The sequence below is a fragment of the Ctenocephalides felis genome, unplaced genomic scaffold (assembly GCF_003426905.1).
Source record: "Ctenocephalides felis isolate EL2017-DRISC unplaced genomic scaffold, ASM342690v1 CF-g0.4_SCAFFOLD_01886, whole genome shotgun sequence".
Taxonomy (NCBI): Eukaryota; Metazoa; Arthropoda; class Insecta; order Siphonaptera; family Pulicidae; genus Ctenocephalides; species Ctenocephalides felis.
Genome location: NW_020538040.1, coordinates 144,304,900 through 144,376,988, shown reverse-complemented (window position 1 = coordinate 144,376,988; position 72,089 = coordinate 144,304,900). Strand labels below are relative to the sequence as shown.

General features: G+C 28.9%; 4 protein-coding genes across 7 annotated transcripts; 3 read left to right on the top strand and 1 right to left on the bottom strand.

Moving 5' to 3' along the window:
* Positions 1 to 6,308: 6,308 nt before the first annotated feature.
* Positions 6,309 to 10,968, top strand: LOC113376622 (mitochondrial-processing peptidase subunit beta). 2 transcript variants are annotated; one of them, XM_026616612.1, is made up of 11 exons: positions 6,309 to 6,509; positions 6,671 to 6,776; positions 7,673 to 7,948; positions 8,312 to 8,468; positions 8,616 to 8,792; positions 9,626 to 9,753; positions 9,825 to 9,896; positions 9,972 to 10,063; positions 10,157 to 10,271; positions 10,400 to 10,488; positions 10,697 to 10,968. In XM_026616612.1, exons 1-11 carry the CDS (start codon positions 6,429 to 6,431, stop codon positions 10,835 to 10,837), a joined length of 1,434 nt encoding a protein of 477 aa, XP_026472397.1. In that variant the 5' UTR covers positions 6,309 to 6,428; the 3' UTR covers positions 10,838 to 10,968. The 2 variants fall into 2 exon arrangements, with proteins under 2 accessions (XP_026472397.1, XP_026472396.1); XM_026616611.1 differs by having other exon boundaries at positions 6,309 to 6,497; positions 6,662 to 6,776; positions 10,697 to 10,963.
* A 3,261-nt stretch (positions 10,969 to 14,229) lies between these two features.
* Positions 14,230 to 45,989, top strand: LOC113377065 (vesicle-associated membrane protein 2-like). Of its 3 annotated transcripts, XM_026617246.1 has the most exons (6): positions 14,230 to 14,420; positions 16,472 to 16,598; positions 16,949 to 17,107; positions 18,675 to 18,726; positions 20,266 to 20,328; positions 45,557 to 45,601. In XM_026617246.1, coding segments are annotated over exons 1-5 (354 nt in total). In that variant the 5' UTR covers positions 14,230 to 14,418; the 3' UTR covers positions 20,280 to 20,328; positions 45,557 to 45,601. The 3 variants fall into 3 exon arrangements, with proteins under 3 accessions (XP_026473031.1, XP_026473029.1, XP_026473030.1); XM_026617244.1 differs by lacking the exon at positions 20,266 to 20,328 and having other exon boundaries at positions 45,557 to 45,989; XM_026617245.1 differs by lacking the exons at positions 14,230 to 14,420; positions 20,266 to 20,328 and adding an exon at positions 14,914 to 14,964 and having other exon boundaries at positions 45,557 to 45,989.
* Positions 45,990 to 52,116: 6,127 nt separating this feature from the next.
* LOC113377496 (protein BCL9 homolog) lies at positions 52,117 to 60,027 on the bottom strand. The gene is given in 19 exon segments (XM_026617842.1): positions 52,117 to 53,561; positions 53,640 to 53,881; positions 54,065 to 54,234; positions 54,495 to 54,702; positions 54,895 to 55,008; positions 55,214 to 55,447; positions 55,584 to 55,836; positions 55,983 to 56,092; positions 56,418 to 56,577; positions 56,792 to 56,949; positions 57,092 to 57,196; positions 57,258 to 57,486; positions 57,782 to 57,918; positions 57,921 to 57,978; positions 58,045 to 58,182; positions 58,361 to 58,587; positions 58,768 to 58,962; positions 59,042 to 59,182; positions 59,769 to 60,027. Coding segments are annotated over 18 exon segments (4,014 nt in total). The 5' UTR covers positions 59,145 to 59,182; positions 59,769 to 60,027; the 3' UTR covers positions 52,117 to 52,388.
* A 189-nt stretch (positions 60,028 to 60,216) lies between these two features.
* Positions 60,217 to 66,721, top strand: LOC113376916 (exocyst complex component 3). The gene is made up of 9 exons (XM_026617014.1): positions 60,217 to 60,372; positions 62,655 to 62,777; positions 62,847 to 62,995; positions 63,067 to 63,262; positions 63,898 to 64,152; positions 64,281 to 64,562; positions 64,659 to 64,841; positions 64,929 to 65,087; positions 65,683 to 66,721. The coding sequence occupies exons 2-9, from the start codon at positions 62,700 to 62,702 to the stop codon at positions 66,604 to 66,606; spliced, it is 2,226 nt and encodes a 741-aa protein (XP_026472799.1). The 5' UTR covers positions 60,217 to 60,372; positions 62,655 to 62,699; the 3' UTR covers positions 66,607 to 66,721.
* Positions 66,722 to 72,089: the final 5,368 nt, after the last annotated feature.

The following is a 72,089-nucleotide window of genomic DNA, read 5'->3' as shown; positions in this document are numbered from 1 at the left end:
TGTATAAATATATATACAATTACATAATTATGCATTGCATATATTTGCAGAGCAATTGAAAAATTTGCAAGATATTCAAGATTATGTTGCTTTGTTAATAGATATTTTAAGATTAACTCAATATCTTTCAGGAATAGTAAGAGAGCCGTGCAAGAAACCAAGGAAAAAAGGGAAATGTAGTTGTTGAATGTTAAAGTGATCTGAATTGTGATGTTGTGAATGGCTTAGTGCATAAGTGATAATTTGTAGTTTTTAATTTAAATTGTGCTTTGTGAAACAAAAGTGACAAATGAAATGGATGTAATGTTTAATTTTTTTTGCCTAATTTAGTTTTCCATAAACGTATATACTCATAATTTTTTATCAAATTAATTAGATATTTTTCATTTATTTATTCAACGCCCAAGCCAATAATACAATTAATTACATTTAATTGTACAAATTATAAACTAAAGATAATATGTGAGAAAATTAGAGTGTTCATAGATAGCTTTGTATACATATTTACTATTGCCAAATATGCTTAACATTATTATAATATGAAGTAGTTCCTTGCTTGTATGATTTATCGAAAATAATGATATTACATGCTTAGAGACTATAATTAGTGGTCACTATGTAATAAGGTATGCAGTACAATAGAATGAATTACATACATTTTGAATAATATTCTCTTTATATTGAAATGCATGATAATATTTGAAAATTTTGTCTGAACAAGTAGGAAAAAATGTCTGCATGAATATATGTAATGATTCCTGTAACAAAAAGTTAAGATTATTAAGGGTAAAAATAACATATTAACATTTCTCTCATGTCTAATATATGCCTTATCATATACATAGTCTGATTAGCAAAAAAGATAGCATTTAATAATAAAAATATGTTTTGAATATCTTAAGAAAATGATTAATGTAGTGAAATTGTTGGACGTAAAATTGATTTATAAAGCCATTATATATATATATATATATATATATATATATATATATATTGAGAATATGTATATATATTTATATATTTTTTGCTGGATTATGAAATATTAAGGAAAGAATTTCCATATAGTATACAAACTCGAGAAAAAACTTACGAGCGTACGAGGTAAGAATAATATTGAAAAATACAGTTTTTTGAAATATTTATATTGCATAACAATAAATTATAATCATTTATGTAACATTTTATTTGCAATATCATCAGGTTATAATAGTATACTTAAATATTTTATAGTTGGTGCGAGATATCGAGCAATGAAAATTACAATAATTACCTACTGGGATCTCAAGGGACGAATTTTAATATTGTACACAAACTCTGGAAAAAATTATGGGTATAAAAGGTAAGGATATTGATAAAAATAACAGTTTTAAAATATATTTTTTATTGTAAAAGGATAAAAGTATAAGCATTCAAACACATTTTAATTACACGTTATATTTCATTTTAGAGTAGCAATAAAAGTTACAATAATCATTTATGTTTTTTGTATTTGTTTTTAGTGATTGTTGCAGAGTCTGAGACATAGCCTTCGTAACTCCGATTGCCACAATCTTCATCAGATGAGTGAACGATTGACATCCAGTAATCGAAGAGGCTGCTGATACTCTGGGTGTCTGAAGCAGAACCGCACTCTGACCTCATAGTGGTCGATGAAGACCCTCTACTCTCCGTAAATATATGGGATGATGAATCCACTAATGTAGAGCTCTCAGAACATGTTGCATCGCTGAACCTGTCCAGCGGAATTGCACTCGATTCTCGGTTTTCTAAATCAGTTTTAGACTTCTTCTCAAGCTTTCTCTCGGCGTCTCTTAAGTTAGACATAATTTTCCGCTTGGCAACCATTTGTAAAGTAGAATCGCTCTGTGACCCCGGTTTTTGCTCGACAATTGTCGTGCTTTTGGGAGTTATATTTGGAACTGTTCGTGTAATTGGTAATCGACATTCGGAGGGCCGTGGCGTTCCAACACTTCGAAGCTTGGAGGGTCCTGCAACAGGTTCGGGGTGGTCAAATTCTGGAATAGCGATGGCGCTACTCGAGGATACATCACCCGCTGGAGATCGAAATAACATTCGGACTTCGCCTCTATCAGCTCTGTTCAACCTTTCTATAAGTCGCTTCCTAATTTCTTCTCTGTGCGCTCTTGTTCTAAGCACTTTCTTCTTACCCCTGGCAATATTATCCATGGCTTTTTGTTAATTTTGTTTGCTCTTATTAAACTCAACAGTTACAAACCGTCCGATTTGCGCCAACGCTAGAGTGCTTATGATCGACCAGAGAGATGGAGAGTAGAAATCTGTACAGTTTGCGCGCGCTGGTCAGATGAGTTTTTTGTGTTTTCCAAACTTTTTGGTACCAACATTTTTTAACGCGAAAATTCAAATTATGCCAATCGTCTGTTCTGCATGAAATCAATTAAATAATAAAGTTTATTTGATTTTCAGCTTGAAATTTTATTGTCTTTTGTATTATATCTATTTCAGAATTATAAAATCGTATTAAAAGTTCAAACTTGATAATATATGTAGTTAATCGAGCAGTTTTCTATGGCTATGTTTTGGATATAATTCATATTAATTAGAGACATCGCAAATATTCTGGAAAATAAACTAGTTGACTTATGTTTTCAATTTTTCTTTCACAATTTCTCTTGCTAATACTCATTTTCATTACATTTTTATGTATTTTTAAATATTCTCCTATAATTTTTTTTGCAAATGCTTATTTTTAATACATTTTTATGTATTTTTAGTTATTCTCTTATAATTTCATTAGCAAATACTCATTTTTAGTACATTAATCATGCATTTTTAAGCTTTGTTCCATAACTTTCCTTGCAAATGCCTATTTTTAATATATTTTTCATGTATTTATAAGTATTCTTTTATAATTTTTCATAAAGTTGTTCAATTTATTGTTGTTCGGAAAGTACTTTCGTTTTTTATACAACTCATTTTCGTATAATAAACAAATACTTGATTAAATTATATATTGACTGCTTTGTTCGAACATCTTTTTGTTATATTTGTAGTATTTGCATATTTCCGAGAACATATCTTTTTTTAATCGTTATTGGCAAAAACTGACAAAGGTGTATTTTGACCTACTCATTATTTGTTCACCATCTAACATTTTTTTAGTGGCTGGAACAAATAATAATCCTATGATGTCAGGTCTGGTAAATATTGTGGGCGTGGCATTGCGTCCCCTTCAGCTGTAAAAGCTTTTGACGATTGGCCAAAGTTATGTGAGGTCGCGCCTCGTTTTGATGCAATACTACGCCTTACCTGTTGATTAGTTTTGGCCTTTTCTGTTAAAGCTACGATATGTTAAGCCAAAAAAGCTGAAAAATAAACAATTCGTCTAAAATCTGTTCAAACATATACAGTATCACCTTTTTCTGGTGATGTACTTTGACTTTGGAACTGGTTTGCCCAGGTTACTCTTGTTTTTGTTTCTTGAGGAATTGCATATGAAGTGTTGTATACAACCTATTTTTTCTCTTCCAATTCTTTTTCAAAAACTGATCAGATTCCTGACGTCACAGGTTTCTCTCTATGAAAACCTGTAAAACTCATACATTAGGCTTCGAGGAAAATCCCAGACCATTCAAGTGGTCATAAACTGTTAAATTTTATCAGCTTCAACCATTATTTCTCAACGTGATCGCTTCGACATCAAAATTTCCAGATCAAAAATTAAAAAAACCAGTTCTGACATTGTCGCACAATTAACACTTTCCAAACTCATCGGTCAATTTTATTTTGGATTGAACATCATTTTTAACCTTTTCTGTAAACAGTAAAATGTGCACACATGAACCTTAATATATAAGCTTTCAAACTTAATTCATATAATAATTATAGGGTTTGAGTGTGATGTTGGGTTGAAAAAATACAATTTAATCTTCTGTCGCAAAAAACGAAATTGCATTTCGAACAACCTTATACAAGCAATCATACACACCTAGGTACTTGTATATTACTTTAGCAGCTGCTACTCAAAGTATTATCAATTACTATTTGTAGATAATGCATTTAGACCAATTAGCCTACTACCTATCCTGTACAAATTATTCTCTACAATTATTAACAAAAGAATAAGTACAACACTAAAAATGAAACAACTCGTGAAACAAGTGGATTTCAGGAAAGACTTTCTCCCACATTCATACAATCGAGAACATTATATAACTTATATAACTTTCATAGACTATTAGAAAGCTTTCGATTCCGACTCAACAAGGGAGTTGAAGTTTCCCATAAAAAGAGCAGTAAGACAGGGGGATTCTCTATCTCCAATAATATGTATATCGATCCTGGAGAACATCATCGGTAAGATGGATTGGCGCAGATTAGGCATATATATAAACGACAAGCATCTAAGCCATGCACCTTAATTTTTCAGGCGACATTGTACTTTTGTCAGTGACAACCGGAAAGATATTTTTAATGATAGAGTTTCTGCACTAAGCTAGTGTCCAGGTTGGTCTGGAGATAAACTTAACGAAAACCGTAAAACCAACAACAGACAAAAAATTCCAGAAGGGAGAGAATCAAGGGAGACCACTAACCAGATGGGGAAACGATCTAAGACGAACAGCTGACATGATCTGGAGACGTAACACAAGATAGAGATGCATGGGCAACATTGGAGGAGGTCTATTCCCAATCCGGAGTTCTTGCCGAATAACTCTATACAATATATACTGTGTATTTATGTTTCTTTTTATAAATACAGCAAAAAAGAGGAATTACTTAATATAATATTTCTGTGTATACACGTTTATTTTAATTTTATTTATAAAAAAAATTACCCACTGGTCTAATCTAGTAACTTTTATATTATTTTTCATTTGTTTACTTTTGTATTATTTTTGTTTTATATTGTACTCCAAATAGATTCTCCGCTGGGAGATGGCTGGGAGTATCTATTATAATCGAATTATAATGTTATTCTATTTTTATATTGTTAATAATCTCTTTATATATATATATATATATATATATATATAATCTAACACAACAGCCCCTTCCAATTATAAAAGCAGAATCGACGTTCATCCTAACGATTTATAGCCTGTTAAGTGTACTTGGAAGCCTACCAGGCTGAAGCAAAAATTACCCACTAACATAACATAGTAACATTTATATTTTTCTTATATTTTATTTTTTTTTTGTTTTTGTTTCATATTCTAATAAAATCATATGTATTATTATAATGTTATTCCTTTTTTATATCGTTAACAAAATCTTTGCTCATTGCTTATCTGCTTATAACAGATTGCTGAATAAAAGGAATTAAAAAAAAATTAGAATCAGGTTTTTTTCCGAATCATTCGAATCAGGAAAGTTTCGAGTCGGAGGATCAAATCATCATCAGATATAAATAAACTAGGGCATGGCATCGTGCTTCAAGGCAATTTGTTGGAACTTCCCGTACAGTAATTATAAGTTTTGGTACGAAACCCAAAAAAAATTACACAAAATGTATACACATTATTAAAATATATGATAATTTGATGTACATATGTCCAATAAACATTTTTGACCGCCAAATGAAATCTTTTTAACTTATTTTTATTGAGAGTCCATAAGCGCTGCACCTGCCTTCCCAAAAATTTCATCAGTTCTTATTTATCTTGTCAATGTAAAATGTTTTTTGAATTACTAAAATCGGACGCTCCGTTCTCTTAAGCACTAAGTTACCGTTTTTGGCACTTTTTGCCTCGTATCTTCAGAACCGCTAGACCTGCCTTCGCCAAAAACTAATCAGTACGTCTCCTTATCAATACGAATCGAATGTTTTTTGAATTATTGAAATCGGTTGATCGGTGTTCCTGAAATCGTTAACGAAAATTTGTATCCGCACACACGCACACACACATACATACATACACACACACATACAACCATTTTTTTTAATGTATACCAAAATGTTCAGAAACCTTTGAAACGTAAAGTTGTATACAAATTTTCATTTTCGATTTTTTTGCGATTACTATAACTTACACTGCGAGAAGTTAATAAAACAATTAAAAGCATTGCATAAGGTAAAATAACGAATGTTTTAAAAGTCGTTATTATTAACATCAATTATTTTTATATAGGTTTATTTAATATTAATTTATTAGTAGAAAATGCTGATAGGATTTCTATCATCGTAATCGTATTATATGGTCCAAGATCCTAATCATAGATAAATAAGCATAAATGATCCTACCAAATATATCATAGATAGGAGCAAAGAGAGTCCTTAATTCGAGAAATCCTAATCTTCATATCGTGTTGGTACTCGTTGCTTCACGTATGAAAGGTTTGACTAATTTATTTCGACTCTGGCAATACTACCTGATGGGTTATTTTGTTTGAAGTATCCATCATTGTGGATTTTTGACTTTAGGCCAGGACAACTTGATCTTTCAGAAATGGCTACTCAATTAGTAAAATTATCAAAATTGTTAAGGGTTAATGGCAATAAAAATTGTCTGTTCCAGGTAACTATATATGTGGTGCTGATTCATTAATTCAACATGTTTCCTTGATTGTAAACGTATCATAACCTCTGTGTGTTACATTTCTAAATTACGTAATTTTCAATAATATATGAGATTGATATGCGGTGTTGATGTTAAAACTTGCGTTTGCTTTTTGTTTTTAGAGAATTCAGAACAGAAGTACAGCTTTAACCGATTACAAGCAAGCACTCATAAATGTTCCTCCAACGCAAGTGTCTTGCTTGGAAAGTGGCCTCAAAGTTGCGACAGAAGATTCAGGTAAATAAATTATTTCTTACTTTTTAAAATAAATATCTTACCAAATTATGTTCGAAATTTTAATGTCTTATAGTTATAACTTCAACTCTTTTTTGTACTATAAAACTAATAACAAATATTTTTATTTTTGATAGGTCATTCACATTTGTGTGTGATTTATATAGTATTGATACAAATACTTTTGCACAATAGACAAGTAATCAGATAGATAATTGAAGTATTTTAAGTAAACCGAAATGTTATTTGTGAAAATAACTTCCTCATTGTCAAATCTGTCACTGAAGGGGCACATGGTGCTAAAAAAAGTCTGACATTTTTAGTATCTCGAAGGAGAAGTTTATTTTTTTGCCAGAATGTTAGACTTGCTAATTTTGTTTTTACAATTATTTTGAATTGTTTAAGACGAAATTTAAAAGAAGTATCTGAAGTACTTTACTTCTCGTCAAATATTCTTCTGAAAAAACTTTTGGACCAATTTTAAAAATTTGAAAGCAAAAAATTTTGATCTAGGTTTGAAAATTTAAAATCTGTTTAAAAGATATTAGTTGGGAATCGGCTCATAAGTTCTTGGCAAAGATCAGCTGTGCTGGTACTTTTTAATTAAATGATAAACAAGTTTTTTTTATTTTAATGAAGTTTAACATGGCAATAGAGTTCATGTCTAACTCTAAGCGAACATGCCTTACAATATTATAGTTTTATAAGTGATTGAAATATTAAACTTTGAATTACAGGCATATGTTTGTGCACTATAATACTTAAAATTACTGATATAAGTTTGTTTAAAGTAATAAGTAAAAATTATCTAAATTGCTAAATACTAATTCTTAAATTGATTATTGCAATGCTACTTACACCTAATTTTTTTATGACATGGGCATAATTCATATTTTTAGGAGCTGCAACTGCTACTGTTGGTTTGTGGATAGACGCTGGCTCAAGGTATGAAGATGCCCGTAACAATGGTGTTGCACACTTTTTGGAACACATGGCATTCAAAGGAACTGCTAAACGCTCCCAAACAGATCTTGAACTTGAAGTTGAAAATATGGGAGCCCACTTGAATGCTTACACATCTCGTGAACAGACTGTGTTTTATGCTAAATGCCTTGCTAATGATGTTCCAAAAGCTGTTGAAATTTTGAGCGACATCATTCAGAATTCACGTTTAGGTATTATATAGTTTATAAAAGATAATTATACCATTTTTATAATTTTTTCCTAATGGTTTCAAAAGCTGTAAAATTTCTGAGTCACATCACTCTATTAGATATTATATAATTCTCAAATAACTATTAGGATTATATAGTTTATAAGGACAATTTGATTTGTATAATTATTTACAGTTACTTTCGTTTAATTTTGTTCTTAAATTTCTTTTCATTAATTTTTGTATAGTACAATTGATGTATTCAAATGATTCAAGGTAGAAATATGGAATTTTATTAACAATTTGTTTCTTTGCACTAATTATTTGATATTTGTTAGAATTAATACTTATAGAAAGATTGTATAATAAAATGAGATTTTTGTAGGAGAAGCCGAAATCGAAAGGGAACGTGGTGTTATTCTACGTGAAATGCAAGAAGTTGAAAGCAACTTACAAGAAGTTGTATTTGATCATTTACACTCAACTGCCTACCAAGGAACTCCATTAGGAAACACAATTTTGGGGCCAACTCAGAATATCAAGTAAGTTTTCAATTTCATTTTTATTGAACCCAAGTGGACTTAATAAACTTAATTTTTGTATTTGGACTTATGTGAAGGTTGATACGCTATGTCTGTATCGTTTATATTTTTTGTACTTATCAGTGTGTAATTATTACTTTTCTTTAGATGCATCAGCCGTAATGATTTACAGGAATATATTTCAACACACTATCAATCACCAAGAATAGTATTAGCTGGTGCTGGTGGTGTTAAACACGAAGAATTGGTTAAATTGGCTGAAACACAATTTAATAAATTAACTACAGACTTTGACAAGAAAGCTCCTTGTATTACTCCTTGCAGGTGAATTTTCATTTGTTTTAAGGGGGGTATTTTGGTCTATAGATATAAATATTGTCATTTTTGAAAGATTGTAAAAAAAGGAAATAATATTTTAATCAATGCTTTGAGAATATAAAAAAATAACATTATTCAAGTTTCAATACTTGAAAGTGATGAAGTGGGGAGTCTCTAAAAATTGGTACCTGACTATACCCTTTATTATAGCCTTCCCAGACAATCTGATTATCTAAACAAATGGAGGACAAAAAATATATATTATTAATCTAGAATCTTGTTACAATTGTATGAGCTAGGGACAATTTAATATATTTTTTCTTCATAAAATAGCTAGCAACTGTCTAAAAATAAAAAATTTTCACAACTTTTTTTGATACTCTTATTTTTTCTAAAAATAGTAAAAGTCTGAATTCGGAGATGAGAGTACTTCATACTGAAGAGAAGACTCTAGAAAATTTTCAAGTAAATTGGTCCAGTAGAAGTTGAGAAATCGTGGGTATCGTATCAAAAAAGACAGTTTCTAGAAAAATGCTTTTGAAGTTAAACAGCACTATCATGAAATTATCAGAAAATAATTTGAATTTTGAAAAATCGTTTTTGTACAAATATTCTTGAGTAGTTAAACTTTTGAAATATCCAAAAAACAAATAGATTTTCTAAAAAAAATTAGACCAGAGTACCCCCTTTAAGTAATTAAATTCTTAAGTGAACATTGAATTTTTTACTATTTTGTCATAGATTTTGTTTTTTTATTACTAATGTTGTTTTTTTTGTATATGCTACGAAGCATAAATAATTTGTTACTTATGAGACTTAATTTTTGTAATAATTTACAGGTTTACAGGCTCAGAGATTCGTGTTCGAGATGATTCTATGCCATTAGCTCATGTTGCTATTGCTGTTGAAGGTTGTGGCTGGACCAATCAAGATAATATTCCACTGATGGTAGCCAATACACTGATAGGTTTCTATTTTTCTTTAATATATAAACCGTACTTATATTAAGCACATATTAATGCTACATTCTTTTTTTAGGTGCTTGGGACAGGTCACAAGGTGGTGGCAACAGCAATGCTTCACGATTAGCACAAGCCAGTGCTGGTGGTGGTTAGAAACATTTTCTTTAATTAAACTTATTTAATTTTGCCAATATTAAGTTTGGAATTTTATGTTATCTTTTAGGTTTATGTCACAGCTTCCAGTCCTTTAACACATGTTACAAAGATACTGGTCTGTGGGGTATTTACTTTGTTTGTGATCCAATGCAATGCGAGGTACTTAATTTTTCAACTGTTAATTGACATAATTAGATTTTATATCATTTTTGTTAAATGATCTTCTTAATCAATTATATTTTATCTTTTCAGAATATGTTATTTAATATTCAAAATGAATGGATGCGTTTGTGCACAATTGTTACAGAAACTGAAGTAGAACGTGCAAAGAATCATTTGAAAACAAACATGCTCCTTTTGCTTGATGGTATGTCTAAGACAATTTACTGATCAGTAAATACGAAAAGTGATGCAATCTAAACATATTTTTTGCTTTGTTTTCAATCTATTCATCCAAACTTAAGTTGGTTTCTATTGTAATTAATTAATTTATAGGAACAACACCTGTTTGTGAAGATATTGGTAGACAAATGTTATGTTATGGTAGAAGAATTCCCATTCATGAACTTGAACAAAGAATTGAGGTATGGCTTGTAAATATATATATAAATATTTATATATATATTTACTATTAAAGATTTATTCAAAGCGTAACGGAATGTGAATTTTGAATTGCTAATTTATATCTCAGATGAGTGTTGTTAATTTTTTTTTATTTGTAACTATTCAAAGAAATCGTTCACTTTTACTTTTATAGCTATACTTTAATATGCAATTAATTCTGTTTTTCAGTCTGTAACTGCCCAAAATATACGTGATGTAGCCACCAAATACATTTATGACAGGTGTCCCGCTGTTGCAGCTGTAGGACCAGTTGAAAATTTGCCCGATTACAATCGTATTCGTTCATCTATGTACTGGCTCAGACTATAATTTTATTTAGAATTTAATTTAAATCTTATTTTAAATATCTATAGAGAAGCAAATCCATTAAATTACTGTACAGTTATTCATTTATATACAGGTATGTCTATGTATTGTCGGTAGTAATGAAAAAACGGATTATTTCTTTTTCAGTTTACAATGAATGCATAACAGAATGCTAATTTTAAACCAATAAATTATAATTATAATTAAAATAATAGTTTGATTGTTTTAATTGCAGTTTTATCTTCTGGGATTTATTATGGAAGTTAGAGTTAAAATATAACTAGTTTGATATTTAGCCTCTGTTTATTGCTTTGCATAAGCTTTTTCTATTTATTGGTTTGAAGAAAATAGACCGACAGAGTGAGTATTACTAAAATCAACAAATAAGTTTGTGCACATTTTGGTGACTATGGAATTTTCACAATATCTACATTTTCTTTTCTCTAAAATGACAGACATTTTTGCTTTCAATATGAACTACATTTGTAGCATAATTTGTTGCATTAGTGATTTTTTTTACTATGGAGCACATTTATTTACTGTTTACAATTATTTTTATTATGACTATTGAAGCTTAATGGTACCAGTCGAGCAAGTGTTAACAGATGAAATGGAACAGATGTAAAAGCTTCATGATATCCTTGATACACTCGAAAGCGTTACTATTCAAAATATATTTGCAAGTTAAATGTTTTCAATGTAACGTCAATATAGAAATGTTTGTATGTCTCATTATATTTGTTTTTCTGCATTGTGCTCCTTGAAGACTGCACCAAAAATTGTCAATTACAGATAACATCGCGTTTTGACCCACCGGTAGGATTGCGGTATTCTACGTATTAATGTCGGATATTTCTCGGTGATTAGATCCAATAAGCAAGATTTTCATATTTTAATTTTCTTTTCTGTACTCTTATTTTAAAATCGTACAGTTGTTCTTATCCGGCACTTAAGGGCGTATTCTGGTCTAGAGGTATAAATTTTATGTGATTTTTGAAGGCCATAAAAATAGGCAAATAATATATATATATATATATATATATATATATATATATATATATATATATACATACATATTGCAAGTTGTTGTTTTGGGAATATAAGAACGAAATACAAGTCGCAGTGTTAATCTCAGAAGGTGAAGAAGTGGGGATTTCAAAAAGTGGTCTTTAACCAGGCCCATGATGAGCTACGGACGAGTTAAAAAATGTTTTTTCACAAAATAGCGTCTTTCTAAAAAAAAGTTGTTTACAACTTTTTTTATATCCTCGAATTTTTTGAAAATAATAATCAGACTTTCGGGATGAACGAAGTTCATATTGAGGAGAAATTTATAAAGAAAACTCTGTAAAAATTTCAAGTAAAATCATCGAAAAGACAATTTCGAGAAATATATGTTAATGTTTCGCGGAGGAAGAAAACAGAGGAAGATTATCGCGATCAAACAGCTGTATTTCCTAGAATGATTTAAATTAAGAATTTTGAACAAATTCTAGACCAGAAAACCTCCTTAACTCTTACAGGCTTGGTAGTCCAGTCATTATAGTAAGTTCACCTCGAAATTTGAGATACCCAGCTACACAAGTCTGTAAATACTTGTATATTGACACCCTAAAATTTTGTATCAAAACCTACATATGGTATTGACACCTTACCTACCATATGTAGGTTTTGAGATAACTTCGGGGTGTCAATATACAAGTATTTACAGACCTACAGTTGGGTATCTCAAATTCCGAGATTCTTACCTAATTTGAGCTTAAATGAGTGAACCTATGGTGGTACAAGCGATATATACCACACTTTTGATCCAAGATTCGGTACAGTGGTACACATAGTGTACCAGAAAATAAATATATTTCTTATGCTGCACGAGTGCTGAAAAATTTAGACGTTGAACATACTTTTTATGCTTTTTTTTGTACTTTTATATTACATATTCTAAAAATTTCTAGTGAAATATTTAGTGAAAGTTTTATCGTGCGTGCATCTTGGATTAAAAATAACCTGAATTTTCTGCGCCTGTAAGAGTTAAGCAGTATTTAATACAGTAGAACCGCGGTTAACCGGACTAATTGTTGTCGATAGGCATTCGGATAATCGAAAATCCGGATAATCAAATGTATGAAGAATAATGTTGTGTATGTATTAAAAATAACAAATACATACATAGATATCTACGAAAATAATGTTTATTAAGAAATAGAAACTTCCTTATGTATGTACATACATATTTTCTTAGATTACCCTACATACATATACACCTAAGTCACGGTCACAGTTTTTACACGGTCTTTTTGTACACGGTTTTGAAATAACACGGTTTGAAAATTGAATATTTTTAATTTTTTTACTTAAATTTTTTTGTCAAATTTAATTTTTGCGAGGTATGTTCATATCACAAAAAAGTATTTATGAAAGAAAAAAGTCTGAAAGTCTGAAGATTTAAGTGAATTCCCCTTTAGCGCGTACAAACAATTTTTAGTGGTCAAAGCAAATGTGAATAGCACTAATTTAGGGAAACCTTAAAAATTGAATAACCTATTCTTTTCGTTCTCAACATAGTTTTTTAGTTCCTGAACTTGCCATACATTTAATTTATATTACTTTTAAGATTAGAGTGCATATCTTTTTTATCATTAATTACTATGCTTGTGAAAATGAGCATTATATATTTCATTTAATAAAATAAACATGAATTCTTGTTCTTAAAAGTTCTTGTTTTTCACTAATTTTAATAGGTTTTAGAGATTAGGAACAAATCACCCATTTTTGTATAAGATTAATGTCTTTTTTTACACGTTTTTTTTACACGGCTTCTTCTGGAACCAATCTACCGTGTAAAAACAGACTTAGGTGCACTAAACTGCAGCATTAATCGCGCAAAAATTCGAATTGTGGGTATGTACATACATATAAATTAGTCGCGGTTGGTAGTCCGGATAATCGCAAATCCGTATAACTGAGGTTCGGATAAACGAGGTTTTACTGTAGTTTTATTTTCTTTTCTTTACTCCGTTGTTTCAAAAGTGTATTTTTGTTCGTATCCGGCACTTTATCACTTGTATTTTTCTCATATATCGTGCCGGTTGTCAAACGTGTTTGACCGTTATGCCGCTCTGGCCTGTTCCGTTTCATTCGCGGAAAACCGTCGTTTTCATTCATGTTCGCGTTCGGTTTGGCCGTTCATTGCGCATGGTGTATACGCTAATATGACGTCATGCGGCTTCCCCGAATTATCAATACTTTTCGATGTAAAGGCGGAACGTGTGTGACAGAAGATGTTTGCGCGAACACGCCGGCGCGAAAACTTTAATGTTATATATTATCAGCCTTCTACCGTGCTTATGTACGCGAATAAACGTCACCTTCACTGAACATCCCTCTAACGTGATACTTATAGCTGCGAATTCTGACGTGAGGCGAACAAAATAGTCGAAACTGCATGCTAACAGCTCATCACCGGTTGTGGTTGTGGGTCCTGGACTAAAAACCTCAACCTCAAGATACAAGAGACCTCCTCTGAGAGGTTTTATAGCCAGTTACTGCCTTTTGTAAACTCGGATTAAAAACGTGGTGACATCATGTAAGTTTGTAATGATTATATATTGATAAATCGTGTAAAGTGCAATCGAATATAATTCGATTTTGTGAGGTGTTTTATGATAATAGATTCATGTAGCGATTTAGTGCGAGTAACTAACAATAATGCGTTGGAGTGCGTCTTCATCGATCGACGTTGTGTTATCATTGTGAACTTGTGTTGTGAATTCTACAACACTTGATGTAATAATATTTGAAACTGTTATAGTTATTCTGCGTTGGAAACTATTGTCATATTTTATTTAGAAAAATTGTCATTAAATTCTTCGTGTGCAATTGATTTTTGTTGAACGCACACGCGTGCGCGATCCGGTACACTCCCACGACATTGCCGGGATAACTTTTGCATCGAGTGAATTGGAAATAACGATCATTTTCATAGTGCATTCACTCGAGTTTTGATTCATGATCGTGCAATACATACACTTTTAAATATTGTCAGTGCTACTTGTTTTTTAAACCAACAATTTGGGTCTAAACCAAAAATTTTCGATAGTGTTACAAGTATAGATCACATTTGGCGCAATGTATGTACTGCTTTTGGATTTTTAATAGTTCTTAATTTTCAAATCTATTCCTTAAGTGGTAATCCTTAAAGCAAGGATTAATTGTCATTTTTTAAACGCTTGTGTCAAAACAATAATTTTATTTTTTAAATTTGTCTAGATCAAGAGATGTTAGAATATCCTTACAAGTGCATGTATTGTGCGTATCAAAGTTTGGACTGATTAAATTTTCAAATCAAATCTATGGTTTATAGTATTGCTTATTGCCAGTTTCTGATTCAATTTCTATTTAAAAGCGTTTTAGTTTGGATTTACATAGCTAACTTTAAACGGAGGCAATTGAATATTTAAGAATAAAACATACAAATGCTCAAATAAAGTTACAAATTCGTTAAATATTCGACTAATAATATGTATCTGATCTCTCACTATATCATGCACATTTAGAAACATACCCTTTTGATCGTTTCCCTCAAGTAAAATATTATTTATCCTGCATTTAATTAGAAAATTAGATCTACTTCATGGCATGCAATCGAATATTACTAATTGAATTGCGACGGGATTACACAGCGCGGGTGTATTTTCAATTTAAGTAATGAAGCAATAACAGAGTTTGTAAAAAAAATACTCGATAAAGATCTTATTACCGCCATAAATAAAATCAATCTTGTGCAATGATTCTAACTTGTATAGATGCGGGTTTTTCGTGGAGGGCTGGTAGAATCTATTTATTTTGTATTATTTTGTTCTGGTTATACAATCTCTAATTACATATGCAAAACATACTGTTTATCAAAAAAGGTTTGGATCATTAATTCAAAAACTGTTTAACGAATTTGTAATTATTATTTTAGAACAAAAAGTTTTCAGACAAGTCAGACAAAAGACGAATTGCTTATTGAATATCACTCGAAATATGTAGTTGTAACGTGAATGCAATGCTTTCAGAATCTGACCTGCGCTCATTTTTAATATAATTTTAATGTGATTATTTAAATATTCACATAAATAATTTTTTGATGCGCCTCCAACGCTAAAAACTCGAAATACTTATTATATTACATCGTATAATATATTTCTTAATCTAACAGTAGTCAATAACGTTAATCGCCACGATAATATAAAAAAATGTCAAATGGGCCATGGTAACTTTATTAGATAAAAATGTGTGATTGAAACTTAATATAACAAAGAATTTTTTTTTGACAAAATCCCTTAAAAAGCACCATGTCTCACACATATATGCCGGACGTGGCTCTATAAAACTTTTCTCAATGTTTTTAAGTCGTGTATGTCTGACATGGCTCATATAGAACTTCTTAGCATCAGTTAATGTTTATACTAGTAAAATGTTTTGGAAAAGTTTATTGGTTAATGTTAGTGTGAACGTAGCCATAAAAAGCTATGTGTTCTATTTAATATGACGTTTTACAATAATAAAGATGAGTGGCACAAATAAATAAAACTGAGAAACAAAATGATCTTGGCTGTTATTTCTACTAATATTCAATTTTGATGTTGACAGGTCTGGAGAGGGTTTAGCACCAGGGTCAGCGGCAGGAGGTGATGGAGAAATCGTTGGAGGACCCAGGACGCCGCAACAAATTGCTGCACAAAAGCGACTTCAACAAACGCAGGCTCAAGTTGACGAGGTAAATCTCTCTCAAATCTATAATCATACCAAAATATAATTGACTAGCAGTAATTTAGACATTCTCAGTAATTTGCTCTGCACTATTCACATAATACCAATTTATTTCAATGTTTAAAACAATTTCTTACATTTTTTAAGGCGAATCCATTGTGGAAATATAGTATAGCAGAATGTCTACTGAATTAACTGATATTTTTTATTATAATGCAAATTATGTGGTTGCAAAACGGGTTGTTGCCCACTTTTATGCCTATTTTAGTAATTCCGCCCAGCAAAATAGATTGTAATTTTTTAACTTAGATACTTCTGACTAAAATTACTATATTTTATAATTTATTTTATTTACAGGTAGTGGATATTATGAAAACAAATGTGGAGAAAGTATTGGAGCGAGATCAAAAGCTCTCAGAACTGGACGACAGGGCGGATGCGTTACAGCAGGGAGCTTCACAGTTTGAACAGCAGGCTGGCAAATTGAAAAGGAAATTCTGGCTTCAAAACTTAAAGGTATGGTTGTTATTTTTCATTCACTTAAATAGTTAGAATTTTATCTCACGATTGTAAAAGAATTAGCTTTCTTCATATTTTTTTAAATATGAATCATATAATCGTTTAGAGAGTTTAAACGTAAGTAATACGTCTAAACTTTAGACGTTATCTTTACGCGGTTTATTAATTAACTTCCCGTAGAGTAGTTATAGTAATGGAAAATCGATTTTTTTTGCATATCTTCACGTTTTGAAGGTTTCTGAACATTTTGGCATTCCTCGAAAAAGATGGATGTGTGTGTGTTTTGTATATCCGCAATTTTTCGTCTACGTTTTCGGGCGCACGGATCAACCGATTTAAATGGTTCAAAAAACATTCGATTCCTATTGATAGGGAGATGTGCTGATTAGGTTTTGACAAAGGCCAGCCGTTACAGGGATACGGAGCAAAGAGTGCAGAAAATACAAATCGAGTTTTTGAGAGAACGGAGTATCCGATTTGAATGATCTAAAAAACATTCAATTTGTAATGATTGGGTGAAGAGATGATCAGTTTTTGGTAAAGGCAGGCCTAGTCGTTTCGAAGATACATTGCTAAATGTGCAAAAAATTGCAGTTTTTGAGAGAACTAAGCGTCAGATTTGAATGATTCAAAGAACTTTCTGCTTGTTTTAACAAAATAATTGCTTTTGGAAAAAAAAATTGTTTCATTTTTTTTTGTATATCGAAAATGGTTCAGATTTTATTTTTAATTCTGACTAAAGTTCTAATGTACTTTAAACAAATAATTTCAACTTTGCAATTCAGTTAATTCTTATAAATATTGGACAATGTTACAGTATTAATAATAATCTATTTGAAAACATTTAATATTCCTCGAACATTTTGTTACAGTACGGAAAGTTACTGCAATTTGCCTTAAGGCACGATGCCATACACCACTAGTTTTTGCTTTATATTATATTGAGAAAAATTAGTGACATATGTAATTTCACAAGATTGAAAACGATATGTAATTACTATATTCTTTGTTACCTGAATCACAAAACATGTATTAATGCTGCCGCTATTATTTCTCTATAAGTTATTGCTATTTTTTTCACAATTGATATAGTTCTAAATTACTTTAAAAAAATTAAGTAAAATAATAATGAATTTTAATGCTTGCCTTAAATATTTTGTGCAAAAATATTCGAGAGATCGTTGACATTTTATTTTACTTAAGAACAAAATATGTCTCATTACACAAAGTTTACGATTATTTTTCTGTAACATGAGTTCAAAGTTACAATGTGCATATTGATGCTATTATTTGATGTTTTTTAGGATTAAATATGCTCACTATCAACATGAATACTACAGTTGATGAATTTTTACGAGAATTAATACGAGATATTAATAATAATCATTTCAACAAACGTATTTAAACAATGTGTGCTACTTGAATGCTGCAAAAATAGAGGAATCTAAAAGACTCAAGAATGTAAACAATAGAGGAATATTGCATCCACTTTATTAATTTTTTTCCCTTACAATTCAAATAAGGAATTTTTTTAATATACTTTATTTTTTTCTTTTAATTTCAGATGATGATAATAATGGGCGTCATTGGTTTAGTCATCCTGGCGATCATTGTCGGTAAGTTTTACTCTTTGATATTACACATAAAATACTGGCTTACTTTACAAATATATAACATTATTACATATCAAAAGCGAAATATGCATTTACACTAAAACCGCCTTCACACAAAATAATTTTCTCATAATAGTAGATGAATAGTAAAAATTATTTTGATTTCGTGAAATAGCAAAGAAATAATGTTGCCAAAAGTTTCGATTAAACCGACGATGATTTTTTATTTTATTGCTTATAATTACTATGCTGTTATTCAACACCTAATTAATTCAATAATAATTAAAATATTATTAAGTATAGGATAACACAGCTTTGTATTATTGCGAAGCAAAAATTGGCAGCATTAACTTTCGATAAAAATTAACAATATATGCACAACAAACTATTCATACAAGATTTTACATTTCAAGAAAAATACTTCATAAGACATTACTTTTTGAGAAAATTTTTTGTTTAAGGCTTCACATATAAATACCATTCATTTCCATACACGCCCGGTATTCCTCCAATCCACACCGTATCCTGAACAAAAAATAATTAATACGGAGATAAATTTTATATTGATCGATTTTTTATGAACTCATTAATCTAAAAGTAGTAAAATTAAATTGACGCGAATTACACTTCATTTTTACACACATTACTCGATGTCGCCTTGGTCATATACTATATTGTATCGTTACAATACAACATGCTACTAACAACACTACTACTTTTTCCAAAAAAGACATACTGTGCTTTTAAGAAATATAGTATTTTAATTAGTTTTTGAAAGTTTTTTTTTGTTATATTTGAATTTCGGACATATACTAAACTTTTGGTTAACTTTTAAAAATATTTTTTATAGTTTGAAATACTACTTCTAATTGTCTTATTATTTTACTTTATTTAGTAATACAGACATGACTTGTTATAAATAGTTAGTTTAATAACAGTGTCCATGGCCAGTTATTTGATAACACCAATATTAGCAAGCGTTTTATTTTACAAATTACAAAATTTCACTTTAATGGTTTAAGTAATTTATTTAAAGTTTTGATTAAATTTAAGTAAACTGCATTCAATTATCGGTATTGACCAAACTGCTCAATATGAGGACCAAATTCAGCCAATGTAAACTGCCCTTAAATAACCTATTATTTGATTTGATCAATTGTGCACCAAGATGAGATTTATTTAAAATCAGAAAAAATGTGGTCAAAAACGTTCAACATGATTCATTAGTCATTTTTCGAAACAATTTCAATAAACATTTTAACATCCGTATTTTTACTTGCAATGACCACTTAAAACAAACTATCTTTTTATAGCAATACAGGTCTGGTGTAATTTTATGCTTTTTTTTATTGAAATTTTGCTTTTGTGTGTGTAATATTTTGAAATCACGTTTTTCTTGATAACAAAAATAATAATTTGCTCTAGAAAGTTGTTCAATCAATCGAAATATTTTTGAATTTTGTTAAACTATTGTTTATGTTGAAATAATTAAGTTAATTTTGTTTATTGATATTTTCATATCGTTTATTTTTATTTTTATAGCAAACTTCATGTAAGGCTGTAAAATCAGCAACCGCGTATCCAAAAATCTGAAAAAAATCACAGGTTCGATACAAAATTTTTTTGTAATTAATAGACATTGTAGAGCAACATATATTACCTGTAATTTGTCGGTGTTTCAATATTCGTGTCGCTATTATTCTATAAATAGGTGTATTTCATCTTCCTGCTGTATTTATCCATATCTCTGTATTACTGTGTCTCTATCTGATCATCAACTGTAATCATTGTATCTCATTATAGTCATTCACATAGAGTCGTGTCATTGAAAATTCTGCAAACTCGTGAACGAATGGAAATTTTCTTGTTATATGTAATATTATACATTTTTACAATTTTAAGATAATGCCTTACATATGAACTATTCCTGATCCTGAATTAATTATTAATTAAAGTTGAAGGGCGGTAACTTTGAGAAATCCTTTGTTTGGATTCGAAATAATATGCTGAATCATGATACTTCTTTACATATAAATATTTTATATAATTAATTAAACCATGATTACACACATGTATCAATACTCTTAACGATCATACCTATTATAAATTTAATTATGTGCAGAAATTAATTTCAATTAAGTCGTTTTAATCATTCTTACATAACTTAACAGTATTAAGCTTTAACCGACTGCGAGCTTTGAAATTCGATAAATTGGACAAATGTATACAATGTCGTTATTTTGAATCTATGCTAATTAATTTAGATAAATTATAACAAATTCTAACTTCGTAATAAATACGTTGATGTCTTGTTCTTCGTTCTTTAGTAACTACTCTAACATCTATCTACTGTGATTAATATTAAATTGCAGGGCAATAAATGAAATTTGTAAAAACACTGGTTTGGTTATTTTCACAAGTGCCTTTTTGAATCTTTTCTATTTCATAAATCAAAGCTTTTAATATTTGTAATATTCATATTAGTAGTATTTTTCAGTAATAGTTATATAAGTAGTATTTTTTATCTTCATGAAGTTTCCAATTATGATCTCTCCATTTATTGAGATTTATTTGCAGTCACTATGTTACTCATGCAATAAATTATTTATAAATTTGTCTTGATACGTACTTCAATTTATTTGAACATGCATAGTAATTTGTACAGTACATAATAATTCCAATATCTTTAATTATTCAATATACGAGCAAAGAAAATAATAAATATACATAAAACAGTTAGAAAAGTAGAGACTCTTGTTGCTCCATCAACCTCAAAAAATCACAGAAAATAATTAGGATAGATTATTAACTTCCCGTAGGGCAAGTTATAGTAATCGCAAAAAAATCAAAAATGAAAATTTTTATATATCTTTACGTTTCAGAGGTTTCTGAACATTTTGGCATACCTTAGAAAAAATGGATGTATGTGTGTGTGTGTGTGTGTGTGTGTGTGTATGTGTGTGTGTATGTATGTATGTGTGTGTATGTATGTGCGGATACAAATTTTCGTCGACGATTTCGGGAACACGGATCAACCGATTTGAATAATTCAAAAAACATTCGATTCGTATTGATAAGGAGACGTGCTGATTAGTTTTTGGCGAAGGCAGGTCTAGCCGTTCCAAAGATACGGGGCAAAAAGTGCCGAAAACGGTAACTCAGTTTTTAAGAGAACGCAGCGTCCGATTTGAATAATTCAAAAAACATTTTACTTGTATTGACAAGATGAAGAATCGATAAAATTTTCATGAAGGTAGGTCTAGCGGTTTCGGAGATATGGAGGAAAAAGTAAAAAAATGAGCCATTTGGCGGTCAAAAATGATTATTAGACATATGCACATCAAATTATCAGATATTTTATAGAGATTTTAACAATAAGTATAATTTTGGTTTACATTCCTATGGGTTCCGTACCAATGTTGACGCGTTAGACGTCGACGCGGCGCTTACGCGGTTTGATATTTCGTCTTTATGCAGTTAAAGCAGTACGATTGCTTTGAAAAGAAAGTTCAGATCTTCCACAATATGTCAAAATAAATAAAAAAAAATTTTTTTTTCAAAAAAAAAAATTAAAATTTTTTTTTTTTTTCAAAAAAAATTTTTTTTCAAAAAAAAGTAATTTTTTGTCCAATTTATAGTTTCTCAAAAATCTTATTTTTTTGAAGTAAAATTTTTTCAAAAATGTTAAAAAAATAATAATTTTTGGTACGGGAAGTTCCAGCAATTTGCCTTAAGGCACGATGCCTTAATTGCCTTAAGACAGAATTCCACTTACAGCTAGTTTTTTCCTCGATTGATTGAGATTTTTTCGCACCTGTTTTTACTTGTGCTAATAATTAATGTTTTTTTTATTATATTTACATACTTAAAATTTATTTTAAAATGCAAAGTAATTTATGAAATGCATAATGTTTCCAATATTTTGTCGTTAACTAAATAACAGTAGACAAATTAACATATACATAGAAGAGTTAGAAAAGTGAATTGAACTCTCGAACTCCATCAGCTAAAAAAATTACAGAAAAAATTAGGACATAATTTATTTTTTCCCTCAATAGATTCGGTTGCATTTATCTTCTATTCGTGCAATTAATTATTGACCCTTTTCTCATACATACATACTTCGAATTTATTTTAGGATCCAAATAATTTTTAATTAACTTATATACGAGTAGGCTAAATAAAACATAACACAGCTAAAAAAGTAAAGTGATCTTGCAGTTGGTGCTTTATCCTTGAAATATTAGAAAAAATAAACATTTTAAAATGAAGATATTAAAAATGATTAATGCCATTAGTTAGCAACTGAAAGAAATATTCAAAGAATCATATAGCAAAATTAGGACATACTTTCTTTTTTTCTTATTTAGTAGTTCAAAAAGCAATTATGCCGTTAGTTTGCAACATCTGTACACTTAGATACAATTTTATCTAAGAGGAGTTATTTAATTTTGGCAATATTTCAATTAATGGTCCTTGAACATGCGTTTTCGATGCCAAAATTAATGGACAATATAATAAATCGAAATAAAAAACCCATTTTCTATGGCAACATAATCGGTAGTTCGGTAGGGGCTATTTGTTTCACAATTTAACCCATCAGCATTTACCAAAGTCTATTTACTAATTAATTCCTGAACATTATACATACATACATAATACATATATATTATGTATAATATATATTTGTGTATGTATTTGTATTCAGAAGTATGATGACAAAAGCTTGCATCGTGAAAGCTTTTAACTCACCTTATAATTTCATTAGCATTTATGATAAAGACATAAGCTAGAGTATAATTGCGTTAGAACTCACCGAATCCGTACATTTTCTTTGCTAATGCAATTCAGAATTAATGCTCAAATAGTTTCAAACTTCTAATTAATTTACTTTGCTGCATTTAAATTCTAATTGTAGATTTTGATGCATTACATGCTTTATGGATTCAATTTTATATGGTTCAGAAGTTAGTTATCAGATATCAAAAATTAATGATTTATGTGCTGTACGATTGTTTTTATATATATTTATAGAAGCAAAGATGATTTTCATAGAATTATTTTAAGACATTGAATATGAATTCGAATTTTAAATGAGCAAAAGAATTTTTATAAGTAGCAGTAATAGGAAAATTAACTGATCTGTGCAATTATTAAAATTATTTATTGCATTGTTTGGAATTTCTAAAAATAATTTTCATATATTATTAAAATATATTTATTTATATTTTAGAATAAAATTATTAAATATTTAAGGATTTATTTTTATCAGAATTTTATATAATTTATATAATTATTTCAAAATGTTGAATAGAATTCAAACTTCAAAAAGCATATAAGCAAAATAATTTATAGAAGAAGCGAAAACATAAAAAATTACTGATCATTAAAACTAGTAATTGCACCGTTTTTTGGATTTTTTAAAATCGTTTTTATATAAACTAATTTACAATTTTCTGCGTTTTTAACGTTTGATAGTTACATTAAAAATAGTATAATTTAGAGTAAAGTTATTAGTAATATAAAAAAATATATATTTTATAAAATGTATATATTTTATTCTATACTAACGTAAGACATTATAAAATAAAGTCACTGTATTTCATGTTTTATAACGAAATCTTTAAATATTTAATCCAAAGATTATTTTAATATAATTATATCATAATATCGATTAGAATTAGTACTTCAAAAAGCATTATAAGCAAATTATATTTGCTTCTATAAATATATATGAAAACAATCTTACAGCACATAAATCATTAATCTTTTATATCTGATAACTACCTTCTGAACCATATAATATAAATTTACTATTACTGCTTCTTCTAAAAATTCTTTTCTTCATAGTCTCTTTTAAGATTCAAGTTCTATTCAACGTATAATTATATAAAAATCATATTTGCTTCTATAAATATATATAAAAACAACCTTACAGCACATAAACCATTAATTTTTGATATCTGACAACTAACTTATAAGCAAAATAATTTTTAGAAGAAGCAACAAAATAAAATTTCACTGATTAATATAAGCATAAAGCATTTTCAAATACATTTCCAATACTGCATTACGATTTTCCAAGAAAATCGTTGATATCTGCACTTTGTAATTTTTATTACCATTCTGTACTATTGAAGTTCTTTATGAGAAACATTGAAATAAATAAAATGAATTTTATAGGTCAACAACAACCCCGGTCTATGATCATTCTTGACAGACAAATTGCGTCGCATTTTTCAATCTAAATATGTAAACACGTATACAAATCTACATATAAGGATCAGATTGGTTTTCATATGAAGGACGTTTGTGTAATTATTTGTAAAATATCCTTGACTCATGAAGGACTTACGATGCAAATCTCAAATTTCTAATTCGTTCACGAGATCTCCTATTTTCAGTGTCATTAGTCAAATAGTATTATCTATCTTCTTGTGGTAACATACGAATCGGATATGTTGTATAAAAGGAAATTTCTGTTTCAGCCAGTTATTAATATCTACTGACTTGTTATTTGATATGATACAAGAAAACTTTTATTCGATTTATTGTTCGATTCGTATGTTTATTTGTGTTTATATAAATTGTTATTCTTATACCCAAAATAGCTGAATAATAATTTGATACGTCATTGAACATACCATTGCATATAAATAAAATAATACTTTTATTCAAATATGCGATGTGGTATTGAGATGAATAAGTGTTCAATGTCGTTCTGAATATTTATATGGTGTCTCATACACAATATAGTGAATCTATTACCATTCCCTAAAGACAAATTCCTTCTGTATTTCATAACTCATACATTACCAGTAGCAATAAGTTGTCTTTCAGTATTTATCTGAATTATTGCAGTATCTGTCGATCTGTCTTTCTTTCTCTTCTGAAGCATGTCCCAGTATTTTTTATATTATTCTCACCTTTATACACATATTTTTACATTTTACCTTACATGCACAGTTTTTTGAAGTTTTATTTATGTGGTATAGCATATATTTTTATACAAAAGAATTTTTTGCATGCATCTTATTAACAAAATTTTTACTTAAAAGTATGTGGTTACTGAATTCGGAATACACATTTAAATAGCATCGGTGAAAATTTGGAGTATAAGCATTTTATATTATAAAACACTAATAAAATTAATCCATAATATTATAATATAAAAATAAATTATAAAGTAAAATTATAATTAACGACGACTGTATTTAAAAACACGTTAAAAATATAGTATAATTTTTCGGATCTAATTCTTTAGAAGTAGTAATCCACATATACTTGAATTATATACGTATTAATCGTTCTATAATTCTCTTAATTTAATATGTTCGTCACAAGTTCATTTTAGGAAAAGCGTATTATTATGAAAATCTATTGGCTATAATTTTACATAATGGTATACTTGATAAACACAATTGATGACATAAAATTTTATATAGTTATGATAAAACATACTTGGTGAAAATTAGAACTTATAAGCGTTGTTCTTCTATTACTTGCAAAGCTATAAGTAGTTAACTGATATTATGCTAATACGGTTTTTTTTTAAGTATTTACAGAATTATGATGTAAGTTAAATATTTAAAGTAAAATGAGCTACGTTTTTTTATGATAAATATTGTGAAAGATTTAAGTACATATTATAATCTGCGAAATTTACTCTTAACAGGCAACTTTTGATTACGCTTCAAGGCTTTATATTGTATCTAGTCAGCAAAGTTTCATGTACGTTTTTATTTTATTTAATTATTCATTATAATGTACATGAAAATTTGTATTTACTTTATTAACATTGAAATTTTTTTTAAAAGTTGATCTTCAGACTTCGACATTATTTTTTATATGCGTGTTTGATAGTGAAGCGTTTATGTAGTAGATACTTATATAATCAACAATTATTGATATACTAATTATAGAATGACACACATACATCTATATATAAATATATATAAATATAAATATATATAAATATAAATATATATATATATATATATATATATATATATATAATATTCCATGAGTTTTTAAATATATGTAGTTGGATTAAAATTTCAGATGCACCACAAGCTTTTTTGAAATTCGTACTTTTTACAGCACTTTATCTTTACGATTAATAATTAATAATGTGACACTTTGCAAACTTAATTTCTTCTTAAGGCTTTCTATCCAGAATTTATAAAATGTTTCTATTATTCATTCTTCAAAAAGATTTTCCAGCTACTGTATTCTAAAGTCTGAATGTTCGAAAATCCTAAGCTATTTTTCTAGTTCATTATACTGTATTTGAGATATGAATTGAAAAAGATTTTATATTGGTGCATACAATCCTGCAAATCTGTCTATCAATTGTAAACAGACTTGGGAAAGAATTTTGAAAAAAAAGGTAGTGGACGAATATGACGAATACATTTGATTTTGAAATAAAATAAAATAAAGTTTTGATACACTGTTTAGGTGTTCACCTTAAAAACTTCCGGAATTACGATCGTAACACTCTATAATAAGGAATGTAACTATTATTTGATTCACTCAAAAATTGGACAGCTTTTATATTCTAAATTCAAATTTCCTAGATGCTTTTCGACTTCATCATTGGTGTTCATGGCAATTTTTTTGGGGAACAATTTCGAAAAGGCGGGTAGAATTGATATTGGTGTATCCAGTAAATCTGTCTATTGATCGCAATTTTTTGGTGAACAATCTTGTTAAGTAAAATGAATGAGTCGTTTAAACATTTGCAAAATAAACATTTTAAAGTTTTGTTTTATTGTCCTCGTGTTCAGCTTTAAAACTTTACTGAACGGTAAAGCGATTTGCTGAACAACTTGACGCTCCAACGACTTGTCTTAAGGGCGTATTCTAGTCTAGAATTAAAAAAAAACGCATTTCATAGTTTAACTGTTCAAGGATATGTGTACAAGAGGAAATTTCATAATTTAAATTATTTTCGGAGATATAGCTGTTTGATCACGATAATCCACCTCTGCTTCCTTCTTTAAACGCGTTTTTCTCGAAATTGTTTTTTGCGATACGAGAACGATACCCACGATTTCTCAATTTCTACTGGACCAATTTAATTGACATTTTTACAGAGTTTTCTTTATAGACTTCTCTTTAGTATGAACTACCTTATCCCCAAATTCCGATATTCACTATTTTCTAAGAATGCGAGAATATAAAAAAAGTTGTGAATTTTTTTTTGACTGGACCGTGGTTCATACGATTGCGACATTGTTGTAGATTAATAATATCAATATTTTTTTCTTCGGATTATTTGGAAGTCTAAAATCATGTGCATGGTTATGTGCCAATTTTTTGAGACCGCCCTGTAATTAAAACTTTGACTATTTTTTATATTCTCAAAACATTCGTTTATAACTTGTAAAATATAGTAAAGATATTGTTTTTTTAAGGACTTTCAAAAAACGCATAAAATTCATGCTTCTAGACCAGAATACTCTCTTAAACATTGAACCAACTTCGCTAATGTTTTAACTCCAAAGTTATTTGCTGGTAGTAATAATTTAATTACTTCCCGTAGGTAAGTTATAGTAATCGCAAAAATAGAAAATGAAAATTTTTACATATCTTTACGTTTCAAAGGTATCTGAATATTTTGGCATAATAGATGTATGTGTGTGCCTGTGTTTGGATATAAATTTTTGTCGACGATTTCGGGATCACGGATCAAGTGATTTGTATAATTCAGAAAACATTCGATTTGTATTGATAGAGAGACGTGCTGATTAGTTTTTGGCAAAGGCAGATCTAGCCGTTTTGAAGGTATAAGTAGAAAAATTGCCAAAAATGGTAATACAGTTTTTGAGAGAACTGAGCGTCCAATTTGAATGAATCATATCACATTTTACTTGTATTGATTGATTGATTTGATTTTCATTTAAATTTTTGGGAAGGCAGGTCTAGCGGTTTCGGAAATCCAATAAAAAAGTAAAAAAATAATGCCATTTGGCGGTGAAAAATGATGCACTTCAAATTTTTAGATATTTTATTGAGATTTGAATAATAGAAGTATAATTTTGTTCACATTTCTATGGGTTCCGTACCAATGTTTATCCAATAGACTGCGACGCGGCGCTTACACGCTTCCATATTTCGTCTCTGTACAGTTAAAGCAGTACGATTGCTTTGAAAAAAAGTTCACAATTTCCAAAAGATTTAAAAATAAAAGAAACGTTTTTTTTAAAAGTTTTTTTCTAAAAAAGTAAATTTTTGTCAAAAATTTAGTTTCTCATAAATCTATTTTTTTTCAAAGTAAAATTTAAAAAAATGTTAATGTATTAAAAAAAAAAAATTTTTGTACGGAAAGTTCCAACAATTTGCCTTAAGGCACGATGCCATGCATCCCACTAGTTACATTATTCCAATCGGTTGATCCGCGTTCTCCAAATTGTCGACAAAAATTTGTATCCGCACGCACACACACATACATCCATTTTTTCTAAAGTATGCCAAAATGTTCAGAAACCTTGAAACGTAAAGACATGCAAAAATTTTCATTTTTGATTTTTTTGCGATTACTATAACTTACCCTACGGGAAGATAATTATCAAGGGTAAGAGTAATAATTTAAAAGTAACAATTTTCCTCATCTCTAGTATATTTCGATTCCTAGCCCTTCGTCTAGAACGCATAACCTTTCCTATCTGACGTGGGCGGTCTTTCTTCGTTATTGAACGCGCCAAACCCATCGTGGATGAAAAATATGATCCACAACGCGCGCACTAAGGTGGCGCTTTTGTCGTCAGGACGAAACGCAATGTGCTTATTTTATTTCAGATATTTTTTTCTTATTTATTAACATTGAAAATGACTTGAAGGTTACATTTCATAGGCTTTCCATAGAACGTTCTTGTATTGTTGTTTGAGATGCTTTTAATGACCAATTTTTATGTATCCTTGGCCTTGTGGTACATATTAAGCTTCTTTGATACAAATATTATTATGTTCAATATTTTTTGTACACTTTGATGAAATTGCATATTCCATATCATTTCACAAACTGGAAGTATTTTATTAGCTCAGAAAATATTTATTCAAGGTTGCACTTCATAGAACTTCTATGAGCTATTCTGTATGCATTATTAAAGTTCCATGGTCGCTTATTTTATTATATAATATTGCGTACCATAATATACACGAGAAATTAGTTTTTATTATTTATTTTCATCGCGTTTTATTTTTTATTATATTTATATTTGATAGAAAAGTGTTTATACAGCATTTTGTGACAGAAATGTGTGAATATATTTTTTTATATCTTTTATTAATAACAATCAAAACATTAGTTACATTCCATGAGTTATTTTGATTGACCATAATTAAATATAATTATAGATAGGGTATTTACTATTAGATACAATTTTACTGAAACAAGTTAATTGCCCATATTTTTTTATCCTTCTTATTTCTGGAGTAAGGAGCAGCGTAGCAACGAGTGGAAATGGGGCGATTTTTTAATTTTTGATGATGATTAGTGGATCTTTTTTTTATAAAGCCTTAATTATATAGCGCCTTCAGATGAATATACATAAAAATCAAATTAACACAAAATAAATAATTAGTTATTCAATGATTATAGTCGGACTTGCTTGCTTTGGGTAGCAGTTCTGGGTCAAGCAAAACCGTTCTATATGAACTGGTACATACCGTAATTTTACTTTTATTATCAATTAAAAATATAATACTTTTTGCAGATAATTTTTAATGCAATATTGTTAAACAATTTTATATTTCTTACATAAATTATTTAAATGAAACCTAAATAGACTTCACCTAAATTCTCCTGATTCGTTTTCTAAATATGCTATTTTCCAAGAATATCGCTTAAGCTTTTAAGCATTTTATTGCTTATTTGTATATATTTCATTTTCGGCAACAAATTATTCATTTATTCGGCTTTATGTAAAAAATTGAATTATAATGTAAAATGCATGTTACATAACTATTAATGATGTAAAAAGTATGTAAATGCAATCATTCTGAACGTTTTTATTTTAATAACGAATTGATTTCCATAATATAATTTTTGATTTTACGAATTGATTTCCATAATATGATTTTTTCTATGTACTCATTTTTTTAACAATTAATATACAAAGTTTGCTTTGTATAAACAAAGTTTGCTAGTAAAAAGCTCATTGGGTGTGTCGTGTGCGTCTTTATAGTAGACTCTTATATAATAGATTTGGAAATTTTTATAAAAATATAGTTATTCCCTAAAGTTTACATCTTTTCATTAACTTCATTTATATTTTATCATTTTTCCTTATTACACGTCAGGAAGAGAGTCTAAAGATTGCTCCCTGAACACATACAAATGGTGCTACTTGTTGAATGGGTTGCTACGTCTTTTTCTGTTGACATAAAATTGAATGTTTTACAAAAGACTACTAGTTTTTATCTGGAAAGTTGAAGTTTACTACACTACATTTTACTATCTTTTTCTTATTATCCTTTTTTAGATAGTGAACAAAAATGTGGAGACCTAAACAACCCTTTGAGTACAAAAATGGCTATGTAATAGCTTGTGTTATTTAAGAATCTTTTTGTAATACATGCTGCATTTTTTATTTTCATGTAAAAATTATTTTAATAATTTGCATTTACATAGAAAATATAGAACTTTCAATCTATTTTTACGGTATAATCGGTATAATTTACTGTTCTATTCGATTCAAAATTGAGAAAATAGAACTTTGTATCTGTTTCTATTCTTTGCTTGTATGTTAGCATAAACGATCTAAACGTCCCACCCATGATCATTAATGTTGTCATTGAACATAACATACACCCAGTTGGCAGAATAATGTTGAATTTTAATTTCTTTGGGCGACCTTATGAATAAATGAGCTGTCGTTTACGAGATGAATTCTTAGTGTAAAGGATTCAATAGTGATGTATTCAAAATGGATATGCAAAATATTTTCATCATATCGTAAGGAGTTCGAAGTTTTGTGCCTTCGTTCTTCTATATGCTTATTGAGCATATAATAAATAATAGTAGAACTGCCTTACGTCAAGTCCGTGAGTTGAGTTAAACTCCGACTCGATTGAGGGAAGAACAGTGTGATCGATTTTGCATTGCCATTTCACACCGAAGTGCCCAATGGCCTATTTTCAATTGGAAACATATTTTTGATATATATTTTCAAGTAAAAACGGACATCGCTGGTGCACGATGTAAGGTTGTCCAGAGCGGGGTTCGAACTTACGACCCCGTCCACACGAGTTTGTTACGCCATGGAACACCCATTGAGCTTATATATGCTTTTATATGCTTTGAATATTTGAATAATAAATAAAACAAGTCCATTAAAAACGGGAATAAAATTGGTTAATAAATGTATTAATTTTACCAAGTTTATGCGTGGAAGAGTTTTCAAGCCTTGTTTGCAGACGAACAGGTGTGCGCGGTTTATAAGAGTGCTTTATCGTAAATTAAATCTTGTATTTTTGAATTCAACACAAACATATTTAGGATGCATCTATAGCAAACAATATTTTACATAAATTGTTTTCAGTTAAACTGAAAATAAACTGAATCAGTTTATTTTTAAACGTCTACAATATTCTGTTTATTTAATTTTGTTTCCAATATACATAAGTTAAGGAAACTTGTTTGCTTATTTATTTATTCAGTTTGAAGCAGCATTCTTTAGAGAAAAATGAAAAAACATATTTTTATCAATATCAATTTAAATATCAATTTTATCAAGCGAGGACAAATAACACATACAGATCAAGTTGATATTGGTAATTTTGAACTGATTGTATTAATTTCTTGGTGATGCTTTGTTTGGAGTCAATACATTGAATATATATTAGAGTGGTCCTTAATATGGACATTTTCGGCTCAAATGGTTCCAAATTGATAAAAAGAATTCTCTGAAATTTTTAGCTCTTAATATTGTTTTTTAGATAGAGCGCAATTCCTTCAAAGTTTTGTATGTAATTATATTCTATTATTTAAAATACATTGTTTGCTTTCGATTTAAATGTTTTCTAACTTTGAGATATTTTCTAAATTTGATTGAGGTGCATGTGTTGAGTGTGGGAGACGTTGGCACCCACATATGTATGACAAAATTGCCAATTACTATTCTGCATACTTAAAAGGGCATCGACAAAAAATTCTGTTGGATATTTTTTCACAAAACGTGTTCTCAAAATATAGACTGATAATGAGATTTAAGCAGAGTTGTATCTAAAAATACACAACTGTTGAATTCTCGAGAAGGAAATTATTTTCCGTACAACGTAATATGATAGTGTGTTTGTACTAAGGAACGTAGAGCATCAGTATCTTTTGCGCATTTTCTGATCTCTTAAGTTCATATGTTGCCATGGAATTGCTACATATTATACTTTGAGTCAGATGACAAAAATATCTCGAAATGACGTCACGACGACGTAGGATGTTATTATAGGGAGGTGTGTTACACAGCAACGATTATTTACCTCCATATAGATATTATGTTCTGGTACTAATCATTTTTCTAATCATAATTCTCGCTCGCGCAGATAACATAGTGAAACTATGTGTAATGGGCATTTTACTTTGAGGCAAGTTTCATGAACTTTCCGATATATGGAATAATCCACCTATCTAATACAATCTCTTATAATTTTTAACTGTTTATTTTAGAAATAAAGTTCACATTTTCCTTAAGAATGAATATTACACACTGTTTCAAACGCGCGACCCATTATTCCAAAGTTTAATGAATTTTTATAATTGAACTTTTTGCAGTAATATTTTATGGTGCTTATGTCTTTTGAATGGAATTATTCTTAGGAAGGGAAAGGAATGTTGTTTCTTGTAGTAATATTTTATGATGTCCAAAATATTTTGGGATGTTCGTTAAAACCATACGATGCGAAAACCACTCGATCATCATACAAAGTTTCATTAAAATAGTCAAATAAAATTATCAACAATTAATTAGGCGAAAACGATCCGAAAAATTCTAATAAACTATTTGATTCTCAAATGATATGAATTTTTATTTTTCAAAATCGATTCAGGTTTCTTTGCTTTATCGTATATGAAAAATTTTGCACTTTTTTGCTATTTATAAAGAAATGACTTGGCCGGTTTGAATCCTTTATATAGTTTCATTAAATGGCTTTTAAAGTTTTGAAATTGGTGCAGCAGTTCTGAGGAGAAAAACGCCGAGAAAAGATGAAATTTTGGGCATTACACACACGTACGTTTTCCAGTTTTGGCGTCAAACGATTCAAAACAATTTAAAAGTCGAGAAATAAATTTTTTTTCGGAAAGTTAAGACTTACAGATTTTTGAGTTTTATAATTAGATTTTTTGTACAGCTTCACTTTTTGCTTCTGCTTAAACGAGTATTTATTATTGTCGCTTTCTTGTACTCGAAGAAATTTGTTCGTCCTTCTGTTTAAGCCCCAATTTATATTTTTAACTGTAGGGCCAATTTAACAATTGACTAATATAGATCTGGAATGGTTGAGTTTATTCAAGTAGATAAAATAATTGTTATATTTAAAAAAAGGAGAGAGAAGTCTGAAATGTTTGGAATGCCGAGATTAATGATTCAGAATTTTAAAGCATTTTATAAAAAAAAATGATGTAGCTTAATCTGTAAACTTGTATGCATTATTAAAACTACTGAATACTCGAGTTAGTGCTAATATATTAATAAAGAAAGTCAATTGTGACCTAAAAATGGTTGAAAACAAAACTTTATAAAGTTCACACATGAATGTACCAGAATTTCAAAATTCTATATTAAAAAATTTAGGAAGATAAACCTCTATTTATGGGATAAGTTTATTATGGGACAATATATATTATGGTGCAAATATCCTATGAACATGTGTGCATTATTTATTCTTTAAAATATATTAGTTAATACTAATATATTTTAAAGAAAGCGAAATGTGGTTGAAAAATTTGAACTTGTTTCGGAATTTCGAATATTTGCAAACCTATACTTATTGGATAAACTTTTCCATAAAATATATAAAATATATTATATTACTATTATCGAAATGTGATATAATAATTTTGGCTGACTAGATACGACATCTGATTATTGTTAATAATAATTAAGCCTTAATAATTCTAATAGAAAGATCAAATAGAATTGTTTTCTAGTAGTTTCACTGAAAATTTTCCATAAAAGTTTTTTAAACTACTAACGTCATATATGTGGATTTTTCCTTAATTGCTTATACAAATTTTCAAGGAAAGCAATCATTTTCTATAATGAAGTAGCTGGTGTACAACTTTTGTAATTGATTTTTTAAAGTGCATTTGAATAAACGTTGGACTAATATATATCATTATGTCGATAATTCGATAATCTTAAATAATATTTGAAACTATGTTAAACAATATAAGAGACGGACGGGTAAATTAATTAATTAATTAATTAATAAATATCCAATATATACATAACTGCTACTTAGATACTAAATTATGCGAAAAAAAAACTTTAGGTAGTTCATAAAGTGTCACTTATGTAAACAAATACGTACACAAACAAACTACATTTATAATTTAGCCAGAAAAATATTATCGAAAAAGTAAAGTTTAACGTTTTTTATATTTCTGAAAAAGAAATGTAATAAAAAATTTTGTTTGCGAATTGAGAACACAATACAAAATTTAGCAAGTTTCTTAGATTCTAAATTTATACTAATATAATTCATTAATAATAACAAGAAAAAATAGTTATGCATAATATACGTTATATTTACATTTAAGTACTGAGTTTTATTCTTCCTGCACACTGTAAGTATATTTTGTTGACAATCTTACACAACTTTACTTCTCAAAATTAATATTTATGCATGCAATTTTTTAAATATAAATACACATTATATATATTTATATATACACATTTTATACTCTTATACTTAAACTACTATATTCACTCTTACATTTACTTTCTGGGACTGTCTTCTCAATATCAATGCATGTCTATTGATTGATGTTTAAACTATTGCATGTGCAAGTTATTGACTTTTAAAATGATTCATTTATAAAATGTAAAAATGTTAAATATGAATGGTATATGTATAATATTTTTGGTAAATTGATTATTATAACAGGTTGGAATTTTCTTCAGAATTTTGACTATATACAAATGAATTCTGGAACATTTTATTAGTGAATCATTAATAATTGCTTAATGAACTAATTGTTTTGGAAGATAATTGATATATATATGTATATATATACGAGGTCTGTTCAAAAAGTTTTCGTAATTTTCGTTTTTTCAAAAAAATATTTATTTATTCGTCTACATTATTGTGGTCCCCTTCAAAGTAGTCCCCCCAGATATAATACACTTATGCCAGCGTTTTTTCCAATTTTCGAAGCACCCTTGATATTCACTTTTTGATATGTCCTTGAGCACTCTCGGCGATTTTCTTCAATCGAGGAAAACCGCCGTCCTTTCATGGGTCTCTTCAACTTTGGGAATTTTTGCACTTTGCAACACTTTATTTCATTTTTTACGCAAAATTTAATACAAATTCTTTGACTTTTTCAATTCTTCCATTGTAAAAATCGCCGAGCTCAGAAAAACACGTCGAACCTTAGCGACTACCACAGACAAAGTAAACAGTGAATATAGCTGAAAATTTCATCATACTTTAGGGGCATGTATACCAACACAATAAAAAAAAAATTTTGACAATCAGACACTCCAGACCCGCGAAATTTAATTATTAGTAATTCCGGGTACTTTTTGAACAGACCATGTATATATATATATATATATATATATATATATATATTTGTGGTAATGAGAATTATAAAATATGAACTATAATAAACCCCATAAATAAATATTGCATGCATGCCATTCGAATAAAATATTTGCGCATTGAGAAGATTTTTAGGAATTTCTATATAAAAAGGATCAGCTACTCTAAGCTTTTTACCACCGACTGTTCATATCAAATATATAATTATTTGTTAATTTTCAATTAATTAGTTTGTTTGTTAAACCTGTAAAATCCAGTATAATATAAAATTGTACTCTATGTGTATAAAGTTTTCCTACGCTGACTTTCATCTGACTTTGCTTTGCTGCAAAATGAAACTTTACACAATTTTCTTTGAATAAAAAAGTGATAGATACTCGTATTAGATTGTTTGGAAAGTAATTTCCTTTTCACGATAGAGGATATAAATGTATTTTTTGCAATCAATTTCACATTTAAGTTTCATATTCATTACATAGTATGAGGGCTGATGCAGCTTGTGTGTGAATAAAAAAATTGCAATACGCAACAATTTCTAATTTATTTAAATAAGAGAGAGAAATTGTCCAATTTTTGTCGTGATTTTCTTACTAAAAATGCCATTTAGTCCAGAAATAAATTAATCGATGTGATAAAGGACTGTTGATGTTAGAACTTAATGGGCATATTATACCAACTAGGGTTTGTCGGTTTTCAAAAACCGGTTTTAAAAACCGGTTTTTTGGCGAAAATTATGGAATTCGAAAACCGGTTTTTTAGTGAAAAAAGTCGGTTTTCACTGTATAAATGAAAAATGACAAATTAGCCAAATATAAAAGATACATGAAAGCGTTTTGTTTCTTGAAATCATATCTTTTAAATAGCATTTGATATCTTATCAGTCTGCAATGGTTCCCAGAAATGTTTTGTATATAATAATTTAGATTTTTATACCAGTGTATATATTAATTTAAATCAGTGTGACTTCTTCTTGAAGAAGTAACTTCCTCTCCTCAAACTTAAAAAAAGAGTTTTAAACCATAGAAGGCACAAATTAAAGAACAAAAAACTTAGAATTATTATATTAGGCTTTAAAAACAATTAAGCATAATTTGGTCTCGAGTATTTTCTATTTCAGGAAATTTTGTGAGTAAACAAAGGACACGTAAATCATATTTTATTAAACAAAAAACAATTAGAATGTTTAAAATTATTTAATTAAAATTGCTCGGAACATAAATAAAAGTTTAGCTTAATTGTTTTTAAAATTAAAATTTATATTAAAAAGTATGTATGAACATGTATCTAATATATTTTTATTTTTAGTTATTTAATGAATTTTTTTTATGTAAAAATGTATTATTTTTATTTATTCGAAAACTTTCCTTTCTCTATCATAAAAATATTTTCATTCTTATATGTGAAAATGATGCATGAATGACGAATAATTATTTTCAAAGTTATTTAATCAAGATAAACTATTATTTTTTAGTTCTACTAATTAAAATTAAAATAATTTTGTTTACTATCTATAAAATTGAACAATAAATAAATTCAGTCAAATACTATACTAAATTACACTAAATTTGCGGATAAATTACAGAATATTCGAGCAAAAATTTATTTTTCATATAAAATTCGAAAACCGGTTAAAACCGGTTTTTTGGTAAAATTGAAACTCGAAAACCGGTTTTCTGAAATGTCGGTTTTTGTATAAACCCTAATACCAACCATCGACAACCACGTTGAAGGTAGACAAATAAAACTGCTTATGACTTATAATTAGCAATTTTTAACCTTAGCAAGTTAAAGTTGTGTAAAAATGAAATTACATTCTACACAATCCAATATTTTTGCTATTTGTTAAAGAATTAAGGTAAATGCATATTTACTACTATTTTAAATTTCAAAAAGGCTTATAATGTAAAGTTTAGATTAAAAACTTAGTGTACTTAATCCATAATCAATGCGCAAATATAATTTCTTATAAGAGAAAGAAAGAAAGCAGCAGGCTTTTGTAATCTGTTTTTTTATCCCAATGTTTTCCCAAATGCGTAAATTTAATCGCATGTTTCGAAACGTGAACGCTTGATAATACTTCGAGTCTGCATATATGAATTAATATACTACAATAATAGGTGCATTATCCATTGTTATATACATATTACTAACAGAATAACATACAATATTAATATAGTTAATATCGCAGATCAGAATATGAAATTTAATGAACTGAAGGAAAATGATACAGAAATATGACTCGTTTACTTGTACTACTTAATTGTTTTTCTTTGGATAGATACAATATAATATTAATAATATTAATATGAAATATTGTTAAACTACCCCATATTACTATAACAGTAAAGCATATTATGCATAAGAGTCACAAGGATTTCACATCTAATATATCATAATTTATCAAAAATGAACGATTCGATAAGAAATATTAGGTTCATTTTCTGAAAATTTGATAAAACTTGAAGATTTATAATGTAAAATCTAATTTAGTTTAATTTAAAGTATCACATGTTCAAAAATGTATTATTATTTTGAAGTTGATTTTGTCCACGTTTTCGGGCGCACGAATCAATCGATTTGAATGGTTCAAAAAACATTCGATTCCTATTGATAGGGAGATGTGCTGATTAGTTTTTGGCAGAGGCAGATCCAGCCGTTACGGAGATACGGACCAAATTCGCTAATTAGGAGGGTTTAATTAAAAACCAATATTTAATGATTTAATAATAATTTTATTCGACATTAATATTTTAGATACACTTTTTTGTTTTTGTCATAGCACACTTAATCTGAATTGGAGCTAATTTGCTCCACTTATCTTACAAGTCTTTTACTTTTTACTTTTCATACATCAATACTGTTTTATTGGATATTATTGATTCATATTTTTCATATTTTTTATTGCAAAAAATTTAATAATAAATTCGTAGGACATAGGACAACCATTTGGGTTGCCATACATGAAAGTCACTTCATTGAAAAGAGAAATTTGCGCAACAGCTTTTAGGACTTGCTAAGTTATGATTGTTGTTAAATATAATAAAAAATATGATTTTTTATGAGTATTTGTACCTTCAGATGATGTGTAAAAGAATTATATTATTCTAGTAATGTTTTTGCGTCTGTTTTACACAGAAATTCCACTGTGTATTGATCATACATAGATATTTTTCTGGTGACCCTTTCGAAATCACAATGTCAGGTGTAAAATATGTGAAACTATAAAACACTTTAAAATAAACTAAGTTTTTCTTATAGTTTTATGGTGAATTAAGTAGCGCACAATGTTATTTTATTTATTCAGGGCTAAATTTAACTGCTTCAGACAGACTTGTTTAAAATTAAATACATTGTTGACGAGTTAAAAATAAAATTTGTAATTTCAATTGAAAATAGTCTATAATAGTTAGAATTATTCTATTTAGATCTAATTGCGCTATTTTTGACGATAATTTTATTTTAATATATTCTTAAAACTTTTGTTACTAATGAAATGTAATAGCTGGGCAGAGTAGAGCGGGGCTTAAAGGTCCGCGGGTAAAAAGGTCTACCGCCAATATCTCAAAAACAAGTAAAGTTAGGATTTTTAACAACAATATTTGAAAGTAGGGGGTAAAAGATGTATAACAAGCCACCACCTTAATTCATGTCACGTCGTTAACGGCAATGTGTGAAAATCTATAACAAATGTATTTTCTTTCGTTGTTGGTTTTTTGGTTGTGAGCACTGTTGTTTAGTCTACCTGACCATAATATAATTTTTAAGTATACGCTATTTAATTGTTTTATAAGTAGTTTTGTTAATTTTATGTTAAATTCAACAAATGTTTTTATATAGCCTTACAGAGATAACACTGTGTATAACCTTGATTTAGTATTTTGTCAGAAATATTTATCAGCAGGTTTGGAATAACTATTTATTTAATTTATCACTCGTAAAATTGTTTTTTTTGTCGAAATTTCCTTTTTTATTTACTATTGAACTTTTTATTTACTTGAAATTAAACTCATACTTTTACTTGTTTTTGAGAGGTCGGAGGTGAACCTTTCTACTTGCGGACCTTTAAACCTCACTCTACTAAAATGAATTTGAATTTTTGTAATAAAAAATCTTAGCTGCAATTGAAAGTGTTTTTTAAAACGTTTCTTATAATCTGGTTCGAATTAGTAGATGTAGTGACTTTATCCATAAAATACGAAAATATAAAAGAAATTCTGATATCTCCTTAAAAGTTTTCCCTCGCTGAATTACGATGTAGACACAAGCGTTTAATTAAATAATCAATTACATTCCCATTAGGTTTCTTTTTTCATGGCGTGTCATTTATCTAAATATAAACCACTCTCTTGATAGGGAAAGTTCAAGTCACAAATCTGCAAAAATTGAAATATATTTTTATTTAATATAAAAGCTCTAGTAAATATATTGTGGATAACACGTACTTAAATTCATTATTGTGAACTTATTTTTTGAATTACAAACGCCTGAATGTTTAAGTAGTTAAAATCCAAGTTTGTAATTTGAACTTTGAACTTTTTTGAATAATATCAGAACTTTGAGATACATACTACTAAACGCTTATCAGAAATAATTACGTGTATATACTTGGCACCGCGATGGTGGAAATTGGCAAAACTGATATGACCTGATTTTTTGACGATTTTTTTGCTGTCGATTGGTGCAAACTAAAATTTTTTTGCTCTTTCCGTTCTTGATATAAATGGGTGGGGCCAAATTCGGTGCTAACTATATATATAGTCAGCACCGACCCCTTTAAAAATGCAAAAAAAATAAAATTTCTCTTAACTATCGTTATCAGTGATTTTTTTGCTGTCGAATGATGCAATTAATTTTTGGAAAAGTTTGGCCCATCATAGATTTTCACGCATAGGAAAATTCCCAAATTTGCCAATTTGAAAAAATTGACAATTTTGAAAATGCCCAATTTTTTTGCTCGCTTACTTAAATATAAAACAAAAAATTTTTTTTCAAAAAATTTATTTTTTCACTCCTTTTCAAAGGGGTTGCCAATTTTTTGGGGTGTCCACAGGTCACTTTTTCAAAAATTTAAAAATTGTTTCGGAATCTGTGATTTTTTTGCTCTGCGATACAAAAAAGAAAAATTCAAAAAAATAAGTTTTAATTTTGATTTTTTTCGTAGTATGAAAACGAATTGCAATCCGCTTTAAATGTGCTTATTTTTTTCCAACAAAATCATCAACAATACCTTTACAAAAATATGTGTTCGACAGGAATTAATAGTTTTATACAATTTTTATATAAATTTGTTAAAATGTAACAGGAATCGCGGTGCATATATATAGCCGTCTCACTCGCTCAATGGCGTATAGCTTTCTCACTCGCTCATCATCGAGAGACCCAGTGCGTAGAGACTCTCTACACCGTAGAGTCTCTCGGCGGCGGGTGGCCAAAGACGCATTATTTATTTACTGAAATTACTGAAATATTGTTGACTAATTGATTCATTAAGTCTGTTTTGGGGGTAAGTAAATAAATTGAAAAGCATCGTATACTACGTAGTACTTATGGACGCAAACTATTCGATTTTATGCTACGAAAAAAATCAAAATTAAAATTTATTTTTTTGAATTTTTCTTTTTTGTATCGCAGAGCAAAAAAATCACAGATTCCGAAACAATTTTGAAAAAGTGACCTGTGGACACCCAAAAAAATTGGCAACCTCTCTGAAAAGGGGTGAAAAAATAAATTTTTTGAAAAATTTTTTTTTGTTTTATATTTAAGTAAGCGAGCAAAAAAATTGGGCATTTTCAAATTTGTCAATTTTTTTAAATTGGCAAAAATGGGAATTTTCCTATGCGTGAAAATGTATGATGGGTAAAACTTTTCCAAAAATTAATTGCACCTTTCGACAGCAAAAAAATTACTGATAACGATAGTAAAAAGAAATTTTAATTTTTTTGCAGTTTTAAAGGGGTCGGTGCTGACTATATATATAGTTAGCACCGAATTTGGCCCCACCCATTTATCTCGAGAACGGAAAGAGCAAAAAAATTTTAGTTTGCACCAATCGACAGCAAAAAAATTGTCAAAAAATCAGGTCATATCAGTTTTGCCAATTTCCACCATCGCGGTGCCAAGTATATACACGTGAAATAATTAACTTCCCGTAGGGCAAGTTATAGTAATCGCAAAACCTTTTGAACATTTTGGCATACCTTAGAAAAAATGGATGAATGTGTGTGTGTATATATGTGTGTGTGTGTGCGTGTGCGTGTGCGTGTGCGTGTGCGTGTATGTGTGTGTGTGAGGATACAAATTTTTGTCGACGATTTCGGGAACACTAATCAACCGATTTGAATAATTCAAAAAACATTCGATTCGTATTTATAAGGAGACGTGCTGATTAGTTTTTGGCGAAGGCAGGTTTAGCCGTTCCGTAGATACGGGGCAAAAAGTGCCAAAAATGGTAACTCAGTTTTTAAGAGAACGGAACGTCCGATTTTAATATTTCAAAAAACATTTTACTTGTATTGACAAGATGAAGAATTTATCAATTTTCAAGAAGGCAGCTCTAGCGGTTTCGGAGATCTAAAAAAGTAAAAAAAATGCATTTGGCGGTCAAAAATGATCATTAGACATATGCACATCAAATTATCAGATATTTTATAGAGATTTTAACAATAAGTATAAATTTTGTTTACATTCCTATGGGTTCCGTACCAATGTTTATCCGTTAGACGGCGACGCGGCGCTTACGCGCTTTGACATTTTATCTCTATGCAGTTAAAGCAGTACGATTGCTTTGAAGAAAAGTTCAGAATTTCTAAAATATGTCAAAATAAAGAAATTTTTTTTCAATAAAAAGTAATTTTTTGTCAAATTTATAGTTTCTCAAAAATCTAATTTTTTTAAGTAAATTTTTTTCAAAAATGTTAATCGTTTTCAAAAAAATAATTTTTGGTACGGGAAGTTCCAGCAATTTGCCTTAAGGCATGATGCCATGCGCCCCACTAGTTTTAGAATCCAATATTTTGCACGTATTCTCTCTACAATAACCCAACAATTTTTCACTGTAATTCTTATAAATAGCAAGCGTAGACTAACCGTTTATTTTGAACCAATAAAAATAATTTTTATAAAAATAGTTTCAAACGTTTTTGAAAAATAGAAATGTATCATAAAATAAAAGAATTTGTTTTTCTTATTTCTACTTTGTATTATTATATATGATACTATATGAGTAGGATTTTTTTTATTTATAGGATCTTTCATTTATCAACTTTGCTATTTTGTTAGTAAGTTTGTCTATAGATTAGATGATGCATTAGCACCATCGGTAATGGATTTAATACGATTAGAAAATGCATTATTTACGTATGTTTGTTTATGTGTTCGTATATGTGGACTCGAAGTACTTTATGTTGAGCGTACCTATACTTCATTTGCAATTGTAGAAACACTTGCAAAAAATTCAATAAGTGGATATATTATGATATATGAATCGGTATTGAAACGTTTTTCTTAAAATTGATTGATATCTAGTCCAGTCATTATAGTAAGTTCACCTCGGAATTCGAGATACCCAGCTGTAAGTCTGTAAATACTTGTATATTGACACCCTAAAGTTGTCTCAAAACCTACATATGATGTTGACACCCTACCATATGTAGGTTTTTGAGAAACTTTAAGGTGTTAATATACAAGTATTTACAGACTTACAGATGGGTATCTCGAATTCCGAGATTCTTACCTAATTTAAGCTTAAATGACTGGACTAATCTTATTTGCACTCTCAAATCAGCTTTATTTAACTGGTTTTAAGTGCATATGTATAATTAAAAAAATAAATTTGAATCTTCGATGTTTTAAGAAAATCGTGGATCAATTGTGTAATACATACTTTTGAATTTGTATATTTTTATTTCAAGTTGTTATATTAGGTTGGCAATTAAGTGAGTGCGGATTTCACTCTTAAGTTCAATTGAATTTTTAGGTTTTTTGGCGTGGTCTAAATATAAAAAAACCTTTGATATTGAATAGTAGTCAATAAGTAAAAAGAGTTTTTTCATCGTTTGCTGCGTAGTTTTCGTTTTGCGTTTGTCGAAAGATGGAAAATAAAAGAGAAAATTTTTGTCATATTTTGCTTTTTCATTTCTGCAAAGTTAAAAAGGCATCTTAAGTTCACAAAAAGTTTTACACTATTTATGATGATGAAGCTTAAAAAATCAGTGCTCAAATTGGTTTTCAAAATTTCACTGAAAGATGAAAGACGGTCTGGTCGTCCAGTTGAAATTGATTACAAAGAAATTGTCTACTTTTACTCTCACCACCAAACCAGACGATCAATCCTGTCTAAATTGACAAATTGAAACGGTTATGTATTCTATTATTTGACATCACATATTTTTGGCCACTCGGCAAAAATTATTGGAGCTTGGTTGGGATGTTTTGCCAAATCCACCATATAGCTTTTGCACAGTCTGATTAATTTTTATTACGATCTTTTCAAAACTTTGAATGGTAAACGATTCAATGATTATCATGCTGTTAAATTGAACCTGATTCAAAATTTGGCTAATAAAATCCACTATGAAAGTTGGATAATGATGCGTACAAAGTGCAACAGATGGCAAAAAATCATAGATCGAAATGAATCATGCATTACAGAATCAAGTTACTTAGTGAAGAAAAAAAAGTATTGGATTTTCTAACAAAACTCCACACTTACTTAGTTGCCAACCTGATAATTTTAAAAAATAGATTAATGGAATTTAATCAAATTCGAAAGTATGTATTTACTCGTTAACATGAATGTGCCACATCGACTCCAAAAAAATTTGGAATAATAAATAACAGTGTCAGTTTCAATTAAAAGATAATATAAAAATTTTTTTAAAAGGTTCATAAAATCGAAATAACTTGTTTAATTTTCGAATATTGCATAAGTTATGTAAAAAATAGCTACAGAATAATTCCAGTATTTTTTTGGGTCGATGTTGTGCAAATTATATTATTTTTGATGTGTTTGCCGAGAGAAACTCTAACCGGAACCTGTCGGTTCCCGCTTTTCAATTTTCAGTGAAATTCATGCCGGAGTCCGCGCCGGCCGCCGCCCCGCAGCCAGTGGCGCCCGTGGTCGTCCAGCCTGCGCCAGTGGCGGCGCAGAGTCCACCGGCTGCTCGTTAAAACAATAATAAAGAAAAATAATAAAATATTCAACGCTGACGGGCCGGACTCGCCGACATACGATTACACCAAAAATAATTAAGCAGAACAATATTATTATTATTATTTCATAAAACTTAAAACCTACTTCATATTTTAATAGAGTAAAATGTAATGCAGGCGCGCGTTACTAACATAGACGTACGAAATCTAACTATTTAGAACGAACAAAAATTTTGTTGCCGGTTGATTTAATAAACGTTCGTTGTTGATATTTATTTCAAGTGCGTTTATGTGTAAATAAAATTTTAAAATTGAACTTTTTCAAAGATCGTCTGATGTAATCAAAGTCGCATATCGTTATTGATTCGAAGTTTGTAATTTAAGTACAAATCTGTTTGGTTTGAGATTCATTATTTACTTTAGCTGCAACCGACTTGGGTCTAGTATAAAATAGAATCGTGTCGCCAAAGTGAGTATTTTATTATAAAATAACTTTTAGCCTGTGATTGTAAACGTCGAATGTGTATCGATATTGGGAATTGATTAAGTCTGGACGAGATATATGTTTACTCTAATTCCTCATAATATTCGTTTACAATCGCATAAAGTTCATCAACAGTATTCCAACCTTCGTTTTCTAGTTTCATGGGCGTTGCAATTAAGAAACTGCATTGACTAATAAGTAACATTAATACTGTTAGCTAGTATTTTAGTCCTAGCCTACCGCGTGTCTTCAATGAAATAATCGCAATCTTAATTCAAACCGCCCTTGGAAAGGATAACGAACTGGCTTTCATTTCACGATAGAAACCTTAAACAAATATATATAAAGATAATAATGTTTTCAAGTGCATTTATGTGTATTTGAATAGATAGGAAAGAAGGTCATTCATGAGTGGATAAATTTGATTACGAATTTTCAATGTGTCCGTAGTCAAAAGTATCTTCACCATTGCGATGATAAACAATAAACACAAATATGTATTTAACAACAAACATTATGACATATGTTATGTACAGTCAATAATACCAATCCATTTGGCTTTGAAGTGTATAATATATTACGTAATATAATTATATCATAGAATACAGTAATGAATTATTTAAAATATGTATAGATAGAAACATCTTATATGTATAGCGTAGCACTGTTAAATATATTTCGTTTTTTTTATTTTGCTGGAGTGTGCCGTTTTATGATATGATTGTGATTCATACTAAAATTTTGACATCTTTTCCCGTATTACTCTTAAAACCGAAGACCTTGTGCACAGTTCAAAAAAGTAAAATGAGATTCCAATTGAGGTACGTTATGGATAAAAACATGACTTCTGTACTTTTAGAAAGCACCAATTTTTTATTATATAAATATACAAGAAAGTTGGATCTTGAATAATATTTGCTAAATGGTCTATTTTTTCTTATTGCATACATTTTAAATGAGAGCAATATGATATACATATTACTAATTACTTGTATTTAATATTATTTCCTTGTAAAATATTACATGACTCTAAAATACATAAAATATTGGTTATAATATTAATTACTGGCTAGCATTAATATTCTAAATTGCAGCATTTCATTGGGACTTTGTCAAAGATCGTCGGTATATATATATATATATATATATATATATATATATATATATATATATATATATATATATATATATATATATATATGAACATTTCCAAAGGTCATAAATGAATTTAACATCAAAGGTTTTGATAATAATCTTTCTCCTTGACTATACGTTTTGATCCTCGATCCAAGTTAGTATTTAATAGAAGTTATGATAAAAATAAGAAGCATACCTGTTAAATTAACCCTTTGCACTCTGCACTGCTTCAGACGTTACCTACCAGCAACTCGACGTCACTTTTGAACAAAAACGTTCATCCTGAAAACGCAGTATAATTTTAGAAACTAGTCAAAAATTGTAATAAATATATGTTTTATATAAAATGGCAAAATTTGTGTTACTTTCTGTAGGAGAAGTTTGTTTTCGCAAAAAATCCTGAAACGGTTCTGAAAATTCGAAAAGTATCAGCTGGCTATCGTGCTGATTAATTTTTGGCAAATATCGACCGGCCGTTTATCTGTAATTAATTGTTTGAAAAAAAATTGCACGTTTTTTTCTATGTGCAAAACCATCCATTTATTTATCGTACATTTTTTCACTTTTATTATATTTTTATTAATTTTTGTGCCATTCTAACAGCAAACAACAAGAAAACACGTGCTTCTTGAAAATTTGCGATGGAATAAATTAATTGTCCGTAATCTCTAGCAAAATATCATGCCCTTTGAGACAGGACACCCGAGTGCAAAGGGTTAATAACTGAAATAAAATATTTATTTAATAATAATGTTTGATAAAGAAAAGCATAGTTGCTGTATCGTAAATTTTATCTTTAAAGAAAATTTGAATATGCATATGAAATTGCGGTGAAACACAGCTGCGCAACCACGTGTTGCATTGCCACGTACGGGTAACATAAAAATTACTTCCAGGCAACGTATGAGATCTATTTGCAATATTTTTATTGTATATTTTAATATAATTATATTAATGCAAATAATGCTAGTAAATGCATTAGTGTCAATAGCTCTTAGCTCTTAAGTGAAGATTATTATGGAAACTTTCATAGCAAATTTACGAGTGCCCTTTGGAAATTTTCTGAATATATATATATATATATATATATATATATATATATGATGTTGTAGAACTTAAGTTACAAATGCAGGTCTTCGAAAAATTTGAAGCACCTAGTTAACATTGACAATAGCAATTTTAACAATATAAGTACCACAAGAAAACGCACTGTCCAATTGGAACTGAAATATTATCGACATGGACTAATAACTAGGAAGCAATTATGTGTAAACTTAAAAGTTGGATCAGTGCCGCGGAAAAAAATAGTTGATATATAATTTCAAACAAGTTGAATTATTTAATTAAGACTGTAATACTCATGTGCAATCACATGCGTATGCCGATAAAAGTTATGAGATATTTTGTAGTATTGTACTTGGAGACGCTAGATATTGTCAGGCATCGAGACAGTTAATTACGATTTCATTAAATTCTGCGTGTTAAAATTTCGACATAACATAGATGCCGAATTATAAATAAACTCTAAATGTGGTTCTATGGTTAAAAATAATTATTAAACAACAATATGTATTTCGTTGTTATTTATGAAAAATCATATTATGAATGTGAGAGATTCATTTCTTCAAAATCAGCAAGATTAATAAAATGAACTTAAATAAAATATTTTTTAATATTCAGCATGTTTGCTTCGTATGTGTAAACTTGTTTCATTCCATACAAAAATAATTGTCTATATTTGTAAATATAATAAAACAAACTAATCAATGATAAGTGATATGTTCCGTCGATTTCAGATGGAGTTAGTTCTAGGAAGTGGGTGGCTGTTTCGTTTTGTAGTATAGTTCATTTCAAATATTACTTTTGCAAGATTATTATGTACAAAACCTCAATATTAGCGTTATTTAAAAATATACTATGCATACAACTTTTTTCTTTTATTTAAGTGCAATACGAAAATTTGTAGTGGTACGTCGTTCCTATCTTAAAATACCATTTAGCATTAAATAATTCAACAAAATGTATCAAGATTTGCAAATAAACGTGGATCCTTCTGAAAGGCTTTGACAGTTTGGAACTAATAGATGTGTCACAGCAACTCAACAAGTAAGTTTATATATAAATTTGTTACATAAAAATATTACAGAATTGTCATTTATCAAATTATATACAAAAAAAGTCTTTTTAACATGTCAAAATTTTAAAATTTATTTATAGTAAATAATTAAATAATTATTGCAGAAATACATAAGTAATAATCGTTCTTCGATTCCCAAATCAAATATAAATATGCAACTTATGCCAATATGCTTGGGTCATTTAGGGCCCAAAGTTATCAAAAATATCTTTTTCTACTACTACATATTACTGACAAAGTGCATCTCGAAGAATCAGTATTCGAAACAAAATAAATTTCATAATCGACATACTAATTTGTAACAGGAAAATGATTCGAAAGAAGGCTAAATATAAATTTAACTTCGTTAAGCATCTTGAGAAAGGAATTTTTAAACTTTTCATAACATCATTCAAAAGATTCAATTTTTGCCTGGTGTCTACCATTTTCACGCAAAAGATCATTAGTGAAAAGTTACATTTACCTGGATATATATATATATATATATATATATGTGTGTGTATATATATATATGTATCTTGATAGTTTTTTCGACATTGAAACATATTTCAAAGTAACTAGCAGCCCATTCGTCGAAATAAAAAAGGTATAAAGTATAAAAACTTTTATTTATACGTTTCGACACATGATGCGTGTCATCATTCAGCAACTACAACAATTTGAAAATTTTATTAACTAATATAAACACCAATATAGATTAATTATAACATAGAGAAACATTATACACACCACAGGACAAAAACACTCAACAAAAATTTATTTTAAAAATTAAACTTAATAACATATTAGAGAAAAACATTTTTTTAGAAAAAATTATGAATAATTAAAAGATTTGAAAACTAATTTGATGTTTATATTTTTATTTTATGATGTTTATATTTAAATTTGATGTTTTGGTGTTTATATTAGTTAAAAAAAATTTCAAATTGTTGTAGTTGCTGAATGGTGACACGCATCTTGTGTCGAAACGTATAAATAAAAGTTTTTATACTTTATACCTTTTTTATTTCGACGAATGGGCTGCTAGTTACTTTGAAATATATATGTATATATATGTGTGTGTATATATATATATGTATATATATGTGTATATATATATATATATATATATATATAATATTTTAAGAGTCTAATAATTGAGCATAACATCAATAAAAGCATTCTTTAATAATTTATTCTAAAATCCGTACATTTCAGCAATAGTCCTACCCTTAATTCAGTGGAAGCTCAAAATAAAATTTAAAAATTAAAAATTTAAAATATTATTAAATTAAGTTAAATTAAATATTAAGAATAAAATTTAGAAACCAAAGTATAACAATTGAGTTTTAAAAATTACAAAAAATAAACAGTAATTTTTCAAAGTCAATTGTTATACATTTTAGTTTTAAAATTTCATTTTTTGTTTCCACTGAATGATGAAGGTATTGTTTAGAATGAATTTTTAAGGAAATTGATGTTTACCCGATTATTAGACTCTGTTAATGCATATGTCAACATGAAATTCAGAACTATATATATATATATATATATATATATATATATATATATATATATAATTTGTTATGAAACTCTGACCTGCCTTACAATAAAAGAAAAACTATTTTTTTTTTTTACAAAAATGTTATTGAATCTGCGATAGTTACGTAACAAAATATTGCAAAACAAGAATAGCAAACAATATTTACAAACTAATATATTCAATTCTTGTCATAAGATATGAAATAACAAAATACTATTATTCAATTATTTCACACTTGTCATGTATTCCTTGAGCTTGTTTTATCATTAATTATTATTGCTTCTATAACTGAAGTCAATTATCTCAGTTCAAATAATGCAAAATTTCATAAGAAATCTATATAATATTTAAATAATTCGTAACGATCATTTCATGTTCAAAAATATCTTAACCAATGCAAAAATAGATCTTCCTAAGAGTTGCACATAAGTAAATCATGTAATAGTAGTAAGACTGTCGAATTATCTTGAATAGTCACATATGCAACAGGTACTTGATCTACATACATATATACAAAGGAAACCCATAAAATTTGATTTGGTGAATCAAAACCACTGTAGAGTGTATTAAACTATTAATATCAAAAATAAAATATAGACACTATATTCTAAAACAAAGCTTGAATAATAAACAATTACTATCCAACATAGGACAAATACAATTTCATAAAACATATGACAAATCAACCTTATACTGAAAGTTGGCTTTACAATTTGGATTCTGTGTGCTTCAAAAAATGAGTCAAATTTTCAGTAAATGCCACTTAATCAATTGGTATAAAATTGCAAAGTATTCGTTAAGCCTATGACTGATTGTACAAATAGTCATTGTCAAAGATTTTGAAAATATTATGTCGGAATCTCATACCACTCTACACAACCAATACTAAAAGTAATACTAGAAGTTTGATATATGCATATCAGCTGAACAATTTCTTTTCTTTTCAAAAACTTCAATCTCCATAATATATTTAGCATAACTTACGGGTTTTCATTGTGCATTAAAATCAAATCTATTATTTATGACAAATTAAAGTTCACATAAACAGAATTTAGTTAAAATTGAAAAAATATGTGTACTTATTCACACTAAAGAAAAAAATTGATTTATAATTATAATAAAAGACTGCTGATATCGACAAGGGCAAATTCATATTTATACAGTTTGTGAATATCATAGGATTATCAAGTGATGAGTCTTAGCCACTATTAAGGATATAACAAGATATTTTGTACATAGTTAAGATTAACTCCATCTTAGTTTATTTGCATTCGAGATGTCTTTAAAATTCATAATTTATTTAACACTTCAACACTATAAAACTATCACTCAAAAACATTAAATCGTCTGTAATTGTCGTTTAAAACTTTTTTTAGTCAATTATCAATCACAAATAATGTTATATTGAAAATTATATTGAATTCAACAAAAACGCAAAATCAGAAAATGTTTCTTTTATCATTTCACTTGGGCACAAAATATTGATTTGGTGGCATTCCCTGTCCTATTTGACTTCGTGTACTTGTCGTGGCATACAGCTGCTGTTGAAAGTTATGAAATTGCTGGGCATAATTGGGATCAGCCGTTGTAGGTCCTACAAATGGTGAGCTTTTGAAATTACTCGCCTGGCCCATTGATGGAGGTAATGGTTGGCTAGCATCAGGTGCTCCTAACCCCATAGGGCTAGATTTTGAACCGGCAACAAACATTTGTGGATTAGCTCCTTGGCCCATGTTTGGACCTGGAAACATTTGGTCAGGACCATTTGCAGGTCCATTAAAGGCATTACCCATGTGTGGCATTCGCATCATGTTTCCTTGTGGCCTCATACCCCGCATTACCATACCTTGGCTCATAATACCTCCAGGCATCCCCATCATTGGACCCATGTCCCCCATACCTTCCATTGGTCCAGGGCCCATTGACATTCCACCCATTGGACCTGGAGGAATATAGCCAGGAAAATTGAGAGATGGGTTTTGCCCAGCCATTTTACCATCTATATTGTTCAATGGGTTAGCAAATCTATGTAGAAAATCTAAGCTCGGCGGCGCTCGTGGATTACTACTGCTCACCTGCGGCCTTGCTGGCAAATACTGAATTGTATTAGGTGCACTAGCTTTAACTTGAATATTTGCTCCATTATAAGGATTTTGACCTGGAGGGAATGAAGGTCTTTGCATTCTCGGGCCCAAAGGAGTCGGAAAAGGACCCATGTGACCAGGGCCACCCATTGGATTGCATAATTTAGGAGATATGGACATAGCTGATGTTGTATTTATCATGCCCTGCGGTGAGTTCTGCATATTAGGATATTGCATTCCCATTCCCATGGGCATGTTACAAGGACCATCCATTGGACCCATATTTGGCATTGGACCATCTCCCATACCAGACATCCCCATTTCACCTGGACCCATCATCATGGGATGACTGTTGAAGGGCATCATACCACTGGCATTTCCAGGCTGTCCATTAAGAGAACTAACACTGTTTGTTAACTGTTGAGACATTTGAGCTAACGATGATATCGGATCAAAATGAGCAGGCTTTGATCCTCCAGCTATACTACTGTTTGGGTTCAAAGGCATGTTATCAGCTCTTCCACAGGCAAAACTTGTCGGCACTGATGAAGCCTATATAGAGAACAATATTAAAATTCAACTCTAATGTAATATCATAACATAAGCAAATGTTATTGATTATATACTTACATCTGTACCAGGTGCTATGCCAGGCATGTTTTTACCATGTGGCACCCCATCCATAAAATTTGCTAATTTCATTTGCCCAGACTGAAGTTTTGATGAAAAAGACATACCACCTAGAACAGGACTTGAGGTGTTAAACCGACCTAATTCTGGTTGAGACTTCATTGGATCACTGCCTGGCGTTTGAGGACCCTGTGAACCAAGAGGACTTGGCCCAGCTCCAGGAAGCCGAGTATTTTTGTCAGCTAAGTTAGAAATATCAACTTATCAAAAAATGACACAAGAATATAATTAAAATAATGTATATAAAATGCAGAATTAAAAAAAGATGTCTTAAAAAAAATTGACTTAAAGATAGTTACATGATAAATTTAGTACAAAGTCGGAGATTTGCTGAATAAGTAGAAAGTCGCTTATATATATTCTACCTGAATTTGATGATGATGTGGTTGGAACATTTCCAGGTGTTTGTGGACTCTGTGGAATTGGAAATCTAGACTCTAAACATGGTGTTAAAGGTGTACTTGGCCCAGAAAGCCTTGACTCTGTAGTTGTGTTGTTTCCGGCAAAATTTCCATCCATTGTAGTAGGTAGGACACTTATTAAATAACAAAATAATATTATAGAAAAGCATATTTTTTTATTATGCTTTGCTTGCACATACATTATAGATCCATATTATACATAGATCCATATTAACAAATTTTATGTATAAATACTTTTAATCAGAGTGTAACTTTTTAAACTATATTTAAATTTGTGTATGATGAAAATTTGCGACTGATAAAAATGTATTATTTCAAAAAACCAATTCATTTCTATAACATAATAAATACATGTATTCAAAATCATTCTTACTTTGGCGATATCATATTATTATCTTTGAGACTAGTGTTTGGTTGTTTTTGAATAGTCAGTTCCTGGCCTTCGAATGTTCCTATATATTGAATTTGCTGTGGAGAAGGCACTGGCATTAAATTGGGTTCTTTAGGAGGACCTCCAAGATTTGCCTGGTGAGACTTTTGTTGTGCTAAAGACTGAAGTGTTCGTCCAAACATTCCATCAGCTATAGGATAAATTATGATATAATAGATTGTGGGAATAATAAATCAAGGAATCAAATTCTGTCTTTGAAAAATGTTTTTAATTTATAAAATGCTATCATATAGTGCAGCATAAACGTATTGCAAACTGCATATTCAGCTCTCAAATGTTGTACTAAATTTAACATGACAAGAATTAGTGAAAATTAAATCACCTGATGGTGGGTTTTGTTGGCTTGTAGGAGGAAATTCAATATCCTTAATACTGGCACTAGGAGACATATGTGATGAGATTGGTGTTCCTGGGTTACTAGGATTATGCGTACGACCTACATAATACAATTATTTATAATAGTCTTGTTATAATAGTATCTTATAAATTATATTGTTTATTATGAATATCTACTTGAACTAGTTTTGTGTTCCATAGTTCAATCTATTTTAAATTTGTTGACATACTAAAAAATTTAAGGTTGAAATAATAATAGAGATAAATTCACTCAACAAATAATAAGAAAGGTTTACAATAAATACCAGAGGGCGAATCCTGTGAATTAGGACTTTGTCCAGTTCCAACATTTGATTTGATACCAGATGGATTTGAGAACTGCCGAGAGTTGTCTGCTGGAGAATTCAGAGCAGATCCAGCCCTTGGCGATGGTAGTGATAGGTTTGATGTAGGATTATTGGGGCTAGATGGATTTGGACTCTGGATCGCAATAGGCACAGATGCAGATCTTTGTGTTTGATGATAAGGTGGAGGTGGGCCTGCAAAAATAATATTTAAATTGACGATGAATGATCACAAAAGTGAAGATTTTAATTTAAAAAAAAATTATCGGTTAAATACAATACTACCAAAAACAATTAAATTCCATTAAAACATAGCTCTTTTATATATTACCTTGAGATCTTTGAGCCTGTGAAGGCCCTCGTCCTGCAGGACGATTGCCTGATCCAGGACCTGGACCAACATTTTGATTAACTGGACTCCCCATTGAAGATTGAACTTTTACTTTGTTTCTATCTTCAAAGAATTGACTTTGAAGCTTATGCCATTCAAGCTGAGCCGCAACAGAGTTCGGTGGGCCATTAGGTCCGAGCATACCTTGCTTTTGCTGCCCCATTACACAAGGTGACATAACACTTGGACCGCCCTATATAAACATATTGCTAGGATCAAGATGATATCTATATGATATGCAATCTATTACATATGACAGAAATTTAAGCTTATGGACAATAATACATGCACATTACTTTTTTGCAAAATTATTTTATAATAATTTAATTGACTTTGTACCATCATATGACCAGGTGGCATGGGGCCACACATTTGCCCTCCAACATTATCCATCATTCCTGGCATATTATTCATTTGATTTTGCTGCATTGCATTACCCATAGCATTACCTATAAAGATAAAAAACAAAATTATTAAAAAGCCACTGACTTGGTTGGGAACATATTTAAAATTCAACCCAACTCAAATTAATTCGCACAAAAAACTAATGAACATACTAATAAATGTTTTTATTTGGTTTATTTTAGAAACTGATAATTAAAATATGCACTCTTATTAATAATAATAGAAAGCAAATGGCAACTTATTTTTGTAAGATTTGTATCATGTAACTAATTTATTTCTAGATCTTTTGCTATTCATTTAACATAATAGTATTTGATTGAAAATGCACACATAGCAATATCAATATTATAATATGTATTTTATATTTACCCATCATAGGACCACCCATAGACATGGGACCACTACAACCCATTGAATCTGGCATTCCATCCATTGGTCCTCCACTCATTGGGCCCCCTGGCACAACACCTGGACCCATTGGCCTACATGGCATATTAGGACCAGTATGACCTGGACCACCAGGCATACCCTGCAAAACATTTCAAATTAAAATAATAACCATGCAGGTAAAATTGATTTTAGCATCATCAATCTGAAAATCAATGGTTCAAACATGTGTTATAAATATTATGTTTTAGATTCTGAATTTATGATTTAGATTTAGTCATTGAAATAAACAAAACATAAAATTATTCTTGCATAAAGAGTTTTTGAAAAATGGTTTTAAATAATGAAACTCCTACCATAGATGGTACAACTCCTCTCATAGGTGGAACTCCTTGCATAGATGCATGAGTGGTGCCTGATGTTGGAATACAAGGATTCATGTTCTGACCCTTTTGTTGCATCATATCATGTTGACCAGGTCCTTTATTGCCATCTAGACCTGGTTCTGTCATGCCTGAAAAGAAACACATATTGAAGAGATTTGGTTCTATTTTATACTAAAATTTCTGCTGGTATTCTTAGAATGATATTGCTATGTAGTGACCAAAACTGTTAACAAAAAAAATAAAAAAGATTCTGCAGCACACTCTACAAACCTTGCTCAGGAAATAACATTTGTTGCATTTTTCTGATTGTAGCCAATTGAACTTCTCTGTGCTGTCTTTGCTGAGGTGTTAGATTTTCATCTGGCACTTTCACACCTAAAAATAAGATTCATATTATAATCAATGCGATAAACAATTTCACAACTTTTACATTTACCTTGTAATGATGGTTGTAAACTTGATAGAGATGGGCTGCCAGGGCTAGTTGAGGTCATAATAGGACTCTGACCCATGGAAGAGGGACAACCAGAATTGGACATGTGCACTCCTGCACCGTGTGGTGACTCTGGTACAAGACCATCAAGTGGTGGAACATCTATTGAGCCATCAGGTAAAATGTTCGGTCCTCCATTTGCTATTCCATCCAAATTCCCCAAATTTGTGTTCTGTAATATATATATATATCTTTGTAAGACAATGTCTATGGAAATAACAATATTCAATGCACATACAACAATTAAAATAATGATATGCATTGAAACCCAAACATATAGAATATACAGATTTGGAAGAACTGTAAATAATAATAATAATTTGGTATTGTATACCAAATTGCTTTTCAACATATTATCATGTTTAATGCAAATTCAATGACATTTTTTCTATTATAGTCCATTCACAGCCATTTACAGCTTCTGGTTGGTTTCATATAACACACATCTTAAATCTTATTATGTTTACCTGATCCCAAGGCATATCATTTTCAGTATGTGGTAAATCAGTGTGACCAGGAAAATTAGGCATGTTCCCAGGGATTTTGTTTGCCTGATTCATCATGCCTGGAGTTCTCATGGCCCCCTTATTTTTCATCATAGCTAATTATTTAACCATTGAGCATGATTTTGTCTATTAAATTGTGTCATTTTTAAAGGATGTTTCTGAAATGCACACATCATTAGTAAATTAATCTTGAATGGAATTTATTATTTGAATAATATGCACACCTCTAAGTATTTTTTTGTCCCTGGTTGTGCACAGTGATAGGCAATAATTGATTGATACTGTCCTTGAAATACTGCTTCTGCACCTTTATTTGCCCATGTTGTTGAGAAAACGAAAATTTGACTTTGCTGCTGCATATACTGAAATTAAAAAAATGTGTGAATATAACTATATACAAATACATAAAAAATTAATGCTTGAGTAGTATTAAAATTACATATGATTATCAAAATTACAAATACGGTGAGCCAGATGTATCATAACTGACGTAAAGATTATAATGATCTAAATAAAATATTAGTTTATAAATATATTTACCTCCATACTACTTGGCTGCTTATTAATAACATTTGATGGTAAAGGCTGTATACCATCTGTTGTAGGAGCCTGTTGTGATGTTCTAGGTATACCCATTGGAACATTCATCGAAACTGATCCGGTTAATGAATTAAAATTATCTGTACTTATATCTGAACCAGTTTCTTCTGGTTTTACGGTTGGGTTACATGATGCACTTCCGCTACCTCCATCATCATTTATTTGCACTAATAATAAACATATAAAGATTTTGAAGAGTAATATAAAACATAGCTCATGTCGCTCTATAGAATAAATAATTAACCAAGTTCAAAAACAATTTTTTCATTGCAAGCACAAATTTGTGATAAAAATATAGCATAGGTTGTTCAAAATAGCATGTTGCATATTAAAAGCATAATACTAACTGTCTTCTGCATTGTTTTCCATATTGCAAGAATCGGGTTTTCTATCACCTAATGATCCGGAACTATTTGAACCAATTACTGGAAGATTTCCATTGGAACCACGACCACTAGTAATGCCTTCTTTCTTCAAACTACAACTACTTATAGGAGAATCATCATCTGTCATTTTTGTTAAAGAACTAGAGTCTGTTGTACCTAGAATCATTATATAAAAATTAATTTTGGTCGACAAATAGTGTTTAAATATATGCACTGTTATTTTGTAACAACTTACAGGCAGCTTTGTTATGGGAAGTGTCAATAGTTTCTTCTTTAATAGTTGTGGTGTTAGATGCTCCAGCATTCAGACCACTCTTTTCTCTTTTTTCCTTAATCATTTTTATTTAAAACTACCTATTCAACAGCTCAGACATATCTGAAATAACAGTATGTATATCTCATAGAGGATTCAAAAAAATTAATACATTTAGATAAAATTGAAGTCTTGAATTTTGATTAAATATTATTGAATTAAGGTTAGATGTTGAAAGAAAATTTAGGAACAAAGTAACTCCAGTATGTTTACTTTCTTACATTGAGAGAAAAGGTCAAATATACTTAACCTAATCCATTTATAATTTAAAAATGATAATGTAATATTTTTTAAAACAGCTTAATACTAGGTATTTATTTTCACTGAGAACATTCATGAAATTATAGGATGGTTATATGATCCATTTAAAAACATAACAAAAAAGTATTATTAAGAATATGCTCGAAGAAACTTCAAAATTAGAAAATTATTATAAATAAATATTTGTTATATCATCAAAAATAGCATGTGAAACACTAATTTTTAACATAATTGTCATTTTCTTACGAATACATTGGTAAAACTAGTGAATTTGACGATTTCCACAAATTTAAGTTAAATAAACAACCCACTACACTCATTAGCTACACCAGTCTATTTTCATTCACAAAAAGAGAACTATAAATTCGTTTGATCAATTCTTACTTACACACAATTACAAATTGATGTTGTCATAATGACGATGAACACGACAATTTTTGAAGGCATCAGACAAATATTTTGTGTTTATTTCATTTTTCTCCATTGTTTAGTATCGGAATAACCAAATACGAAAATTTTATAAGCACAAGGTTTCTAAGTCGCACACACCATTATGAATAGAATGGGAAACTAAGGGTCAACGGAAATATATTTAGGAAAAATGTACATAACAACGGCAATTAATAAGGAAAATGATAAATGAAACATTATTCAAAAGTCTAGATAAATATTATTAGAACTTCTCAGTCACATCACGAAATGCCAAACTTTCCCTAAATAATTGCTACCAACATGAATAAATAACATTTCACGTTTTTTTTCGTCAAGTTTTTTCTGTCGAGCCAAATGGTCGCATTTAATTCATATATAAAATAAAAAATGACATTTGTGTAATTTCCTTCCTACATTTTTCCTTTAAAAATTATTCCATATACCTAAATTCCTATTTAAGCAACAAACATATTTAACATGTCTTGGTTTGTGACATGATTGTGGATTTTTTTTTGTACATGCTTCACAAATATTTTGTGACAGTGCAATTAAACTGAAAGGTAAATATATTAGCTTTGACGTATTTTATATTTATTATGATTTTCTTGTAATATATTTTTAAGTTACAAAATTATTGCTAATTATGTGAAAGAAGTCAAATAATTTTGCATAAATATAAATGTACATCAAATGCTATGATTAACTTAATTTTAAGCACTATTATCTTACATCTATCGCTTGTTTTATGATAATATGTATAAATAAATTATAGAAATTGTGCGATCAACTTTACATCTCATAACAAACTAGTGGAGCATGGCATCGTGCTAAAGCAAATTGCTGGAACTTTCCGTACGCAATGAAATATTCAAGGAATATAAAACGTTTTCAAATAGATTATTTTAAATACTGTAACTTTCATTCTTGTTATAGACAAAATATAAGAGCTTATAAATTGGATGACGATGTTTATGTACTTGATCAAGAGGAGTTAGAATGATGAAACTTTTCTTACATTTCTAAGAATTATATAAACTGAATTGCGATGCTAAAATTATTTATTTGAGGTTTTTTGGAAATTAAAAAAAAAGAGTGCGCGTAAGGTTCACACGCGATTGAAGTAAAACTTATTTGCTACTGTACAAAGTAGCAAATTTCAGTTAATAAAAATAAATACAAATCATATTACAATTTTGAATAATGTTTATTAGTAATATGGTAACACTCGTGATGCACACATTTGTAAGTGTCAACCATTACATTTATATAATAATAAATTATAAATTATATAAAAATATGTATAACATTTAAAAACAATAATGTAATTAAAGTCATACTTCAAATATGACATGATCGGTTTGTCATTCCAATTAGCACTTAGAAATAAACCTTCATTTGAGAAATGGAGTAATTACTGATTAATAAATTCTATAATATTCATTCACACAGTGGATTATGGTAAACAACGCCTAAACAAATATTGTTTCTGCAACTTAATTCATCATGTAATTGTGTTTGAGGAACTTCATATAATTAAAATTAACATACATTCATTGATTGCTTGTATTTTTTTACTTTTTTGCTGGTTATATAATCTTATTCTTTGAACAGCTGTAATATCTGTCTTGCCTAAACAATATTTTCCATTTTAATAACTTGAAGTATTTATAGAAACTACGAATAATATAGAAATCATTTTTAATCAATACACTTACGCTTAGTACACGGCACAAATGTTTAATTTGTTTTATTATTTTCAAGGAACAGGGTAAAATATTCTTCTGATTCAGGCATTTTTCATTAAGTCAAGATTTGTACTACGATGTAACTTTAAAATGTTTATTTATCTATGCCGATTTCCTTGTTGATATTGGTATGCATACAACGTTGATGCCGAAAAATCGTATCCCCACATCACACACACACATACAATTATTTTTTCTAAGATATGTTAAAATGTTCAGAAACCTTTGAACATAAAAACATGCAAAAATTCTCATTTTCGATTTTTGAACGACTGCAATAACTTACAAGTTAAAAAGATTGTGGGAATATTATTAATTTATAGCAATTTATATATTTTTAGAAACATTTTTATTTTATATACTTTTTCAACCTAACGACCTAGAAATACAGTCTTATATTTTTAGAAACATGTTTTTTATAATTGAGTTCTTATAATTTTTATGATTATTAACTTCTTTGCGGACTACTTTATCTATTATTATATATTTAGGGATCTTAGTTTATAATAAACTTAACTTTTTATATTAGCAAATTTTGAAGTAATTTATTTAAAATTTTATATAGTTTTTATTATGAGTTCCAATTAAAATTTTCCATTTTTCATTGTCTTCAATTGAAAATTCTTATCCCAAACAATCAAATTTATAGTAGTTTATTAAACATTTCAATTAAATATTTGTCTATGCTTTAAGTGAAATATTTGTGAATTACTATCATGCAGCCACAGAAAGCAAAATGAAAGAATTAAAAACTAAATATCAAATAAATATTCTGAAATAATGTTGAGTTTTTTTTCCGACAACTTAAATAGAAAAAAAATTGAAAATAATTGATAGTCATTGATTTGGTGTGACTATCCAATATGCAATGCAAAAAATTATTGCTCTAATCTACATAATCTATAAGCTACCGAATTATATTACAATATATTTTTCTATTGGTTATATATGAAGAAATAATATGTACATATTATTTTTCATTGTAATGAGGTATAACTGAATTTTTAGCAAAAAATGAATAAATGTAACAATATTTAAAATTTAAGTTTTATATATAAAAATTAATTCTTACTCACGTACTATTATTTTGCTTCAAGGTGAGATGTTCTAAGAATTTAGTTGGAAAAGTTAAATTGCATAAAATGGACGAGGAGGCTAAAATTGCCGATGCAAAGAAGTATGTTACTAATATGCTTCAAAGGCCTGGTCAATTAGAAAAGGTAATTTGATAAGCATTTCTTTCTTTATTATTATCATTATTTTTACTAATTACTAATTTGATGAACTAGGTGGAGCAATATAAATTTCGTGTAAGCAGGAAGAAAGCTTCAATAGAAGCTAAACTTAAAAATGCTATTCAAAGCAAACTTGATGGTGTTCGTACGGGGCTCACACAACTTCAGATGTGTGAAAAAGAAATTCCAGAAATTCAAACTAAGTAATTATAAAGATTTATGAATAATACATAAATATGCAAAATAATTATTAACTTAATCTTGTTTATTGAAGATTGAATGAAATACAAAACGCCTTCAAATGTGTTCCTGATTTGTACAATAGCTTACATGAAGTAAGAAATGAAAATATGCGTCATTCCCAATATGTAACGGCCATAGAAAATTTGAAACATATTTTTACAGTTCCTGACAGTGTAAAGCGCACTGAACAGTGGATTAATGAGGGAAAACTTTTGCACACTCATCAGGTATGATTGCTTTCGTTTAAAATATACTTTGTTTGATAACTAATTTAATTCTTTATCTTGAATGAGGATATTGACTATATTTATAGTAATATATAGCTACATAGGTAAAATATGTTACTTATAATAAATGATTTCTAAAATATTTTATTTTCATCCTCCAGTTTAATATACATTATGGAAGTGGGAGTTTTTATTTCATAATAAAATGCAAAATATTTATATTGATTGTAGTACTTACAATCTTAGAAGATTATGAACAGATTTAGTAAAAACTATCAAATTACAACTGGATTAATATCTAAGTATTATTAAATATTAATACATAGAAGCAAAGTTTCTGAATTAATGATAATTATAATGATGAAATAACTGTGAAATGTTTTGCATAATAATTAAATGTATTTGGTACTACACATAGAATAATTTTTTTCACAAAATATTTTAAATATTTATTTCTGATAAAAGGATTAAAATATATTTAGTTTTATTAATTTTTGTATCATAATGAAAGTATTTCATATAAGATGTAAGTTATAATAATACATATGCTGTGTACTACATTATTTTCCTAAATATGCTAAATGTTTCTTGAACATTTTTTATGTCTCCATTTAATTTTTTTTTTTTTTTTGTAGTGCCTATCAGATTTAGAAAATTCTCGTGATGACTTACTGTATGAGTTGCATAAGCTTCCAAATCAATCACCATATGATAAAGGAATGCTCAAAGCCTGCTTTAAAGATGTTGAATCTCTTTCTGATGTGCTAGAAAAACAGCTGCGTTTAATTTTGGGTAGAACACTTAATACAGTTCGCAAAGAACCTACTGTTATTGTTACAGCTTTAAGAATCATTGAGAGGGAGGAGAAAACTGATCAATTTGCTCTACAAGTATGTATAAAGTGTTTCATAATATTTTTATAACAATTGTGAATAGGTGATAAAGTAGTTTAAGGATCAACATTTATCATTTTCTAATTTTTATTGTAAAGTAACTGTAACTTTAATAACAATTTCAGCAACATCGTCAGAGTGGATTTCTTCCTCCAGGTAGACCAAAGAAATGGAGAGAAAAAGCTATGCAGGTTTTAGAGCAATCAGTTGCTCAAAGAATTGAAGGAACCCATGTTGATGAGAGAGAAGATAATAAACTATGGCTTGTGCGTTATCTTGAACTCACTCGTCAATTAATATTGGAAGATTTAAGAGTTGTTAAAACTTTGTGTGTGCCTTGCTTTCCACCCCATTATGATATACTAAATACATATGTGAATATGTATCATACTTGCTTATCTAGACATGTAAGTATTTTATTTCAAGTGTTTTGAAAATTACATTATTATTCTCATTATACATTTTGTGCTTTGAAAACTTTGTGATTCAATTTTTGTTCTCAGTTACAAGAATTGATTGGTAATGGTTTAGAAGGTAACGAGTATGTTTCTGTATTATCATGGATTTTGAATACATATGAGGGAACAGAATTAATGAACAATCCAGAACTAAATATTGATATTAGTAAATTTGGTCCATTACTGCCGGAATCTGTTCTTGTCAAAATGCAATCGGAATATTTACAGGTAAAAAATATAATCATCCTTATATCAAGCTTGTACATTAGTATATTTAAACAAATAATATTTCTAATTTAATTATTTGTGTTTCAGAATATGGAGAAAAATTATGCTGATTGGCTTGCTAAAACATTAGAAAAAGAAAGTCAAAGCTGGCAGTCTGGAAGTCCACCTGAAGAAGATGATCAAACAGGATATTTTCATACTTCAGAACCTATTATTATTTTTCAAATGGTTGATCAAAATTTGACTGTAAGTTTATTTAAATTTCTATGCATGCTGGTTATTGGTTGGGATACTTTGCATACATTGATCTTTAGTTTTATTATTGTCATCAAATGAATATTCATATGCTGAGATTAACAAATTAGTTACAAACTTGACTGAACATTAGACATTCAGAGACATAACAAATCAAATTATTATTGTAGTTATTGCCAAGATATCTGGTTATAAAAATAATAATCTTTACACAAGGGTGGGGGTTTTATAGACAGGTTTCATAACATGTATGATATCGTTGTTTATACCATCCTTATCTATGTTCATACCATCGTTCCGCATTAACTTATTCCATAATAAAACGCTTTGTTTCAAGAACATATTCAATCTTATTTATATTATTGTTCATATAATCATTCTGCATTGGCTTATTCCATAATAAAATAATTGTTTTATGCACATATTCAATCTCATAATATTATTGTTCATATCACCATTTTGAATTCACTTATTTCATAATAAAACACTTAGTTATTCAAGCACATATTCAATCTCATAATTTGTGTTATATTCAATACAATACATTGTGTATCTGAGTTAAACCTAAGTGTGTCTAACATTTTAGGTTACAAATACGATCAATAAAGAACTCACATTCAAATCTTTATTACTAAGTATTGATCAAATCACAAAATATGGAAATATGTACAGAGCCAAAATTATTGAATTCAAAAATAGGCACTTTAAGGACAGAAGTCAAGTGCCACTATTCACTCATTATATTATTAGTATTGTCAATAATAGTTTGCAAATTGGGGATTTAGCTCAACAAATGAAACAACGTTTCTGGCCACGTGGATTTCATGATGGTCCTGGTGAAACTAAATTTGAAGGTTTATTACATACCTTCCAAGAATTAAGAGATTTAGCTGCATCATTCTTGTTAGAGGAGGCCTTTTTAGATTTGGAATCACATTTTGAAGATCTGTTCACAACTAATTGGATTGGTAGTTCTGAAGCTGTTGATACAATTTGTGTCACATTCCAAGATTATTTTCAAGATTACAATCATTTGAGACCTAAAAATTTTGATTATGTAATTACAGAAGCACAAAATTTAGTTACAAAACGATATATAACAGCTATGTTTTCGAAGAAAATATCTTTTCGTACTTATGAGGAGTGTATGAATGTAGCTAATAAAGTGTTGAAGGAAATAAAACAAATTGTGTCCTTCTTCAGCAAAATTGCTCCAAAAGTTGGTAATTTTGACTCTCCTTTTGATGTAGTCAATATGTTAGCTGAAGTATTAAAATGTGAAGATGCTGATATGCTCAGTTTAGATTTACATAGTCTGGTTGAAAAGTATCCTGCAATAACTGAGGATCATTTGTTGAGGTTACTACATTTACGAGGAGATATTCCTAGAACTGATATCAAAGAAAAAGTAACTTATATTACTGAAACTAGAAAGGCTAAACCAAGTCATGGGATACAGGACAGTATATTCAAACAGATTGTATTTACAGATCGAATATTAAATTGGTAATTCCTATTTGTTTTTCGTTACATTACATAAACATATACATACATACGAACATATTTAATATATTAATAATAAATTATAATATATTCTAACTACTTACGCTATTTTTAAAAACCTTGTTAAATATAAAAAATGTTTCTGTTAAATTTATTCTATATTTTGTACATATGTTAATAATATTTTCTTCAAAGCTAATAAAATTTATATTTATAATACTATCAACTATAATTTTTTTTCTGTTTTTTATTATTTCTTAGAAAAGGCTTGTGAATTATTAAATTTTATCGAATTATTTTTTTTTTCATTTTTTAGGTAAAAGTTTTTCACACATTAGTTAAAAATGAGATGGTTTTAGTTGCCGGAAATACTAGTCTCATGCAACCATAAAAAAGTAACTTCTGCTAATATGAATATTTTTTTAAAACATGAAATCAAACATTCAAACTGTTTGCAACTGTTTTACAATTTGTTTCGAGTTTATGTATATTCAAAAATGAAGTATTTTTATTGAAAATTATAATTCAAGATGTCTTTTCAAATTCAAAATAGAAAAATGATGATGGAGTTAACGTTATTATTCATGATCATATGTAAAGATTGCATAGTTTGAAGGTGTGGAACAAGCCTTTTCTAAGCAACTATTTTTATCTTGAAAAATTTCCAGTCTAATTTCTTTCAGTTTCAACTTCTGACTTCTTCAAACTTGTATGATTTTGATATCTTCAAATACTTGCTAATTTCAATATGTTTGCTGTCATCGAGCTTTTCTAAAATAAAATTTAATGTAAGCATCTAATTTAAAAATAATGATAAGCATTCATATACTCTATATGAGTTCGGGTTATTGCTGTTGCATTGCAGCATAAATATAACAACAACAAATTAATGAAAATTTTTACAAAAGAGTAGTAAAAATCAAGTGGTAATAATGCTGTGAGTTTCGTTTTAAAAAATATTTTTATTACTATTATTACATTCAGTAAAAATAGTGAGTAAGAGGAAGCGCTGTTAGAAATGATCTGTAAATTTACTGATCATTTACTGATTTACTGAACTTGAATTTGTGACTTTGGATGTTGGTTTAGTTTATGATCATACTTATTGCCATGCATTACTTCTTGGTTGTATCTAATTCTTTATGGATATTTTTATTAGTAAGTTTCTTACCAGGAGGCTTTTATAAATTTATTTTGAAATTTTTGATCTTGCACAAACCTACAATTTAATCCCCTTTGTCGAATGAGATTTACCTTGTATTAATACCAGGTATAAGTTGCAAGTTAGATTTGAAAGTAAGTACCTTTGCGTTTTTTAAATCTTTTTGAAATATTTTGTTTGAGTATGGCAAATATTTGATCTCTTAACATGTTTGAATTTCTTCGTTATTTGTTTCCTTTTTTGTTTTATATAAAACAACATATATATGTTGATTTTAAGTCAGCCTACGGTCTAAGTGACGACCCAAGTAGTTGGTAGGTTTCCAAAGGAATTTTAAGATATTAAATATGATCAGAATATCGGATTCTGATTGCCTTTTTGTACCAAGAGCTGATAATATCATCTAAATCCTCATTGGATCTAAACATATGTTTAGATATGTTCAATATGTGTGAATACTTCAAATTTTGTGTGCTGAAGTCACTATGGCAATTAGTCTTTAAATTGTACATTGCCTCCTGAGTGATTTTTAGCTAAAATTCAATATTATCTATTTTATTTGATGAATTTTGTAGCAGGAGTGTTTACAGTTCATTGCAATTTAAAGTAAGGTAATTTAAGTATATTTATTTTTTATGTTATATATTTCAAATAAGTTTGTTTTAGTCTTCCGATAATTTTAAATATGTTTGTGTTCAGGGGGCATTTGTAAGTATAACATATAAAACTAGCTTGAGAAATATTTTTGAAACATTACTAATAATTACTGATCCGATTTGGAAAAATTACCAACTCGCATTAATCGGAACGTATCCCTGTACTATGTACAAAAATGTTGATATACTTGAACATTATACTTGTAAAACTGAAGAAAAAGATTTATAAATCTTAGTAAAGATGTATAAAAAAAAATAATGTGTTTGAAAAATCATGGAATAGATTATAAAATAATAGAATTCGTTGTACAAATTTAGTACATATGGTATAAAATAGTATAAATATTTCAATAATTAATTTATAATTAAAGTTATCGTAGATTTTACTGGTTGCGCACGTACCGCAATTCTTACAGTTCTTGCGTTCCAGGTTATACGTATACAAGCCTGCAAAAAAATAAAGTCGTGTATTTTCATTTAATGGAATTACAACCAAGAGCTAATTGGTCTGATAAATGTGCAAAATCAACAATCTAGAATCATCGATATGAAATAAACCATATTATATCTAAAGTTATTTTGGATGTGACTTGCTGCGGAACTACCGCAATTCTTACAACACTTAAATTCCAGGTTATACGTATACAATGCAGGAAATAATAATTATAAGGGCATGTATTTTAATTTAATGGAATTATAACTAAGAGCTTATTGGGCTGAAAATGTGCTTAACAGTTTCAGAATTATCGATATAAAATAAAACTATATTAGATGTAAAGTTATTGCTGATTGGACTCGCTGTGGACGTAACGGAATTATTACAATTATTGCATTTCGGGTTATCGTATACAAGACTGCAAAAAAAACTAAGTGTCATATTTTTATATAATGAAATTTTAGATAAGAGCTAATTGATCTGAAAATGTGCACGATTAACTTTAGAATCAATAAGAAATTAACTTTTTATATTATCGCAAAGACACAAAGAAGGGAACTGGCGATCAAACTGAGCTTCGACTTACAGAAGAGATTAATTAAGTGTTACGTTTGGAGCATAGCCCTGTACGGATCAGAAACATGGACTCTAAAAAAGACCGACAAAAACTATATGGACACTATTGAAATATAGTACTGAAAATGAATGGAGAACATAAAGTAGACAGATAAGGTAACAAATGAAGAAGTTCTGAGAAGAGTCGGCGAAGAAAGAACTCTACTGAGCACAATCATTAAAAGGAAACTGGATTGGAGCCATTCTGCAAAAAGAGTGCCTTTTACACGACGGAATAAAAGGACAGGGAAAACGAAGAATGCAGATGATTGATGACTTACGCGAGAAGAGAGAATACAGGGAACTGAAAGCCGAAGCACAGGATCAGGAAACATGGAAGCAGAGGTTTGTAAAAGAAACTGCATAAACGTGAAATAAAGTAGGGTTTAATGGTAAAGGGAATTGTAAACAAAGAGGAAAAGGGATTATTTATTTGTGGTGGCTTTCACACCATGGACTGTGCCTTTGGGCAGACCACCATTTATTTTTATCATTATATTATTTCTAATAATATAAGTAAATTCTGTAAGGTTATTGTGGATTTGACTTGTTGCGAACATACCGGAATTTTTACAATTTTTGAATATCCAGATTATACGTATACAACCTCGAAATTAAAGGTAAAGTTTTTTTTATTTAATGAAAGCACAGATAAGATGTAGTTGATCTGAAAATATGCGCGGATCATCACAATTGGAGAATTATGAAACAAACCTTTCTATATCAGAATCAATTTACTATAAAGATGTAGCAATGTACTCGATTTAGCTAAAATGCTCCTAGTCAGTTAGCTAAGTTCGAACCGAATCATTTGAGTTACATGCCCGAGCTAGCAAGTCTTATAATATCCTTCTGAAATATATTTCTGTATCTCCGAAGTAGTGTTCCCCGAACGCAAAGCGCACAGGGTCGATCTCGTGCGGGCTGACGCGATTTCTTAAGGAGTTCGAACACATGAACTGAAGTAATATTTAATTGAACCAGTTTAAAATTTACTATTTCTGAATAAATACCTAAAAAAGCTCACCACAAATATATCGAGTGTTTTTTATTGTGCAGTTGTTGATTTGCATTTACCACGCGTGTTTTGTGAAATTGAAAAAAAAGAAGTTGCTAGAGTGAGTTTGGAAAGTGTAGAAATTTGTGCCTCACTTAAAGGATAACAAGGAATTATAAATTATTGTTTCATTTGATAATTGACGATCAAAATGATAGCGCAGCCGTGGTGAGTAATATACATTCCCATTAGAAACATCATAAAACTATTTCAATCTACACTAAACACCATTATCATATGTGCTTCAAGGTTTATTGGTTGGACAGCCAAAATTCAAAGGTTGTTTCCTTAATACGTTTGAAATTTTATTAAACTCGTGTACTAACGACTTATAGTAAAATATGTTTTGAAGTAATTTTATTTCTTTGTATCGCTTTTTGTAGTTTGAATTGATTTTTTATCAAATATTTTTGTAGACCTTATAGATCAGTCGAAGTATTTTATACGTTGTTTATTTTATTAGTTGCTTGCATAATTGCACGTAGCAATTTTATGTTTTTAAATTATTATTAAGCATATTGACTGATATTTTTTGAAAAAAAAAATACTGCGATTCTGCTTTTAAATGTATATAATTTGTGCTGTTAGTACATTGGTAAACAGGTTAAAATAAAATTATTAGTTGAAAATAAAAATATATAAGTTATAATTTCTATCGTCATGAATTGTTTTATTTAGTTTCTTGTTATAGCCATTTATAAAAAAAATTATTGTTTAGCAAGTCTTGTGGGATTGTAGGTCAAAGGGACATTCTTGCCGCTTTCTCTGGCTAATTCTGCTCAATTTGGCACTTTAAACGAATCGTTTTAATTAAAAATTATTATATATAACAGTAATTTGTAAGGCTATCAATTTGTTTTAGTGTGTATCAAATTAACTTTTATTAAGTAAAATTTTGAAACTGTCACATCAGGCATTTAAAAACTCTTATTAAATATTTTAATTAAAATATTGCAGTTTACCTCGATTGATTCAAGTAATATCAATTATTACTTTTTCTTATTTTTTCATAACATTTTTTGATAACATTTATAAATAAAAATCAACAAATCAATTGGGAGCAAATTAGTTATAATATAAAATATGAACGATGTAATATTTCCTATGATATAATTAGAACATGATTGAACATGTATCTATTCAATTTTATAAAATAGAGATGAAACTTAACAAAATATCTTAAACATTAAAATATTGATTGTGCGACTAAACTTTTTTGTCCAATTTGTTATGAAATAAATGCCACGTGTTGCGTTGTGATGTTTAAAATTATTTTGTAAAAAAATATACAGCACAGTTAAATAATAATTTACTATTTTCTAATTCATTTCAATTTTGACTTCAATGCTCAGTTCAGATTTTAAAATTTACACAAAACGTTGTATATTACATGCTAAAATATTATGTACATCGTTAAATTTAACAAACTCATAGAGTATGTAGATAAATTGATGTAGCATGTAATTGATCAAAATTGAATTTTCATCGCGTTGGCTTTTTTCCAAAATGCTCATGAAAAGAAAGTGTTCACTTTATTAAAAGTTTACTTCCACGATATTAAAAT

Excerpts from the sequence above, each read along its gene's own strand:
- LOC113376622 (XM_026616612.1), top strand. The coding sequence starts at position 6,429 with ATGGCTACTCAATTAGTAAAATTATCAAAATTGTTAAGGGTTAATGGC. Across the intron at positions 8,469-8,615 it reads GGGCCAACTCAGAATATCAA|ATGCATCAGCCGTAATGATT; the intron begins GTAAGTTTTCAA and ends ACTTTTCTTTAG. Across the intron at positions 10,064-10,156 it reads GTGATCCAATGCAATGCGAG|AATATGTTATTTAATATTCA; the intron begins GTACTTAATTTT and ends TTATCTTTTCAG.
- LOC113377065 (XM_026617244.1), top strand. Across the intron at positions 16,599-16,948 it reads CGCAGGCTCAAGTTGACGAG|GTAGTGGATATTATGAAAAC; the intron begins GTAAATCTCTCT and ends TTTTATTTACAG. Across the intron at positions 17,108-18,674 it reads TCTGGCTTCAAAACTTAAAG|ATGATGATAATAATGGGCGT; the intron begins GTATGGTTGTTA and ends TTTTAATTTCAG.
- LOC113376916 (XM_026617014.1), top strand. The coding sequence starts at position 62,700 with ATGGACGAGGAGGCTAAAATTGCCGATGCAAAGAAGTATGTTACTAAT. Across the intron at positions 63,263-63,897 it reads AACTTTTGCACACTCATCAG|TGCCTATCAGATTTAGAAAA; the intron begins GTATGATTGCTT and ends TTTTTTTTGTAG. Across the intron at positions 64,153-64,280 it reads CTGATCAATTTGCTCTACAA|CAACATCGTCAGAGTGGATT; the intron begins GTATGTATAAAG and ends TAACAATTTCAG.